Source organism: Marmota monax, unplaced genomic scaffold (genome assembly GCF_021218885.2).
Source record: "Marmota monax isolate L192 unplaced genomic scaffold, Marmota_monax_Labrador192_F-V1.1 WCK01_AAM20220418_F8-fsc00012, whole genome shotgun sequence".
Classification (NCBI taxonomy): Eukaryota; Metazoa; Chordata; class Mammalia; order Rodentia; family Sciuridae; genus Marmota; species Marmota monax.
The window spans coordinates 1815758-1887846 of record NW_026695227.1 but is presented as its reverse complement, the minus strand read 5'-3'; the positions used below and the strand labels follow the sequence as shown (position 1 = coordinate 1887846).

General features: G+C 40.3%; 1 long non-coding RNA gene across 1 annotated transcript; it reads right to left on the bottom strand.

Moving 5' to 3' along the window:
- Positions 1-25693: 25693 nt before the first annotated feature.
- Positions 25694-57592, bottom strand: LOC124087282 (uncharacterized). The gene is made up of 3 exons (XR_006850025.1): positions 57359-57592; positions 28415-28490; positions 25694-26793 (listed from the first exon to the last, which is right to left on the bottom strand). It is a non-coding gene; the product is annotated as an uncharacterized LOC124087282 (long non-coding RNA).
- Between the last annotated feature and the right edge of the window lie 14497 nt (positions 57593-72089).

The window sequence follows — 72089 nt, the reverse complement described above, 5'->3', positions numbered from 1 at the left end:
TATGTTCGTACAGTTATTTATTCATTCATTCAACTGATACATACTGCATATCAACCTGCCCTGAACCATGTTCAGAAGATCAGATCACAGAAGTGAACAAGATCCCTGCCCTCTTAGAACTTAAATGCCATAAAAGGATAGGGAATAAACTGATGATGTTGCAATAAAAGGTTGATAAAATTAGATGGTAAAATTGTGGGTGAATGTTAGTTGCTTCTGGTTACATTTCTGTTGTTTGTTGTTGCTTTTAAAATTTTTCTGCAATAAACATGTTGCTTTGGTTTTTAGGAGAAAATATGTTCACATAGAAGAGAATATTTCTAAAGTGGATGATGAGACCCACACACACAGCCTCTCCACAAGTCCCTAAGAACTGAATTCTATCTCTGTACAGGTAACAAAGTCTAGATTTTTCACTAAAAACTGATGATGTGACAAAGATGGCATCAGTTTCTCATATATTTCTTCACCTCCCCCCTCTCACATCACTCATTTGATAATAAAAATGCCTGGCTGGGAGGAGCCACTCCCAGCACTGGCAGAGTCCCTGAGGTCTAGCAGCCCCACCCTAAGAGAGGAGAGGGCTCTGCTGGTGAGCCAAGGGAACCCTCTTTACATGGTATTTGTCTCACCTGTGCTCAGGATTGCCTTTGCCCTCCAAGGCCTTCTGCCTGTTTGGAACTCTCTTTTCCCACCAATGGGTAGGGGACAGCTGGGCTCCAGAGGTGGAGGCTTCACTCAGCTGCTGGGGAGCTGTGGTGTGGCTTGCATTTTTTAAAGGGAAACCTGGAGCTAGGAAAGATGGGGAGGGAGATGTTCTCCTTCCCACTGTCCTCTCAGGTTAACAAAGGAAAAAAGCAGAAACTTTTCTTAAAGTCCTTGAGTAGAGGAGTCATTTGATTCTTCTGGATTCTCACACTGGATTCCAGAGATTGCGGATGGAGGGAAGGGCTCTGAAAGCAGGAGTTCTAGTTTTTCCTCTCCTACTGCCTGGCAGTGGTAGGGAGCAAGGGACCTGCCCTCCTGCATTTCTGCCATAAAGTGAGTAGATGTCGTTGCCTTCAAATGCACCTAATAAATCTCACTTTCCTGTGCACTTTTGGTGAAGTTTAGGTTTGGAGAGAAAATGTTAAAAGTGTTGAACTCTTAAAATGTGCACACTCAGTGGTACTATATAAAGCCAAATACTTGGTATGATTTGGTTTTCCTTTTTCTTTCTTTTATTTCTTTTTTCTTTTTCTTTTCTTTTTTTTTTTTTTTGTACAGGAGATTGAACTAGAGGCACTTTACCACTCAGCCCTTTTCATGTTTTATATTTTGAGACAAGGTCTTGCTGAGTTACTTAGGGCCTCTCTAAGTTGCTGAGGCTTGGTGTGAATATTTTTAAAAGATTGATGCCCGTCCAGGATTTCTAAAGTCTCATAATTAACTCTTGGAATACCACTGAGCTTATTTTATAAGTTGCCAAGTCTGGGAAAGAAACCGGATCTGCTCTGGCTGAAGCTGCATTTTATTGTGCCTCTGGATATGATTAAAGCACTAAGCCTGATTCTTTCCATGGTGGTGAGCGGACAATTTTTAAGACTTGGGGTGGTAATGTGTTCAGGGGTCTACAACCCCGTGGAGCTGGGCAGTACAGCTCACTCTGGGATCCGTGCCTTTCCAAACAGTCAAGAGTAACCTGCCTTTCTGTTCTGCTCCTGTGCTCTCCTCCTTTGGAAGGTAGATGCCACGCATTCATTTTCCACATGGGCAGAGAGCCGAGCAAAGTTTCACTCGACCCGTTAAGCCATATATTCTTAGGAAGGAATGTCCCCTCTTGCCCAGTGAAACAGTGCTACTCTGGCACAGGAATCTGTCCCTCCTTCTGTAGCAACAAGTATCCACTTCTGGCCGGATGCCATTTGGGGTAGATTTTCCAGTCTGAACAAGTGTAAACACTTTTAATGAACATATGAATTTGAGGGCTTTTAATGACTTGATACAAGAAGTCTCCTAAGGTAGGTCTGGCCCCCTAACACCCACACAGAGCTAGCAAGAGCTTGAACTTGCTTTTGTTCAAACTCAGCCAGAAAGCATCCCGATTGGTGCAGCATGTTCCCCAAAGCTATTATTAGTGCAGGGATGTCAGGATCAGTACTAGCAAACACTGTTTGAAAGGTAAATAGAATGCAAGAAGAAAGTTATACAGTTTCTCCCAAAGTCCAGTGAATCTGTGTTCCTTGCCACTCCTCTGAAATTCCAGAGTTGAGCAGAAATTCTGTATTCCTTCCACCCTTTCCCCTCCTTTCCCTTCTTTCTACAGCACTCATCTCTTTCTTTGTTTTCCCGTCAGGCTATTTTCTTTCTTAAACTCCCCTCAGTAAATGTAATTTTAATACAGTTTCACAAAATGGGAAGTGTCTAAAAACCCCCTTCATTCCCCCGTTTCTTATCTCTGAGCTAGTCTGTGCTGAAACTGCTTTGGAAATAAAATACTGATGAAATTCCAAGAGCACCCAAGAACCCCAGCCCAGTGGCCTGACACCTTCCAGCTGAGCAGAGATGGTCTCACTGATGACGTAATGCCTATAGGTAAAACAGAGAGATGGAGCTATTAACAATGACAACCTAAATCAGCAGGATGGAGAAATCCCTGCCACGGGGACAGTTGCCAGATCTATGCTAAATGTGTATGGATGGTTAACTTGGATGAAAGGAAAAACTTCTGACCTATGTCCACTGGCAATATGGCTTCAAAGCCAGAGAAGAACAACAAGCACACAAAGAAGCAGCAGTTGTCACCAAAATAAAAAGTGAAAATATTAGGTCTTTCCCCAGATAACTGCAGTACTAGAAGGTGGGTATTAAAGAAATATTGAATAAACGGCTTTTCTTTTGCACTTTGCATCTCATGTTACCAAGAGCATTATTCCTACTGCTTCATGGGCCATTTCAGGTAAACAACTGGATATTCAAAAGTGAGTAAAGATTGACCATCTCTCCCTATGCATGCAGGGGCAGAAGATCCAGGAAGCAGATGCTGGCTACATAGCAGGTGCTCAACTAAAAAATAGGATGTTTAATCAAAAAGTATCTAATACCCAAGTCAAAGATTCTCATGTTCTCCTTCAAGATCTTTCCCTCAAACTCAGATGCTGGGCAGAGCACCCCTCTAACTAAGGCCCCATAGCTGTGGGGAAAGCAGTTAGTGTACATCTTTACATTTGCCCAAGGAAAATTGTAGTGCCAGGGAGCTTGAAGCCAAGCAAACCAGCATAGGGACCTTACAAACATTCCTACTGGGACCACATGGGCAGCAAAGAACACAAGACCCGGGAACTTGCTAGATGTGATCTCTGCAACCTACTTAACATTTTGAAAGATTGTTTCTTGGCAAAAATAAATACTAAGGTGAGTAACTTAATTTATTCTGCCTCACAGGAAATTGGGATATTCTTTCTGGTTAAATTATAGGATATTTGGTTAATTTTTAAGCATTATGGGGCAAAACAAGACCTCTTTCAAGATATGCATACACATAAGTTGGCATTTGCAATTTCATGCACACCTGCACCCAGTCCAGCCAGCCCCTTGCAAGGATGACATGTGTGGAGGTGTCTCGGCACTCTGCAGCCTGACAGAGCTCATGGCCAGAACTCATAGCCACACAGCCCACAGGGCTGGATAAACGCTGGTGAGCACACAGATGTCCCTTCTCTAGACCATGCTGATCATCCCCCATTGGTGAACACACTATATCTGCAGCCAATGACAGCACCGTCCAGCGAGTTTCTGTTTCATCTTTCCAGTTGTGATTTCAGTCTAGTCATGCTTGCCTATGACCACATTCCGTCATCTTAATTAAAGACAGGGGTTTCTAAAACTCCTCTGCCACTCATTTGTGATTATTTGTAGGGAATTACATCCACAGAGGCTCAAAACAACTGTTATATCCTTGCCAATCCTTACTCTTAAGGGAGACTTTATCTTGAAATTCTGGGGACATCTTAACCTACCTCTTTACTGACCATTTCCATTTGAAGATCCAGGGCATCCTGACCTCCATAATGCCCTTCCTTTGGTTTGTATAACTGGGCAGGACTTGCCTGTTATTGAGACGAAGCAACTATATGCTCACTGGATGTGGGAAGTTCACCCCTACCATTCTGCAAATCTCTGAAACTATACCCTGGGATGCATGACAAAAATAAATCTCTCTTTTATTATTTTATTTCTGATTATAGAAACAGATACCTGGATATAAAATCAATCTAAATGTCCATCAATGGATGAACAAATTTAAAATTCAATACACACACACACATACACACACACACGAATACTATTCAGTCTTTAAAAAGAAGTCCTGTAATTTGCAGTAACATGGATGAACCTGGAGGACATAATGCTATGTGAAGTAAACCATACACAGAAAGACAAATACAGTACTGCAAGATCTCACTCATGTGTGGAACTAGTTGAACTCATACAATAAGTAAGCAGAATGGTGGCTACCAGAGCCTAGAGATGGGGTGAAGAGATGTTGGTCAAAAGGAACAAAGTTTCAGTTAAACAGGATAAATAAGTTCAAGAGCTCTATTGTACAGCACGGTCTCTATAGTTAGTAATGTATTGTATGCTTAAAAACTGCTAATAGAGTAGATCAAAATGTTCTCATCACAAAAAAATAAGTACATATGGTTATGGACATGTTAATAAATTGATTTAACCATTTAACAATGCATATATACATCAAAGTATCACATTATACACCATAAAGACACATCACTTTTATTTGACAAGTATTTGAACAAAACTCTAACAATGCATGCAAATGTAAATGGAAAGTTTAAATAATCCAAGACCTGCCAGGCATAATGGTACATGCCTATAATCCCAGCATATTGGGAAGCTGAGGCAGGAAGATGGCAAGTTCAAAGCCAGCCTCAGCAATTTAGTGAGGACTTAAGCAACTCAGCAAGACCCTGTCTCTAAGTAAAATATATATATATATATATATTTTAAAAAGGACTGGGGAGATGGTTCAGTGGTTAAGAGTCCCAGGATTCAATCCCTGGTACCAAATCATCATCATCATCATCATCATCATCATCATCATCACCATAATTATCACCATCATTCAAAACCTGATCTCTGAAATAATTATTATAAATATCCTCTCTTCTGTATGTATGCATATACATCTATAAAAGTTTACCAAGATGGTATATATGGCTGCATTGACATTAGCTATTACTATACAAAAGAAGGTCACAAGTGTCCCCAAAGTTAAGCCTCTTAATATCCCAGTAAATATAGACCTACATCATTTGTAATGACTATAGGTTCTCCCTTTAAGTGCATATACTATAAAGTATTTAGACAATTCTCTATTTAATGGATAATATATACTTATGTTGCTTGTTTTTTACCACTCTAAACAACCCTGTGGAGAAACTCTTTGTACCTAACATATCTGTACATGTAATGACATGTTCATCAACTCATTAACTGTTCTATCATTTATTGGACAAGCATATTGTACTGATTTCATCACTCAGTAGTGTTTAATCTTAGAAAACTTACTTGCATACTTTAGATTTCAGTTTCTTCCAAGAGGTTGTTTCTCATTATATTGAGTGTTCCTTCTAGAATTAACATTTTATGGTCAGTTTTCCTATTCCAAAAACCCATGGGAAGCATTATAAATGGATGCCAATCAGCTCTCTCTGAACATCTTCCTTTTTGTCTCAGGAACAATGATTGACAGTTCACCTTGTTATCCTTCTGATCTTTCATCTGGGAACATGAAGCCACATAGGACTGCCTAACCCTAAAGATATAAGTCCAGTTGGTTGCCAGGAATCTGAGATTTAAATTATCCTTTAGTTCTAGCTAAATCTCCATGGACTGCTCCATTAGTGTTCTCAATTTGAGCACACCCACTTCCCAAAATTCCAGACTTATGGCATCATTGTATCCTCATTTAATGCCTTAGTCCCCAAGGCTCAGGATGTGACCTAGTCCATTCCACAGGCTGGAGCCCACACTGAAACTCGGATGTACTAGCGATTTGTCCCCACGGAGCATCGAGTTCCTAGTATCCTGATACAATGGGGTACCTGCCACAACCTGGGTGTGATGAAGCAGACAAGTCTCAGCTGGTGGGGTCCTTGCCAAGGAATTTCCAGCCTCAGCGCAAAAGCAATAACATTGCTAGCTGATGGCGATGGGGCAGCTGCACAGATTCCTCAGCCCAATGCTGGTTGGTTAATGGGCGAGGCAGGGAGTGCCTCACTGGGGACCCGTTCTTGGACTGTCCTTGCCCTTCAAGGGAACAGCCCTTGGAGCAGCCCTGAGAATTCAGGTCCAGATTAGTGTAAGCTCCAGAAGGGAAGCCTGCTAAAAATAACAATAACAATGATAGCAACAATGGTAAAAACAACTGACATTTGCGTGGCACCTTATGGACACATATTTCTTGTATGTCAATTTTTTTAATACTTTTATTTTATTTATTTATTGTTTTCTTTATGTGGTGCTGTGGATCAAACCCAGGGCCTTGAACATGCTAGGTGAACACTCCTGAGCCACTACCCCAGCATCCCCTCTTTTTTAAAATTTTATTGCAAAGGTAAGGTTGAGACTCAGAAAAAAATAACCACTTTACTAAGACCACAGAACTATTAAGGAACAGCATGTAGGTTCTCAATTTTTTTAACTCTTTGCTGTAACTTTTCTTTCTATATTAATTGCCTTTTTGTAGTTCCGGGGGAATGATAAAGGGCCTGCCACAGACCCAGGATGATCCAAACAGATAGAGGACTTCCAGGTGTATGCGGTGGTCTTGAATTTATGCGGTGGTCTTCTCCAGCTGGGTGCCATCCAAATCAGAGGTCCATAGCTCCTCACGGGTGGTTTATGACCCCAAGAGATCTCTGCACCCTTATTCTCTGAACAAGGAATTCACCCCACCCAAATGATGCCCTGAAAGTGGCCCCTGGGTTCCTTATCCCAGGCTTGTCTTTGTGGATAAAGGACCTGATTTTAGGATAGAGCTACATTATCTTCTCCAAAATAAAACATAAATAATGATTCGAATAATGACTTTTCAAATGTGGGCAAAGCACTTCAGATTCTATTGAGATAGTGGAGCTCCAGTTGCTGAGAGGCTGCCACGCTGTGGGATATCTGTACCAGGAGAGAGGAATGGAAGGTCTCGAATAATAAAGAGAGCAGAGCCCCACATTCGCAGAGGAGGGGGGACTGAATGGAGGGGGGCACCCATCTGTAAACATCCTGAAAGAGCAACCCAGTGCAGGGGTGGGGGGGGGGGTGAGGGGACGGCCACATCATCTAGGCTGCAGGAAAGCAAGGCTTCCTGAGCACAGGAGTCCCTCTTTATTCAGTCAAGCATCCCAAACAACTAGAACAGAGCCTAGCACACGGTAAGTGTCCCCAAAATACGTGTTGAATGACTGAAGCAAAACCTCACCTAGGTTTGAAATAAGAATGTAGGGCACTCTCAAGAAGAGGGCAGAGTGATTAACAACACAGAATGTTTTCACCATAACTAATCCACCATACAATAATAATACCTGAAAGAAAGCAGATCATCCACCACAATAGCAATAAGTAAACAATCAAAAAAATCAATCAATAAGCTTAGGTTCATCTTACAAATATTGCAACACCTAACATGAATGTCAAAAGGGCAGGACCTGGGAAGGGTGTGGACAGCAGCAGGAGCTCCAGCATCTGCTGCGCTCTCACAGGGCACACTCACACTGAGCATTTCAAGAGGACGCAGGCAAAACCTGACTGCAAGAAAGGACTCTGTCCTGGGAGCGAGCAAGACACCTGGATTTTCAAAATGCCATGAATTAAAAGTATTAAGAGGGAATCAGATCCCAGAACTAAAGATGAAGCTAAGACTCTGCTCAGTAAATCCAAAACCCAATTCCTGGCCTGCTCTTCACACCTTCACTTCTGCTGTATTCCTTCAGCAGAGCATTTCCTGACACCCTGCTCCCCAAGAGCGGTTGGGTGCAGGTCCCAAATTTCCCTGTGCTATCTTCCAGCAAACGTCCTGACTAAGTTCTGAGCACCTTCACAGCAAGGTTCTGTATCTTATTCCTTCCTGAGTCTTAGCTCCTAACAAAATATCTTAGATATAGTAGATACTCAATAAATAACTGTCTAAAAATTAAGTGAATTAATGGCTCCATCATCTACCCAATAAGTCTAGACTCCTCCCTTTGGTGTGCTCATGTCCAGAGTTACCACATACTATGTAGTCTATCTCTTCATCCCTACCTCAGGATGTTTGCTGGGATCTTCTTCCTTTGTATACACTGTCACACTGGGCTCCTAACATTGGTCACCTTGCCTCTAAGCTGTCTTTATTTCAATCCATCCTCCCTAACAGAAGTGGTCAACTTGCAGCCCACACACATCCCTTGCTTGGTCCTGATGGTACTCAAAAAAATAAACATTTTTAATTAGTTTCTTACATGTTTAATTCAGGAGATTTTGCATCACATTTTGCTTTTCCAAAGTTTCTTTAAAAATCAAAGGGACTGAAGCCAGCCACAGTGGCACACACCTGTAATTTCAGTGACTCGGGAAGCTGAGGCAGGAGGATCACAAGTTTGAGGCCAGCCTGGGCAACTTTTTGAGACCCTTAGCAACTTAGCAAGACCCTCTCTCAAAATAAAAAATAAGAAGGGCTGGAATGTAGCTCAGTGGGAAAGAACCCCTGGGTTCAATCCCCAGTACCCCGCGCCCCCCTAAAAAAATCATAGAACTAGCAACAAAGGGACTTCATTCCCACATTGCTGCAGTCAACTGGGAGGAGCTGGGGAGCTGGGCACTTTCAGCAGAGATAGCCCTCTGTCTCACCTGGCCTGTGTCCCTCCTGTGCCTTATGGGCTGGCCCCCATAGGCACTAATGACAGAGGCTCCTACTCTGTTCTATCATCAGAGTTCATCTATAGGAAATCAGTATCCATCTATAGGAAACACAGATCTGGTCAAATCAGATCACATGACTGCTATCTAACTATGCTAGGGAAATAAAATCATGCAAAACCTATCATTCACTGGCCCCAGACACCTTCCCATCTCTGAGGTCTTGGTCAAGTTCTGTGTAGTGGCCGAAAGAATGAGCTGGAATCAGACTTCTTAGGTGAAAATCCTCTCCAAGCCTTCATTTCCTCATCTATAAAATGGAGATGATACTTGTTGATACCTCATGGGTTTTGGGGAGGAGCAAATTAATAATACATAGCAAGGACTTAACAAGTGACACTGTGGTCATTGTCCCTGCCCTTCTCTCCCTGAGGAAATTCTTCCTCCATTGCCAGTTCAAATGTCACATTCTCTGTGAAGCTGGCCCCATCCCTCCACCCTGCCCAAACCAGAATGATTAGTCACTCCCCATGAGCCAGAGTGCTCTGTCCATACCTCTGGGATGACTCCCCACACATACCATCTCACCTTCAGATCCACTGTGCCCATCCTTCTGTCCACCACTTGCTCCCCACAGGTCAGATGGGCATCTTGGAACATCCAGTAGGTACTTCAAGTGGTTTTTAAATGGGTTGGGTTGGATGTCAAAGCAAAAACAGCCAGGGAGTCAAACAATTTGTTTCTCTGAAGTTCTACTCACCAAATACTGTCACGTGATGTCATTTGCCACCTGAGTACAGGGTCAATAAATTAAGAAGTAAAAAAGATAAATTCAGAGCATTCAGACCAAACCAGGCACTTCATTGAATGACTTCAGATTCTCTGAATCTGGTTTTATCAACTACAATATGGGGATAATAATTCTGTACCCACTGGAATATATGAGGATATAAAGAGAGTAACATCAATGAAAACATCTTATAAACTAAAAATTTTTTTAAAATTAAAAAAAAAAATCTTTCCCAGGATGGCCTCCACCCACCGGCAAACACCCACTGGAGCCAGGCTTGGCCCAGACCCACCTGCTGACCTGTGCGGGAGCCAGGGCCCAGGGTAGGCCTGGGTCCAACCAGCCACTGACAGAGCCCCACTGGAGCTCAGGCCTGGCCCAGACCCACCTCACTAACCTGTGCAGGAGCCAGGGCCCAGAGTAAGCTTGGATCCACCCACTCCCACCACCACCTGGGAGTCCAGGTCTAACCCACTTCCATCTTGAGACACTGTAGCCATCCCCATAGCTTCCCCTATGCAGTAGCCTCTACCTTGGGATGACAGGGCCTAGAAGCAGTTGCATCTTGGAGCACACATCCTAAACCAGTGTAAGGCCCACCTTTCAGCCCCATTCCCAAAAGATGTTGCATCCATTTGGGGCACCTCTACTGCCATCTCAAGTTATCTCCTGCCATTGCTGCCACCTCCTATAGTTGCAGTAGCATCCATCCCGGGACACTGGCTGGGTCTGGAAGCCCAACACCAAGGTGAGGTACAGATAATCTGCACAGATACTATAAGATTATAGGGTAGAAATTATAATACCTCAGATCCACACTGCAAGAAAGGAAATCACATAGACAACATGAAAAAAACAAGGGAGGAAAGTGCCCCTATACTACAATAACAGAACTCATGGGCAGCGCAGTAGATGAAATGTCAGAGAAGGAGTTCAGAGTGTTCATAATTAAAATGATCTCTGAATTAAAGAATGAACTAAATGAGCAAATACAGGCAAAAAGACGATCACTCTGACAAAGAGATAAGAGAGTATATACAGGTAGCAAAAGATTCCTTCAAGAAAGAGATAGAGATTCTGAAAAAAAAATCAGAAATCCTTGAAATGAAGGAGACAATAAACCAAATTAAAAAAAAAAAAACTCAATATAAAGCATCACCAACAGACTAGGTCACTTGGAAGACAGAATGTGATAATGAAGGCAAAGTATAAAACCTGGAAAATAAAGTTGAACACACAGTGAAGATGGTAAGGAACCATGAGCAGAACACCCAAGAATTATGGGACAGCATCAAAAGACCAAATCTAATAGTTATTGGGATAGAGGAAGGCACAGAGTTTCAAACCAAAGAAATGCACAATCTTTTCAATGAGATAATATCAGAAAATTTCCCGAACACGAAGAATGAATTGGAAAATTAAATACAAGAGGCTTACAAGACACCAAATGTACAAAATTACAACAGATCTACACCAATGCACATTATAATGAAAATGCCTAGCATACAGAATAAGAATAGAATCTTAAAGGTCACAAGAGAGAGGAATCAGATCACATATAGGGGGAGACCAATTTATATCTCAGCAGATTTTTCAACCCAGACCCTCAAAGCCAGGAGATCCTGGAATAGCATATACCAAGCTCTGAAAGAAAATGGATGCCAACCAAGAATCTTATATCCAGCAAAATTAAGCTTTAGATTTGATGATGAAATAAAAACCTTCCATGATAAACAAATTTAAAAGAATTTACAACATTAAACAGATACATGAGGTGGGATGGAAAGGGAGAGAAAAGGGAAATTGCATGGTAATGGAGGGAGACCCTCATTGTTATACAAAATTACATATAAGAGGTTGTGAGGGGAATGGGAAAATAAACAAGGAGAGATATGAATTACAGTAGATGGGGTAGAGAGAGAAGATGGGAGGGGAGGGAGGGGGGATGGTAGAGGATAGGAAAGGTAGCAGAATACAACAGTTACTAATAGGGCATTATGTAAAAATGTGGATGTGTAACCGATGTGATTCTGCAATCTGTATTTGGGGTAAAATTGGGAGTTCATAACCAACTTGAATCTAATGTATGAAATATGATATGTCAAGAGCTTTATAATGTTTTGAACAACCAATAAAAAAAAAAAAAAAAAAAAAAGAATTTACAACTAGAAAGCCCGCACTACAGAACATCCTTGGCAAAATATTCCATGAAGAGGAATTGAAAAACAACAATGAAAATCAGCAAAGGGAGGTATTACACTAAAGGAAAAACTAATCAAAGGAGAAACCAAATCAAGATAAATACCAAAAATAAATAAAAATGGCTGGGAATACAAATCATGTCTTAATAATAACCCTGAATGTTAATGGCTTAAACTCACCAATCAAAAGACATAGACTGGAAGACTGAATTTAAAAAAAAAAAAAAAAAAACACCCAACAATATGCTGCCTCCAAGAGACTCATCTCATAGGAAAAGACATCCACAGATTGAAGGTGAAAAATTGGGAAAATCATACCATTCATATGGACTGTAGAAGCAAGCAGGGGTTTTCATCCTCATATCAAATAAAGTAGACTCCAAGCCAAAGTCAATCAACAGGGATAAAGAAGGATATTTCATACTGCTTAAGGATTAGAAAGACAACAATAATAAACATATTTGCCCCAAACAATGGAGTGCCTATATTCATCAAACAAATTTTCAAGTTCAAGAGTCAAATGGACCACAACACAATAATTCTGGGTGACTTTAACACACCTCTTTCACCACTACATAGATCTTCCAAACAAAAGCTGAACTAAGAAACTATAGAGCTGAATAATACAATCAATAACTTAGACTTCACTGACATATATAGAATATTTCATTCTTCAACAAGTGAATACACTTTCTTTTCAGCAGCACATGGATCTTTCTCTAAAATAGACCAATATTAGGTCACAAAGAAACTCTTAGCACATATAAATAGTAGAGATACTACACTGCATTCTATCAGATCATAATGGAATGAAATTAGAAATCAATTATAAAATAAAAAATAAATGCTATTCCAACACCTGGAGATTAAATAATATGCTACTGAATGAACAATGGATTGCAAAAGACATAGAGGAGGAGATTTAAAAATTCTTAGAAGTGAATGAGAATGCAGATACAACATTTCAAAATCTTTGGAACACTATGAGGCAATGCTAAGAGGAAAGTTCATTGCATGGAGTTTATTTCTTAAAAGAAGAAAAAGTCAACAAATAAATGACTTAACATTACATCTCAAAGTCCTAGAAAAAGAAGAACAAATCAACACCAAAAGCAGTAGAAGACAAGAGATAATTAAAATTAGAGCTGAAATCAATGAAATTGAAACAATTGAAAAAAATTGACATAATGAAAAATTGGTTCTTTGAAAAAATAAATAAAATTGATAGACCCTTAGCCATGCTAATGAAGAAAAGGAGAGAGAAAACTCAAATTAATAACATACATGATGAAAAATGAAATATCCAACAGTACACTACAGAAATACAGAAGATAATTAGAAATTATTTTTGAAAACTTTTACTCCAATAAAATAGAAAATATCAAAGGCATAGACAAATTTCTAGAGTGATATGATTTGCCCAAATTGAATCAGGATAATATACACAATTTAAACAGATCAATTTCAAGTGATGAAATAGAAGATGTCATCAGAAGCCTACCAACCAAGAAAAGCCCAGGACAGGATGGATTCACAGCTGAGTTCTACAAGACCTTTAAAGAACAACTAATACCAATACTCTTCAATTTATTTCAGGAAATAGAAGAAGAGGTAGCACTTCCAAACTCATTCTATGAGACCCATATCACCCTGATTCCAAAACCAGACAAAGACACATCAAAGAAAGAAAACTTCAGACCAATATCTCTAATGAACATAGATGCTAAAATTCTGGCAAATCGAATACAAAAAGAAAATATACCACAATCAAGTGGGGTTCATCCCAGGGGTATAAAGTTGGTCCAACATACAGAAATCAATAAATGTAATTCATCACATCAATAGACTTAAAGATAAGAACCATATGATCATCTCAATAGATGCAGAAAAAGCATTCAACAAAATACAGCATACCTTCATGTTCAAAAGATTAGAAAAACTAGGGATAACAGGAACATACATCAACATCGTAAAAGCTATCTATGCTAAGCCTCAGGCCAACATCATTCTAAATGGAGAAAAACTGAAGGCATTCCCTCTAAAAACTGAAACAAGACAGGGATGCCCTCTTTCACCACTTCTATTTAACATATTTCTTGAAACACTGGCCAGAGCAATGAGACAGACGAAAGAAATTAAAGGGATACAGATAGGAAAAGAAGAACACAAATTAGCACTATTTGCCAACAATATGATTCTATACCTAGAAGACCCAAAAAATTCCACCAGAAAACATCTGGAACTAGTAAGTGAATTCAGCAATGTAGCAGGATACAAAATCAACACCCCAAAATAAAAGACATTTCTGTATATCAGTGACAAATCCTCTAAAAGGAAAATGAGAAAAACTACCCCATTTATAATAGCCTCAAAAATAAATTAATTAATTAAATACTTGGGAATCAACTTAACAAAAAGAGGTGAAAGACCTCTAAAATGAAAACTATAGAATGCTAAAGAAAGAAATTAAAGAAGACCTTAGAAGATGGAAAGATCTAGCTTGTTCTTAGGCAGAATTAATACTGTCAAAATGACCTACTACCAAAAGCACTATACAGATTTCATGCAATTCCAATCAAAATCCCAATGACATTCCTCATATAAATAGAAAAAGTAGTCATGACATTCATTTGGAAAAATAAGAGACCCAGAATAGCCAAAGCAATCCTTAGCAAGAACAGTGAAGCAGGTGGCATTACTATACCAGATCTTAAAGTATACTTCAGAGCAATAGTAACAAAAACAACATGGTATTGGCACCAAAATAGACTTGTAGACCAATGGTACACAATAGAGGGCACAGAGACTAAACACATAATTACAGCTTTCTTATATTAGAAAAAGGCACCAAAAACATACATTGGAGAAAGTATTGCCTCTTCAACAAATGGTGCTGGGAAAACTGAAAATCCATATGCAACAAAATGAAATTAAACCCCTATCTCTCACCATGCACAAAACTCAATTCAAAGTGGATCAAGGACCTAGGAATTAAACCACAGACACTGCATCTATTACAAGAAAAAGTAGGCCTAAACCTCAATCATGTCAGATTAGGCCCCAACTTCCTTAATAAGACTACTATAGCACAAGAATTAATACCAAGATTCAACAAATGGGATGGATTCAAACTAAAAAGCTTCTTTTCAGCAAAAGAAACAGTCAGTGAAGTGAATAGAGAGCCTACAATTTGGGAACAAATTTTTACCACACGCATGTCAAATAGAGTACTAATCTCTAGGATATATAAAGAACGCAAAAATCTTAACACCAAAAAAAACAAATAACCCAATCAATAAATGGGCAAAGGAACTAAACAGGCACTTCTCAGAAGATGATATACAATCAATCAACAAATATATGAAAAAAATATTCAACATCTCTAGCAATTAGAGAAATGCAAATCAAAACTACTCTAAGATTTCATCTCACTCCAGTCAGAATGGCAGCTATTAAGAATACAAACAACAATAAGTGTTGGCGAGGATGTAGGGGAAAAGGCACACTCATACATTGCTGGTGCAGCCAATATGGAAAGCAGTATGGAGGATCCTTGGAAAACTGGGAATGGAACCACCATTTGACCCAGCTATCCCACTCTTCAGTCTATACCCAAAGGACTTAAAAACAGCCACATCAATGCTTATTGCAGCACAATTCGCAATAGCTAAACTGTGGGACCAACCTAGATGCCCTTCGGTAGATGAATGGATAAAGAACTGGCAATATTTAATAGTGGTAAAAATGGAAAATATGAGAACATTTATACGTAAGGTCTTTTTTTTAATCAGTTTCATTTTTATAATTCAATTAAAATATCTATTAAACAGACTCCTAACTTATATCTAAGCTGAATTCTAAAGGATTTTCTGCAATTTTTCTAAGTTTTGAATGCATTTTTCTACAGAAATCATTTTTTACATGATGGTAAATTACTAAATCAGTCCACAAAATTCACTGGATTATAAATATATTAGAGCTGAGCAGGACCTATTTTTGTTTTTTAAATACAATGTTTCACACTACAGTCTGTATGACTACACACATTCACATCATCCATGTCGTTCTTACTTTTGTGATTTCCTTTTAGACTTTATTAAAAACAACAAAACAAAAAAGTTCCTGTGATTTGCACTTTCACACAATCCTTCAATTTCTTGTACAACTACCAAAATTACTATAAAAAATAAATATACTGGGGCTGGGGTGGTGGCTCCCTGGTAGAGTGCTCTCGCCTAGCATGCGTGGGGCACTGGGTTCGATCTTCAGCACCACATTAAAAAAAAATAACGATATTGTTTCCGCCTAAAACTAAAAAATAAATTTAAAAAATAAATAAATATACTATTGCACTAAGGTTGTGGTTCTGATTGTGAACACTGAAAACTGAATGAACTGAACGAAAAGTTGCCAAAATTAATCTAACAGAGGTTATTTAAGACACTGTAGCCAGATTTACCTCTATAAAATGGACCAGGTAATATCTGTCACCAGAGAGGATAAATGCTCCTTTCACTGAGCTCATTTGGCTTGGTTCCATTTCCCTAAAGTACTTTCAGTATCTCAATAGAAACATGTGTATCATTTCAGAATTGTGCCAAGTGTCCCAGCTGGCTGCCATGAGCATGCCTGTGAGCCTGGAGTGGAGGCCTGAGCTCTGCTTCTGTGTGGTTGGGAGCAGGCACCCTGGGGGCTGAGTCAGGGAGGACAGGGGCCCCCACCCCATCTGGCTGTCTTGCGGCCATAGGCCTGGGGATCCTCTCTGGTACCCCAACAGTGTATTGACGAGCAAGCAGCATACTAAGTCCTAGAGCAGGAGGGAATTTGGGTTTGGGTAAAGAACCAAGCCAGGAAACCTAAGCTATCCCTTAGGGAATATCTAAGGTAATATCTAAAAAAATCCTTTGCTTTAGGGAAGCAGATTTAAACTTCAGCGCTGAGCCCCCTTTGGTCTCTCCAGTGGAAACTGGCCCTGGTTCCTAGAAGGCTCCTGTGTTGGCTCACCCTGCATCTGAACAGCACCACACTTCCATCCACCAAGTCCATCCACCAGCTATTGTAGTTGTCTCTTCCCTTCCTCCTCACCCTAGAGTCCTCCCGAGCCTGGGCCCCCCAAGGGCACTGACCTGAGGTTTCTTTTGGGCCTTTTTCATGGATGACTATTAGTTTTGTTTTGTTAGGGGGGAAAAAAAAGTCATTGGAAGACTTTTTCTTTTGTTTGATCTTGCTTTGAGGCATTTTAGTAGCCAGTGAGCTGGATGTGCTTGTGTCTATAGCCATCGTGGACACCTGCTGGTGGGGAAAAGGCCCCTCAGAGGTATGCACAGGGGCTGCCTGTGCTTGGTGGGGACTTCAACAGATCTGATCACTTCAGCTCTCAAACCACTGTGTCTTGCTCCTTCATGGTCCCTGTTCTGCATCTCCCAATCCTCATTGTTTGATGTTTCAAACTATAACAGTCACCATTCAATGCTTCTGCTCTGGAACTCTCGGTTCAGAGCAATTCTGAAACTTTAATATGAGTCTTCAAATAAATACAGAAAAGAAAAGCAACAACAAAGTGTGTGCCTTGGGAGTTTTGAAACTGATCTGCATAAAACCATACTGAACTCAAACACTGTGTATTTTTTTTTAATTTTTTTTTTTTGGTAGATGGACACAATACATTTATTTGTTTGTTCGTTCGTTTGTTTATTTATGTGGTGCTGAGAATTGAACCCAGTGCCTCACACATGCTAGGCAAGCACTCTACCAGTGAGCCACAACCCCAGCCCCAAACGCTGTGTATTTAATGAAAGGATAAACGTACCTTCGATGTGTCGATGTAGCCGATAAATGGTCCTAGTGTCTTGTTTTCTGAACTGTGTAGCACATATCAATGCACAACGTAAAGACAAAGGCCATTGGAGCAGTGAAACGTTGAGAAGACCTAGCCCCATGGTTTGGATCCTGTCTCAGCCTAAGACTGTGGGATGCCCACAGTCGCTTAAGCTCTCAGCACCCGCACGCAGGCAGGGACAGCTCCTCTCCACTGGCCTCAACCTCGGCCCGGCTCGGACCACTGCAGACTCCAGCCACTGACCAAGAGGCCCATGCATAGGCCAGCGGTTCAGCGGCTCGAGGTGTGCGAGGTGTGCTCCAGCAGGAGGAACCTAGGCCTGGCCTTCTCACCGTGCCACGCGTCAGCGTTTCCCTGCTGGTGGCCCCATCGCCCTCCCAGCCTGGCGCTACCTCTACTTCTTTATGAGAGGATGACAATAAGATCTATCTAGAAGGTTGATAGGAAGATGACATGAGATGACACCCGTAGGGACCTTGAACAGTACCTGCCACTAAAGACTTGCTGTAACATCTGTAGACTATTAATTATAATCAAAAGGCATTAGGTATAAGAAAGAAATATCAATTTATTTTAGGTGAACACAATATTTGTATTTTACATTTATGTGGTGCTGAGGATTGAACCCAGTACCTCGTGCATGCTAGGCAAGCACTCTACCACTGAGCCACAATCCCAGGCCCAATATCAATTTATTTTAAATGTCACATTGCTAATATTAAGATAAAGGCATGATATGTATTTCCTGATTGGGGATGAAGAGTGGCTTGGTGTTGAAAGCACTCTCCCCAAATCAAAATGCTCTGCAGTCCTGCCCCTTGGTCGCTCCAGGATCCCTGTAATTGCTTCCTCTCTGGTTTCCTTGACACCAGACACCTCTTCTAATTCTTCTCTGCGATTCTCAGAGCTGTTTTCTAAAACTACTGCATCTCTCCTCTATGTCAAGCAATTCAATGGCACCCCATTGTTTTTAGGATACCACTACCCACTTGGCCAGCATGCAAGACCCTTCCACTTTCTGACCTTCATATTCTTCCAATCCCACCTCTTACCCTTTCCTCATCTCCAATTCATGTCTTCTAGCCCATCCATATAGAACTCTGTGCCAAGTCTGAAACCTCCAAGTCTTCTGTTTCCTGCCCTGGTGAAATGTCATTCCTCCTGGTGTGGTCTTCTTGGCCTGACCTGGTCTTCAACACTCAGCTTGGACATCGACTTTCCCAGGAACACCCACTTAGTCCCTTTTATCCCTCAATGGGTGCTCCCATGGCCTTTGAGAACATGTATCTTTAAGGTCATCACAAGAATATCCCAATATTCATTTACTTGTCTGTCTCTCTTTTTCTATTAGATGTTAAGATCCTGGAAAGCAGGGATGGTTGTGTGTCTCTGAATTCAAATTACCAACCATGCTTAAGCATTCCTAAGCAAGATTAGTGCTCTAGTATTGAATGAAATGTGTTTATAAGTGAAGGAAAGATGGTAAAAATGTATTTGTATTATATGAATGTACTACAAATAGGTGATCTCCCTACCCCATTCCCCTAGTAAATCACTCATCTCCAATCTTTAGAAACCCACTTTTACAGACATAAACCAGTCAAGACTTAAACAGTAGTGGACACTGAGGCCATAAGGCATGGTGTTCAAATGCACAGATATTGGTGTCAGGCAGAACCTGAGTCTGAATTTTGGCCCTACTTCTTACTAACTGTGAAGGGCATATTACATAACCTCCCCCAAGGCTAAGTCTCCTCCTCTGCAAAACAGATATGAGTACATGCATCATTAAATGTTTATGAGAAAAAGGTAAGATGATGTAGGTAAAGCCAAGTGCCTAGCATGTCATTCATGTTTAATAAACACTAAAAATAGATTCAGATTTAAGAAGTCCTAGTAAATGCCTTGCTGATCAGTGAATCAGCAAGTATTTGAAGGCCTGTTTATGAAACCTGTAGGAAGACAAAGAGAATCCTGAGTCACCATCTTGATAGAGAATCTAGACTGTGGATGGGAGGAACCATGTAGAAAACCAGAAGCATCCCAACTCTGTGCTGAAAGGGAGACCAGAGCTCGGAATTGGGCAGCCCAATGGACAAGGACGTCGACATTCAAGAACCTGTGGCCTTTACAGCAGGTCCTGGCCTTCCCACCACCCAGAGGGTGTCAGCTTCTGTTGCACTCTCTGAACTTCTAATTTGCTCTGATATACTCAGTGTGCTTTGCCCCAGGCTTCATTTCCCAACCTTCTTTGGGGTTTCTGGCCTTCTTGACTCATGTACTGTAGATTACCTCAGGCCTTATTCAGGCCAGTTTTAAATGTCTGAAACTTCTCAGTTTCACAGTAGGCATTATCAGATTGTTATATGGCGTTCAGTGTTCACATGGGTGACCATCAAGGTCAATAAGAAAGGAGGAGAGAAAGTGCATGAGGAGTTCAGAAATACCAATACCCTCTCCCCAGGCCCATCCTAAGTAACACTTCAACTCCATGATGAACCAGAACATTCTGGAAGGAAGGTTTCCAGGAGCCTGTGGTCCCTTGGCGGATGCCTGTTTCAGACCTACTCTTCAGTGAGCACCACGTACCTTCTTCCTGCCTCTTGTAGACTCCCCTTCCCTGGAAGTCACCACAAGGCCCTAAAAGTGCTCTGCCGTAGTGACCCCAGGTCAGAGTGTTCCATCCAACCACATCTCCAGTATCAGATGAACAAGATATGTCACTTAACCTCTCTCTGTCCCCCATTTAGTCACTTACCCCAGGCTGAGGGTTCCATGATGACTGAGGTCAGCACTCCTCTACTTAGGACAGCATTTCACAACAGCAAGGTGCCGTGACTTTATTTCACATTGTTGTGGTATCATGATCATGATAATAATGGGTATGACTTACTGAGCACTTAATATGTGCCTACAACAAGTTTTACAAAAAGGTAACGTTCTCAATTTAGAAATGCGGAAACTGAGGCTCAGAGAAGTAGGTAGGTGTCAGGTCATAGGGTTAGGAAGTGGTCAAGCAGGCCTGGAACCCTATCCCTCTGGCTGAAGGCAAAGCCACTGCCCCCCTCTATCCTGGCCACTCCCCATGAGCACTGCTAGAACGAGGAGCAGCCCCCACTTGTATTGCCCTGCAGCCTAGGTGCAGTGATGGGGACCACTAGACATCCACAGGCATTTCTAGATGCTGACATATCTGCCCAAATGTAGAATTAGACAAAATGTTTTTCCTTAAAATGTGAAACACATGGGACATAGAAAATATTCATTGCACTGTACAGAATTTCATGGTTATATCAATTTGATCTCTCTTATTCTCTTCTTCTAAATAGATAAAGCTTTTTGCATTTTCAAACATTTAGATTTAACCTCACTCCTGCATGAATTTTCTCTGTCTCTTCACTGATCTGCCTCTGTGTTAGAGTATTGTCCCTGATGGGCCGTATAATTTGTGCACCGTCAGCCTCCCATATCTGCACGCTCTGCATCTGCACATTTAACCAATGGAGATTGAAAATATTTGGAGGAAAAAATTGTGTCCATCCTGTATACAGAGAACTTTTTCTTAATCCTAAACAATATGGTAAACCAATTATTTATATAGCATTGACATTGAATTAAATGTTGTAAGTAATCTAAGGGATGATTCAAAGTGTATGGGAGATGGGTGCAGTAGCACACACCTGTAATCCCAGCTACTTGAGAGACTGAAGTTTGAGGCCAGTCTAGGCAACTTAGGGAGATCTTGTCTCAGAATAAAATTTAAAAGTCTGAGGATATAGCTTAGTGGTACAGAGCCTGCCTAGCATGTGCCAGGGCCTGGTTCAATCCTCAGGATGGTGCAAAAAAAAAAAAAAAAGGTATATGGGAGGATGTGAGTGGATTACATGCAAACACTATGACATTTTGTATAAGGGACTTGAACATCCCAGATTTCAGTATTTGAGGAGATCCTGGTACCACTCCCCCTGGGATGCTGAGAGGCGACTGGACTTGCTTCTTACACATTATTCCTCATATCACCTTCTCAGTGAGAATTTTGCTGGTTGCCTCCCCCAGCACTCCCTCTATGCTTTTGTTGCTTGATTTTCCTCCCTAATGACCCAGCATATTGCATATTTCCTTCTTTATCCTGGCCATCACCAGCCTCATGTATAACCACATAAGTCCCTGGAGTGCAGGCATTTCTTTGATTCTTTCTTCATGGCTCAATTCCCCAGAGCAGACCATGGTAGGTGCTTAGTACTTATTGGTCGAATGCTAGGCATGGTTTGTATCCAGTTTACTTTAGCTGAGTAGTTCCCTCTCCTTAACTAAACTATAAAGTCTTTGCTATAGTTCAGATCTGGAATGTCCCCCAAAGACCTCTATGTTCAAGGCTTTTTCCCCTAATGGCACTTTTGGGAGGTGGTGGAAATTTTAAGAGGCCTAGTGAGAGCTCCTTATGTAATTGGGGGGTGTTCCCTTTTAGTGGGACCCCAGCCCCTTCCACTTTTTTTTCGCTCCCAAGCCACAAAATGAATAATTTTGCTCTGCAATACACCATGATGCACTGCCTCAGCACAGGCCCAAAGCAACAGGGCCAACCAATCATGGACGAAAACCTCCAAAACTGTGAGCCAAAAATAAACCTTCTCTTTATAAGTTCATTATCTCTGGTATTTTGTTATAGTAATGCAAAGCTGACTGACATAATCCTCAAAAACAGTAAACAGATCTTATGTATCTTCTATATCACCACAACACCTTGGGAGATACCACACACATACTAATTATTTTTAAATCCACTTATTTGATAGAGTAGCAAATTAAGCAAAACTAGGACCATGAGCCATATACCAAAGGATGTGGATCTTTCATAACTATGAACTGACCTATGACTTGGAGAATTTTAATTGGCATGTCAAGCAGTAGTGAAGAACACTTTATAATAAAAATTAATTTTTCTTTCATTCTTCAAGACTAATGTTGATGACCCTTTGAGAAGGCATAACTTCTCAAACTATTTCTCTCTTCTTTTAGCCTTCAGAGCCCCTTGGTGCCTTCCATACCCATCACTCTGACAGTTCCCTATGCTGAGCGGAATTGAGAATATTCTACAAATCCTTTTACCTGACAGAGTGAGGTGAGGATGCACATTCTCCAGAGCATAGCAGGAGTGACTGGCTCAGGCAGCAGGGAGGTTTTGCCCACAGACTCACTTTCCCAGGCTGGGGTGGGCATTGTGCCATCTGTACTGAACACAGGCCCTGCCAAGGGGAGATCTTAGATTTCCATGGCTGCCTCACCTGATAGTATGTGCGTGCACATGTGTGCACACGTGTGGTGAGCCAGCTCTGCCTGATTCACCTCCCTCCTGAGATGAGCTGGCTCCTCGGAGATACCAGGTGTTGAAATCTGCTGGACTGACCAACTTTGACCCTACAAGAATTCTCAGGGTGCCGAGTCAGGGGATTAGCCCCATCTGCAACCACCCAAATCAGGCCGCAAGTTACAGTGGTTAGACAATGAAATCATCTTTTCTTCTGGTTTTGGTGGTTACTATTTTTAACTGCATTGAATAGCCAGGAAGAACCTGTGGGGAAGGTAGCCAGAGCAGCAAAGACCAATTTCCTGGCTCAGGAGCCCACAGCTCTGGGATAGTTTCCTGTTTGCCAGAGGAGAGCTGTATTAGTATGCTGGGGGAGGGCTGTTATTCCCTTATGATTTTAAGGTTTTGCAACACTTAAAGGAAAAGAAAGAAGAAATCAGTTATGCCCAGGCTCAGCCCTCATAGCAATTATTTTTCTTCTGGGGTGGAAGGAGGGTGGTGAAGAGGAGGGAGTAAAGGAGGGAGCGCAGAATGGGAAAAAAAGCTTTAGTGGAACAGGATGTACTTAAAATTCTCCGTGTCTGTTAACCATCCAAAAACTGGCCTCTCCATGGGTGTAGGAGGCCACTGCAAACTCATACATATTTATAGTATTTGGCAGATTTGTCGAGCACAGCTCTAACAATGTATTTTAAATAAAACTAAATGAAATGCATTCCCATCCCATGAAAAAGGATTTAAACTTTTTTTAAAAAAAATAATAAAATGTGGTGTGGAGATATGGTGCTGGCTGAAGCATTGTGGGTAGTCTACCAAGTCCTCTGAAAATTGGGGATTAGTAGAGGTCAGGTTTTCTGGAATCAGTGCAGAGGTCACAAGGCCAATCTGGTTTTCTGTTTCCTCTGATCTCCCAATTATATTGCAGAAATTTCTGTGTCTGAAACCTAAAATATATTTTGTTAATTTTCTAGATAAAGAACTAATTGAAGTTCATTAGCCTATGTATATGTCTATAGGTACAACTTCTTCACCACTTTCATCAGGCCCTGGGTTCTTCAATTATAAAATAAGGACATTGAACTAAGTTCAAAAATTTCAAGTTGCACCTGGCATGTAATCCCAGCCACTACAGAGGCTGAGACAGGAGGATCAAGAGTTCAAAGCCAGCTTCAGCAAAAGCGAGGTGCTAAGCAATTCAGTGAGACCCTGTCTCTAAAATAAAATTCAAAATAGGGCTGGGGATGTGGCTCAGTGGTCGAGTGCCCCTGAGTTCAATCCCTGATACAAAAAAAAAAACCTTCCAAGTTGCAACAAAAATACATTCAGTATCACTCCTCGATTCCCATAGCCATTTCTTAACCAAAACCAGTTAATTATTTGTCCACTTTGTTTTAGGATCCTTTTCACCATTCCAAAGATAGCCACACTAGTTCAGCTTTCATTTCTCAATATTAGACTATTGGAACTGTCTTCTTATGGGTTTCTTTGGTTTCAGTTGTTTTTATGCTGATCGATACTGTGAGCAGCTGCTTCAAGAATCGGTTCATATCTGATTCAGACCCTGTGTGTAGCTCCTTACCATCCCACTCCACTCTCCTTCAACTTCATCACCTGCTGCAGCACCTAGATCCCTATGGATCCAATTATGTTCCTTCTTTGCCTAGTTCTTCACTTACCTGAAGATCCTCGTCTCTTTGCCTTAACTATAGCATTTCTATATGGCTTCCCCTCCTCTCTGAAGCAGTCTTTGTCCATCCTCCTCCAGAACTCAGCCTGAAGCCAATTACAAAAAACCAAAGGCCAAATGTTCTCTCTGGTATGCTGATACTAACCCCCAATAAGGGTGGGAGGAGAATAGACATTCATTAGATTAGACAAAGGGGAATGAAGGGAAGGGAGGAGGGATGGGAATAGGAAAGACAGTAGAATGGATTGGATACAGGTTTCCTGTGTTCATATATGAATACACGACCAGTGTAACTCCACATCACGTCAACCACAAAAATGGGAAGATAGACTCCAGGTATGTATAATATGTCAAAATACGTTCTATTCTCATGTATAACTAAAAGAACAAATAAAATGTTAAAAAGAACTCAGCCTGACTACACAGCCAAGAGAACAGAACTCATTTTCTTTAGTGTTCCCTTCATTCTCCTTTCTTTGCCATTTTGAAGACATTCTCCGCTTCATTCTTTAACGGTTTCATGCTTATTTGTTAACAAAGGCAAAGTACAGATTATGCTGTCCTTTCTTCTGCATAGTTGTGTTGAAACGTCATAACCTTTGCATCCCCTCCTTGATGTAAGGTGCAATATTTGGCATATAGATATTAAGTGGATGTTTGTTAATCATTAAGGCAACTAATAGATTTCAAATTGCAACTAATTCAGTGACTACACTTGTTCTATCCCACTCCTGTATTCAGTGCTAACCACATGTGCCCATTGCAGTAAAGGATGCATACTGAGGGCTTGGAGTGACACCTGGGTCTTGCACTGAGCCCGTCTCTTGGCTACAAGCCAGTTTGAAGAAGGCTGAGCTGTCAGCTTCTCTGCTGATGACTTATTCTTCAACTAGTTACCTCTCTTGGTTTTCATTCTCATCTCTGCAAATTAGGGGGAAGATGACTTGGCCCAGAAATCTCATTATGAAAGACTCTCCACAGAGGCATCATTTTATTTTTGTAGATATGATAGTCTCTGTACAGTCAACCAGAAAGACAATAAATACATGATGATAAAGATTGTGAGACATTTGCTCATATTTCCTGAGCAAGCATTACGTACAACTAAGAAACAAGAAGCTTTGGTCTCCCTCCCCCAATTACCACCCTCATCCCTAAGTACAAATCAATGCAAGAAGAGGATTCTGAGGCAAGCATGGCTTCGTCTCCTTCATTTGTAATCAGTAAAGGATGAACAGTCACTTTCCTTAAAACTTGCTTGGAAGGCTCAGAATTGAAACCCTTTTCTTCACAGTCCTGGATTTAACAATCTCCTCTAGCTGCCCTATGAAAAGTGTCCTGTGGATCTTCCATCAATGCCACTTCTTATAGCAACCTTCAGAATTACACTTGAGACTCTCAGCTTTCAGCTTCTGTGAAAAGACCTGCTTGAGACCCTCAGGATTATTTTCAGAGTTCCGGGGACAACACAGCAAAGATATTATCACTGCTGGGGGAAAAATTTGTCACTGAGGGTGCCTCTTGTTATTATTTGTACTGTGTCAAATGCTTTCTGGAAGAAGGAGGAATGAACTTGCCTCTACTGTACATAGACATAGGCTTGTCCTCTGGTGGCCTAGACAGGTTTTTTTTCAATGGATCAGGAATACGGGGTAGCACAAGACAATGGACTGGGGAGGAAATTATTTTCTTTTACCAAAAATGCTATCTTGTAACAACTTCTAGAATGAAGGTCTACTCTGAATTGTTTGATAAAATGAGGATCAAGCCCTCCACCCCGTTGTCTCACTCTGATACCTCCGGCTCTTCAGTTACTCAAGGAACTATGATTAAAGACTCTTCATCTCCAAGATTAGGGTCATGAACCGGAAAGGAATCTCCTCAGTCAGGTTCAGTCACAGGGTTCAATCCATTCACCCAATGACAAGGGTGGTGGTAAGGTCACACCCTTATGGCAAAAGTCATCCTGAGGGAAACATCTCATTTGGAACCCAAAGTGTTCCTTTAGTGTAGTCGGAGTGATTTCCAAACTTTCTGGCTATCCACTCTCTTCTTCCTTTCACTTCATTATACCACCTACAAGACACACAGGCATTATTATTTTTATTAGTAAAATGAACTTAAATAGACTGGTTTGGGAAGTTGAGAATTTCCTGACATCATGAGGGTCTGACTGGGGCAATATGAATGGGAGCTGGAAGTCCTTGAAACAGAGGCTTTGGAGTCAGACCAGGTTTAATCTGATTTCTAGCTGCAAGGCAAGGGATTCAGCCTCTCTGACCTTTCATCTAAAAAATGGGAATGACACCATCTAGCTGGTTAGATCGTTAGTAGCAATAAATGTTATATATATATATATATATATATATATATATATATATATATATATATATGGCACCCAAGAAAGGGTAGGTTTGATCTAATATATTAATAGTAGAGGATGAGCTATCAGAACACACCAGGAGAAGTCAAATAGGTACAGAGTCCATACCTGAGGCATCTTCTTTAGTTTGGGTCACACCAAAGGACTAGAATTAACAAGTGCAGGAGAGCAGAGGTAAGCATAACAGACAGGTGAAAAGAAAGGCAGAGAACAAGTCAACAGAAACATTCCAATGAAATTACACCCCTGGACTCCAAAGACAAGGGCTGGGTTTTGAGGCATTAGTCACTATTGAGGATTAATGAGTTACAGAGCATGTGGCTGGGATCCCCTCTCGAGCAGGAATGATGTCTGGCAGAGTTCTGAGTTGACAGAGGAGGAGGACCATGTCCCTTCTGTCTGAACAGTCCTGCTCACACCAGGGAAGCAGATGAACCAAAATACCCTCTCCTGATTCTGGGCAGTGGGTGGAAGGGTGCACAGAAGGCAGGGAATCTTTATGATCCTGATGCTTGATCTAAATGTAATGATTAACAATCGACAGTGCAGTACTTATGGGAAAGATGGGCTAATCGTAGTGTTAGGCTTTAGAAATCTTTTCAAAATAATGGAGAATCCAAGAACAAAATAGCATGCCTTTGCCATGACACATGTCAAACAGAGAAATCTGTCCAATTCAGAGGCATGAAATATACTTGATTTATAGTTAAAAACCAAGATAGAGTGCATACATTTTCTAGACCACATACTGAACTAAACCTAATTTTTCCAAGCTTTCAATCAATTCAAACTAATTTTCCTAAGTTTTCAATCAGTTCAAATGGTTTTAAGTATAATAAAATTTAAAGATATATTCACCTAGTAACCAGGACAGAGTCAATCCCATAAAACTGTGAATTGGATACTAATTGGAATATCAAAGATAGACTTAGGATTAAACTTAAAAAATAGCTTTCAAATTCAATGGCAACCAGACTAAGAATAAAAGGAGTTGGGCAACATGGTGCATACCTGTAATGCCAGCTATTTGGAAGGATAAGGCAAGAGGATCACCAGATTGAGGCCAGCCTAGGCAACTTAGCAAGGCTGTAAGCAACTTAGTGACACCCTGTCTCAAAAAAATTAAAAAAGGATGGGGATGTAGTTCAACGATAGAAAGTTCCAATATGCCATCCCTTGTACCATGAAAAAAAAATAATAAATGAAGAACTCTTAGCCATTGATGATGATGTGATAATGATGATGGTGATGATTCTATACTTACTTCCTGGTAGCAACACTGATCTGCCCACAGGGGGCTGGTACTGGGCTTACCTCTGCAGTGGTCTGAATGCCTTCCAACTGGAAAATCTGCCTTCTGGCTGATATGGCACTTGAGAAACACATTGCACTGGAGATCCCAGAGGAGAATAAGGCCCCACAGAGGAAAAGAGAAGACAGCCAGTTAACTTTTCAATTCATCGATTATTAAATGATATTATTAGAATATTAACCAGAGATTATGCCAGTTTGTGTGTATGTGTGTGTAATCGGTATATAGGCATTATTACTTGCGCACATCTTTAATAATGCAAGTAATTAACAACTTACTTTTTGCTGGAATATATTCTTTAGATTCTGAGAACCCTTAGAGAAAAATAAGACTGTGAACACCTTCCACCAGCTGGACCCACTCAGAGAAGTCACACTTCCAGATGTCATGGAAATTGGGACTTAGGGATGCCTCTACGTGGAAGAAGAGGGAGGTCTGGTAAGTGGAGAGGTGGGTAGATGGACACCTAGAACAGTAATTTGGCAGATATTCCTGAAGGTGAGGTGCTGGCAGAAGGAAACAAAGGGTATAATTCCATGCAGCCAGGAGTTTGGTGATGGTAGGGATTTGCAGATTTTGAGACAAACCAAGTCGACTTGGCCACAAGACCTCCATTTTCTATACGATTTACTCATTTGAGAAACATGGGATCTCCTGACATCATGAGAAATAAACCTAGTGATCCTTGAGAGAACACATTGCTGATTTAGAAGTTGAAAAAAGAAAGAACTGTGCCATTCCTGGCTGCTTCTCCTTCCGCATTCTGGAATGGGTTCCCTTCTCCCCTGAGTAAGTCCCCAAGCCTGTCCTGCTGGCTCTGCAGCCTCGGCAGTTCCAGACTGGCTCCTCCCAGGGCCCAAGCAGGTCCACTCAGGTCTAAGAAGAAGGGTGAGTTTCTACAGGCACAATATCCTCCAAGTTTGTGCTCCAGCAGCACTGTCTGAATGTGGCCGCCATGCATACTGCACATTTAAAGCATCAATCTGCTTGGGAACCGTTCTTTCTATTCCTCCTTGTTAGCCCAGCTCCACATTGAAGAGTTTAACTTGGACTCCATTTCTCTTCCTCTTGTCCTACTTTCCTCTGTGGCTGAGAGAGGTTTTTCCATTTCATTTTGCAGACATGTAAGGCATCTCATTCCCCCCCTCTTCTCCCACCACACTCGTCCACACATCTGGAAGAGCAATGTTCACATCTGGAGACCATTCTCATCTGGAAGATTTCTTTCGACATTCTTTTCTTTGAAACTCAATCCATGTACCCTCTCGTTCAAAAAGGCCTCTGAACTACTGGAATAATTTGCAGAGGCTCAGGAAAAAGTCCCTAGTTTCAGCCCTACGTGGTGGAATTTGTGACTCAAACCAAACCAAACATTATGTTTCTGATTGCCTTTTTTAAAAAATAATTACTTTTTTGAGCTTCGTGTTTTAAAGGACTGAAAGTTCTAGCTCAGGTCACACACAAAAGGAAGCAAGAGGTGATGTTCAATAATCACAAGGGTGAGTCCAGTTATTAGGTCTGTGACCTTGAACAAGATAAGTCATTTCCAGGATTCATAATCCCTGCTTTATTACCCCTCAGGAGTATGTGCAAATAAGGTGAGATAGTGTATCTGAACAACTCTTGTGTCAAAACTGCAAAAGGAGGAATGGGGGAAAAGGGGAAGAGGCTGATGTTAGGCTAAGCCTGTCTTTGCATTTGCATTACACACACACACACACACACACACACAGAAAGAGAGAGAGAGAAAAAAAAATCCATGAAAGACCCTAAGGCTATAGCTTCATGATGCATCTCTGAAAAGGAGAAATGCAAGTCTGTGGAATACAGGATACCACTGATGGCCACATACTTTCATTTCAACCAAGTGAACAGCAGGGTATTTGATCAGTGGTTCTTAAATGTAATGTACATACAAACATCTGGCCATTCCATCAAAATGCAGATTTTGGTTCCATGATCTGGGATGGGGCAGGGGTCTGCACTTCTAACAAGCTCCCAGAGGGGGCCCATGCCACTACTCCCACTCGTAACTGAGTAACTTGATACTAGTTACCAACTCAAAACTTCCAACCTCTGCTAACAAGTAAACTTGTCATTCTACAGTGTCAAGTCTAGTTCTCCAGCACGGCCAGTGGAAGGGTGAGGCATGGAGGGAAATGACATTCACATTCCTGAAATGCACAAAGACCGATTCAGCTCCACTTTTACCCTGTTCTGCCGGAAGGCAGGAACCACACAGCCTCTTGGGTGTGAAGGGAAAATTAACTGCCCTACTTCACCCCATTCCCTGCCCTCAAGTATTTCCCCTCCTGAGTCAGGTTTACACCTACAGGAGAGAATGCCACGGCTGTGGATGCCTGCCTTTGACCTTCAGCAAGTTGCCCAACACCCAGCCAGGCTGCCAGAGAGGGGAAAAGGGCGGCTTTGGCAGCTAGGCACCCCCAGCCAGCTTTGCTTGCCCCTGAGCTAGGTTGCCTGGCAACTGGAGGGCAGGAGAAAGGGAGAGTGGAAGTGGGGAAGAAGGAAGAGAGGACATAGTGATGACAGGAGAGACAGAGCTGAGGCTCCTCCTCACTCAAGCACACGCCCAGTGGGGTGAATGCTGTAAGTCTCAAAGGGAGGGTGCCAGTGGGTGTGAACCTAGAAAGCAGGAGGCCAGAAGTGTAAAAGCATTCATTTTTTCCATTTTTTTATTTTAAAAATGCTAATAACAAAAGGAGGAGAAAAGAATTCCTACTTCTTAGATGAGTTGGCAAGGCAAGAGGAAAATACTAAAAAACTACTTATAAAAACCAATGGAAGGGTGTGGAGGGGTTAGAGAGGGATTGGTAAAAATCTTGGCTAAAGACGAAGGCATGTCTTTAAAAGTGGCAAATTATAGGAAAGTCTAAAAGTTGGAATAAGATGCAGCCCCCGTGGGAGTCTTGTAGTAGTTCCATGTGGCCTACCCACTGCTATCTGCCTGCTGTCCCACGAAGTTCTCCCTGAGCAGGTGTCACTGTGGCCAACAAGAGCCCTGGTCAGAGGACCACCATCCAGGCAGGCAGCTAAAGAGTGGGATGAGTTCTACTCCAGGTGCAGTCATGGAGCATCATTTTCTACACAGGTACCTGTGTAACTGCCTCTGACCTGGCCCTCCTACTTCCTACCATCTCCACACTCCAAACCCTGTTCCACATTGCCCTGCCATAAGGATAGTCCTCTGAAACACAGATGGCATTTTGCTGCTCAAAACTTTTCATAGCTCCCCACCACCAACAAAGGGAATTTCATGCTCCTTAGTGTGGCATTCAATGCTTCCCACACTCTTACCCTCACCTATGTTTGCAGAATCATCTCCAGTTACTCCTACCTGTCCCCACCCACCACCCCACAGTCTAGTCATGAAACTGCACTTTTCCAAACCAAGCCACAAATTAGCTCTTTTATTCCTTTGCACATTGCTATAATTCCAATTTGACTTCCAAATAAGCCCTATTCACCCTTTTTTAAATATACAAATTAAAAGTTTTTAAAGGTAATACAGACACATGATTTAATTTTTAAATTTCAGGTAATTAAAAATGCAAAGCAAAGACCAGGCATGGTGGCACATACTTATAATCCCAGAGGCTTGGGAGGCTGAGACAGAAGGATTGCAGTTCAAAGTCAGCCTCAGCAACTTAGAGAAGCCCTGAGCAACTCAGTGAGAACCTGATTCTAAATAAAATACAAAATAGGGCTGGGGGTGTGTCTCAGTGGTTGAGTGCCCCTGAGTTCAATTCCCAGTACCCTCCCAAATATATATATTTTGTAAAAATATATTTTATAAACACATCTATATTTTTAAAGGGATAGGGATGTGGCTTAGTGGTTAAGTGCCCCTGAGTTCAATCCCTGGTTTAAAAAAAAATGCAAAACAACAATATTTTGCCTGTCTTTTCCTTTCTCTTTCCCTGTATCCACCCCTTCTACCAAATCATTATCCCACTTTTTCTGAATTTTCTCTCCCAGTGGTTACCTTCATTTCTCTAGAAACTATATCTTGACTTCTATACAACTATTTCTTAACTTAGCAATTTACATCTTTTGCATTCTGACTCCAATTTTTAAAGTGATTATTTAGTACACATGGAACACACCACTATTTTTATTTTCCTAGTGGAAAGCTTTGATGACTTTAAGATAGGTTACCAGGAGAAACACCGTATGTTTAGAGGTTAAAAACTCTCACTCTGAAGCCAGTAGATCCAGATCGTTGACTTACTACAGTCAGTCCTCAACATCCAAGAGTTCCACAACCATGACTTTAATCTACCAAGGATGGAAAATTTCTGGGAGAGAACTGCATCTATACTGAACGTGTACATACTGTTTTTTGTTATCATTCCCTAAACAATATAGTACAACTATCATTACACATCATTTGCATTGTATTAGGTATTATAATTATAGGAATTAACCATGAGTATACAGAGAGATGTGATAGGTTATATGAAAATACTATACCACTTTATATATGGAACTTGAACATCCTTAGATTTTAGTATCTTAGGGTGTTCCTGGGACCAACCCCTATGGAGCTTGAGGGACGACTATACTCACCACCTCTGTAATTTTTTCTGTGAGGAGAAAAGATGTGGGAAGGAATTACAAAGAAACATTGAAGGAGAATTTCCCAGAGAGGAAGGATACAGAATTCACAGTCAATTTAACTAATACTTCTGTGCCTATGATGTTTTCAAAAATGTCTAAGGACATAATTAGTGTTTCCTTCATCTGTAAAATCTGTACTGGTCTCTCTCTAGACCTGCAGCAAAACTGTCACCGTGTTTTTCCCTTCACTACTATGCTGGGTTGGATGTGCTACTTCCAGAATCCACATTCCTCTGACTTGCTTTAGTCCCTCATTTTGTAGGAGTGCCTTACCAAGTGACGGGCATGGTGGCATATGTCTGTCATCCCAGCCACTAGGGAGGCTGAGACGGAAAGATCCCAAGTTCAAGGCCAGCCTCAGCAACTTAACAAGGCCCTAAGCAACTTAGTGAGAGCCTGTCTCAAAATAAAAAATAAAAAGGGCTGGGGATGTAGCTCAGTGAACTCAGCACCCCTGAGTTCACTCCCCAGTACCTCCCCCCTAAAAAAGGCATGGAGAATTAAACCTGACTCCATGTCTGTCTCAAAATGTCCTTTTTTCCACTTTTAAAATTTACAGATATTTTCTGAAAATAGAATTCTAGTTGAAAAATTATTTTCCTTTTATGTTAAAGTAGTTAAAACTACCTTCTAACAACCTCTAGCTGCTAGACATCTTTGATGTCCATTTATTTGTAGATTGGCTTTATTTTCCTCCATCTCCTTCTCTCTCTGAAAACATTTAAGATCTTTTTATTACTGGTGTCCTGAATTGAACAATATTGCATTTATCAACTTTTATTCATTATTACTGAGTACTAGTATTATTAAAAGGTGAATACTTCTAAATTCTGTATCCTTCAACTCTGGGAAATTAATTATCCTGCAATGTTTCTTTGTAATTCCTTCACACATCTTTTCTCCTCAGTCTCTGTGGATCTCCTGTTAGATGTTGAGTCCCTGGGATAACGCATATATTACCTTTTCTGTTCATTGTTTCACTGTTTTATTTTTTCTCTATTTTAGCCTCCAAAATTATAATTAATATTATTCATAGCATCCTCTTCTTCTTTTTATTTCTTTTGTTTTAATTGAAAAATGAAAATTGTACATTTTTATCATGTGAAACATGATGTTTTAAAATATGTGTACAATGTGGAGTGGCTAAATCAAGCTGGTTAGCATATATATTACTGCACATACATTTTGTGTGTGGTGAAAACACTTAAAATCTACCTTCTTAGCAGTTTTCAAGTACAGGATACATTGTTTTTAATCATATCCACCATTATATATAACAGATCAGCACCTTCCTTTTATTGAAGTGATATTTTCATGTATGTTTCTGAGGATACATGAGACTTTCAAGCTCCTGTGTACCCCGGATCACAGCTTGCTTTCCCATGCAGTCATTTCTCTACTTTCTAATCTTTCACATATGCTAACTTCCTCAAATCCCTCCTGAACAGGGTGCAGTGGTGAATGCCTATAATCCCAGAAGCTCTAAAGGCTGAGGCAGGGGGATCTCGAGTTCAAAGCCAGCCTCAGCAACTTAGACGCTAAGCAAATCAGTGAGTGAGACTCTGTCTCTAAATAAAACATTTTTTAAGGGCTGGGGATGTGGCTCAGTAGTTATACACCTCTGAGTTCAATCCCCAGTACCTCCCGGCAAAAGAAAATCCAAGCCGATAGGTGGCATTGACAAAGCAGACTGTGAACTTGGAGTTCAATGCAGTCCCTGTTCATCGTGGGAAGTGAGAATGAGCCCGGATGTGGCCTCAGCTCCTGCAGGATAAGCAGGCTCTATAGTGTTTTTAGAGAAGGGCAACCCTTCCAGGACTGCAGGGGAGAAGTGGGGAGCTGTCTTAGATGAACTATCTTAGCCAAGAATAAGGGCCTGTCTCATTCTCTCTATCAAACAGAGTTTTCGAGACCTCTAAATCTGAGTTCTCAAATAGTCTTCAAATTTAGAGTTCTGAAACTTCCAGGGTTCAGTAAGAAAAAAATAGGCTCTTGACAGCAGCTCCACGGTGTGTATCCTTCACCATGTTCCTTTCACCCTGCGAGCCACATACCACATGGCCACGTGGCCTCTGGACACCCTCCCCACATTCTTTTAACTGTTGGAAATTCATACCAGTTTTTAATCCTTTGATGTCATGACAAAAAGGTTCAGACGGCAAAGAAAATAAATGCATGTGTCAAGAAACCAAAACAAAAATGACAAGTCTAAAAGTTTCCAGAGAGAAGGTACAGAGCTCCTGGAATGAAACAGGAATCCTTAATATCAACTCTGGATGCTAGGCAATATAATGATTTTTTTCAGTGCTGAAAAGCAAAACTCCAGCTTAGATCTTAACTTCAATGAAACTATATTTAAATCAGGGGGAAAATTAATGGTATCTCAGGCATATGTAAACCCACCATTAATAGTCTAGCTCCAGTAAGAAGATAAATAAATACAAGGCAACACCATGAAACTTGTGTTAATTAAGAGTTTTTATAAAATCATATAGATTTTAATTTTTTTAAAAAATGAAAGTTCAGTTAATGGGGTAGAGAAGTAGAAGATGATTCATGAGCTGTCCAATTGGAGTCCCAGAAAAAGACAACAAATTGACAAAGGACAATATACTTAAAGAAATAAATATTATTTCTCAGAATAAAATAAAATAAAAGCATTCAATTGAAAAGACTTATGGAGTGTTATATGACACAAGGAGAAGATCCTGTACTTTGAACATTATATTTATAAAGTGCCTCAATTTATAAAGTACTGGCAGAAGAAGAAATCAAAAACTGCATAAATAAATATCATTATAGAAATTAAACAACAATCACTTTATGAGGCTAATAAATATAACTTTGATTCTAAAACTGGGTAAGAACAATATTAGGGGGCTGGGGTTGTGTCTCAGCAGTAAAGCATTCACCTAGCCTGTATGAGGCCCTGGTTTCCATCCTCAGCACCACATAAAAATAAATAAAATAAAGGTATTGTGTCCAACTACAACTAAAAAATATTTTAAAAAGAATAATATTAGAAAAAAATTGTATTGTCTACGTATATAGGTAATTATATGTTTAACATATATAAGAAACTCCTAAATATCAAAATAAAGATTGGAAACCAAAGAAAAATGAGTGAAACATGTAACACACAATTTTGAGAATAAACACCAAGCACAAGAAGTGAAATCAGAAAAAATTAAAATGTAAAATCAGTGATATATTGGTTTATATCCAGTATATCCATACCCAATATACAAAGATTGGAAAAGCAGGTAATACTAAGTACTGGAGAAGATTCATGGAAATAGACTCACCCACGCATTGCTTCAGTGATAGTAAATTTGCACTGCCATTCTGGAAAGCAATCAGGCAGTATTCAGAAAAATTACTTATTCATATTCCCTGTAGCCCTGCAAATCCCCTGTCCAGAGCAGCTTCACCTGGATCCACACACAGGAATGCTCTTATCCCATCATTAGTGTGCCATATGCATCAGGGTTGGATGAGGTCAGGAGAGGGGGACAAAGGGTAATGGCAGTGAAGATCAGGGCTGAGGGCAAATAACCAAAATAAAACCAGACATGACCTTGCATAGCCTTCTAAGGACAGTATGCCACAAACTGAGAGATATGTTCAACTCGTCTGTGCATTTCCATTCCACAAAAGTCACTACACACAGTCATTTACTTACAACCTAGTATCCTATCCTGGGTCAATGGTGGAGGCAGAAAAATGAACGGGCAACTTCTGCCTGGCTACTTTACTTGCTTTGCCCCAACAGGTAAGCTGTGGAGTAGGACACCTTCCACAGTGTCCCTCCCACTCCTCTCCATTCACCTGGCCTGATGGGGAAAAAGGAAGCCTTGCACTCTATAAACATACCATTTCCTAGCCCTCAGTCCTCTCCAGACTTAGTTTATGCTAGAATTGTGAGCCCATATCCCACCCAGCATCATTTCCTTACACAGAGCTCTCTGAGGAGCAGGTTCCTCAACCCCTACTTATCCTTGTCAGCTTCACCCCAGAGCCAGACTGGATCCCTGTCTGCATGTCACCAACACTCACTGGAGCAAAGCTGCAGTGATCTTATGGACCTCTGATCCAAGCAGGGAGGGTGTGCTAAGGAACCAGGTGGAAGCAAGATCCTGGGTTTCCTGGGGAAAAGAAATTATTTTAGCAGCAATAACATCTGACCCTCCTAGGTAATCAAACTGAGCAATTGGACAAAGAAACCTTGCCTCCCAGAGATAAGGTCCGGAAATGGTGACTTAAGTGATGTAGTAACGCAGAAAAAGCAGAGCAAAGGTGAACTCTAAGAGCAGGTGCAATCACAAGAGGCAGATTTTTTTTTTAAAAAAAAAGGAACATCCTATCAGTGCATTCTTTTCCTTGAATGTGCCCGAACTAGACATAATTTAGGACCAAGTCATTCATTTTTCTATTTTCCCTAGATTCTTAGTCCAGAGATCCTAATTTTCCTGGTTTCTCAACTGAAGTTCAGACACACCGCACTGTCTGGGGAATGGGGACACTCAATCATGGACTACTCAAGACACTACAAAATGTCCCTAAGGGCTTTCCAGCTTCCTTGTCCTCACCTACCAAACTGCTGGTCAATCCACAGTAGCTGTTGAGCTTACACTGAGGGCAGAGCAGTGTGGTGCTTCAACCCCCACCCCCCCAAAAAAAGACAGAAATAAAAGTTAAGTGATAACCACTAGCTGGATGGTGGTGTATGCCTGTAATCTCAGCAATTTGAGAGCTAAGGCAGGAGGATCACAAATTCAAGGATAGGCTTGGTCACTTTGCAAGACCCTTTCTCAAAATTTTAAAAGGGTGGGGGCAGAGGTTGGAAGGCAAGGGTAAAGCACCCCTGTGTTCTATCAGTTCCTTAAAACAAGGAAGAAGGACATTTATTATCCCTGGGACTTTTTTTTTTTTTGCACATTCCTTTTTTAACTCCATCATGACCCAAGAGTTAAAGTCCCAGTTTCTCTGGTTTCTAAAGAAGTAACAGAGCCTCTCAGAGGTTGAGGAACGTACCTCATGTAATAGCTAGTGAGCGACAGAACCAGACTTCTCACTCCAAGCCCACAGCTCCTTTCATGACACCTTAGTTACATTAAAGAGAATCCATCCCACCAAGAAATACAGAGCCCTGCTCCCTGAAATACGCTCAAAGGACTTTCAAAATAGCTTGTTCCTAAGAACAAGCGCACAAGAAAAAATGAGCTGAGGGTTCTCGCCTTTTCTATGAAAAGAAGGCGTTCAACAGAGAAAGATCCCTAAAGGAAATACTTTCAAAATCCAGTTTGAAAGAACAGAAGGCTGTCGATTGGCAGCGAAGAGGAATAAAGTCAGAATTAGCATCTTCTCTCCAGGTTCCTTAGACATTCCTACCACCATGGAACGAAGTTTCCACTCTGTCTACCAGAGAGGAATCATGCTGAAACGTGGCAGGGTGGATTCAGGTTAGACAGCGCAAAAAAAAAAAAAAATGTTTCTTGTGATGAGGAGGTTCAATTCCAAACAATTTCATTAAAGGAAGTAGTAAAATGTAGATTTTTTTTCCCCCTCCTCGGATGTTTTTGGCTTACTTCAGACAGAGTCAGGAGATGGAACACAGGAGCTTCGGAAATGACATCGGAAAATGGCATTTCTGTGATTATCTGATAACTTTATTATGCTCACATAAAAAAGGGTCAGGGCCGCCCATATAACAACAAACCATCACCCAACCTGCAAAGTCATTTCTCACCTGGCCTCCCCAGTTCCCATACTCCGACAAGCAGGAACCAGAAAGGGCCTGAGTCACCAGGCCATGTGACTGAAAGTGCACATGGGGCCTCTCTCCACACTTGGCACGGCCACACGAAACTGACATCGCTGTGCCGGGCAGGCTGAGGAGCACTAAGCCCTTGCAGGCTTGTGTCAGGGGACATCCCAGAGCGGCTGTCCAGCCGTGCAAGCTGGAAGAAAATTTATAAGTGGAAATGGTTCATCCCAAGGGATGATGGCCTGCCTGTCAGACCATTTCAGTCGGCCATGTAAGTTACTGCCGTCCACATCTAGGTCCAGGATTGCCACACCCTGCTTTAGCCGCTTTCGCTGTTTTCCACTGGGGAGGATATTGGCAATGGCTCCTTCCTCTGGCTGCTGTTCAGGTGTAGGTTAATCAGAAGATTAGTTGGATAGTTGATTAGCTGGTTAGTAAAATAGTTAGTTGGTGAATCGGCTAGTTGATTATCAGCTAGGCACGTTAGTTAGCTAGCCGGAAGAAAATAATGCTCTTTTATTGACCCATTGATGGCATCACCACCCAAGTGGGAAAGCAGAAAAGTTCTTGAACAAAACGTTCCTGGGAAGAAACTTTTCTCTTCCTGCTCTAATGACTTCCATTTCCTAAGAATCACAGACTCAGAGACGTTTTAGTCAATCACAACTCAGAAACCATCTAGTCATTTTCCAGGAAAGGAAACCTGAGGCCAGAGAGATGACATGACGTGTCCAGGGTCATACATCTGATCAGTGCCCTTCACCTGGGAGTGGACCTGCAACATCCAAAGTGAAGGAGGAAGAAGTAGATGGTATTCCTTTTGTTCTAGTCATATTAGCTTAAGATTGGCAAGAATAGAGTTAGGGATGCAGCCCAGTGGCAGAGACCTTGCCTAGTATGTACAACATTGTGGGTGTAAACTCGTATGGGGGGGGGGGAGGCAAGCACAGTTTTAGACACTCTTCTTCCTGTCCATATCCCAGCCCTCACCATCAGTACCAAATATGCATAATTTGCCTGCCCTGCTTTTATTTCCATGAGAAGATTTTTAGTTTATAGGCACCATCCGTTCCTTCTAGCAGAAACAGGATTGCTTCCTGACCTGCAGAAGGAGGTGGCTCCCCTTGGCAAGCTCAGGCTGATGGCAAATACAGGCTTCTTGCCATCCAGGTATTTTTCCATTCTCATCTCCCAAATCCCAGAGCCCATCTTCTCACCACCAAAATAGATCAATCAGGTGTAGATACCTCCTCACCATCAAAGCAGACCAGACAGGTGGAGACAATGTGAAATGGTTGAAAAGCACCTGACCTTCAAATCAAAGACCTAAGTGTGTCTTGCATGGTCTCACTCAAGACATTTATTAATTGGCAGCTTTAAACGACAATGCTGTGGTGTGGTGAGAATGAAATGAGATCATATTTTGGGAAAACCCTTTTGAGATTACTATGGGAGCAAATGATGGGATTTTCATTACCAGCTTCAAGTGCCTCAGGCTCCACCATGCAAAACAGTTCAACACCCACAGGAAGGGTGCCAGCAGCTGGGCTGGGCCAGAGGCGGGACTGGAGATTGGACCCAGGTCTCCTCCACCTGTGTATACAGGAAAGCACCTCTTCCCACAGCCCTCAGAGGGGCACAGCTTGGGGAGGTCATGGCTGGTTAGTAAAATAGTTAGTTGGTGAATCTGGCACAGTCCCAGAATGCTGCTGCTCTGCATCTGAAGTTGATTTTTTTTTCTTCCTTCCTCTTTTTCTTGGTTCTTGCAGCTTCTGGAGAATTACTAATTGCCTGGCAAACAGGCAGATGGTTCCAGGGCAACAACTCATTCCTTCTCCCACTCTGAGCTTGTGGCAAGTGGAGAATGCTGGGACACAGATGCCTCTGCTGCCTTACTCTACTTCCTTCCCGCACTCTATTTTCCTCTCCCACTCAAAAACCATCAGCAGTCTTGATAAGAAACGATAACCTCCTACCTAACATTGACCCCCATCTTCCTTCTCCATCTCAGAAGACACAGCTCCCTGCAGCTGGAGAGTGAGCCTTGGTTTTTACTCAAGCTAGGCACACCTCTATTTCCTCACTGCCTCTGGAACCCTCCCCACCCAAGAAGTGCTGCTCACGCGGCCCACTCCCCCGACCTCACCCAACTGCACATTTGATTTCTCCTCCTTACAGATCTTTCTCTGCTTTTGAGCACATTCAGACTTTTGATAATTTAAGAAATATTCCCTGATGTTCTTTCCACTATTTACTCCACTTACTGTCTTATTTTTATTTTCTTTACATGGCCACACTTCGTCTATTAGTGAGCTATACCAGCAGTTGCTTCTTTTCCTGAAATCAGTATTTTGACCCATCTTGTATTCTACAGAAGCTTTACTCCCAAAGGTCACCAAGGAATTGTCTAAAGATCAATACCCAATTTTTGGTCCTCATTCTTCCCCATGGTATTGATGTTCCATTCAATGGGATCCATCTCTCCTGTGGCAGTGCACAGCCCTCATGTCCCCACCTCTCTGTCTGCTCCTGTGTCCCTGTTGACCACTCCCCTTCTTTACACCACCTCCATAAGAAGACATTTGTCAAGATTCAGTTCCTAAGACCTTAGTATTCCATTAATTCTTTTTCCTTTGTTAATCACATACCCTTCCTCAAATTTATTGTTGCTTCATCTTGAAAACCTGTTCAAAATCTCACTCTCCATATATATGATTATCTGACCAGCAGATTCCTATAGGATATTGTCCTCCTCTAGGTCTTCTTAGAGTGTTGATATACCTAAAATTAAATTCCTCATCCTTGTGGATTCTCTGTTTCTGATAACAATACAACTTCTCTCTTAATAAATCATTTAAGGACTAGTTTAAGAATCATGCCCAATTCCTCCATCTCCTTCACCCCCATGTTTAATCAATCTCCAAGTCAGTGCTTCTTTCTAAATATTTATGCACTCTCCTTTTCTCTTTGTTTATTTTATTCCCACTAATGTCACCTGTCCTTTTTCCGATAAATCACCGCTTTATTCACTCATTTAATGAATATGTATGAGTGTCTATTCTGTGCTGGGTCTTGTACTACCAACTAGGTAAACAAAAACAGATACAGACTGACCCTGATCCAGCATTATTTATAGTCTGGTAGAAGAGACAAGGATTGCTCAAGAAAACACCAAGGAATATATAACTACAAATTGGAATGAGTACCCTGAAAGAAAGGCTGAATGTTCTATCTGATTTGTGGATGCTAACCCAAAACAAGGGAGGTTGGGGGGAGAAATAATAGAATCCATTGGATTAGACAAGAGATGGGGGAGGGAATAGGAAAGGCAGTAGAATTAATCTGAAATAACTTTCCTCGCCTTGTATTTGAATACACAACCAGGGGAACTCCTCATCGTGTACAACCACAAGAGTGGGATCCTAAATAGAATAAGTTATACTATGATTATGTATCATTTGCCAAAATACATTCTGCTGTCATGTATGCCTAAAAATAACAAATAAAAACATGAGAGAGAGAGAGAGAGAGAAACACCATTAATACAGGACGGGAAGTGTGAGTAGAAAGTTGACTAGAAAAATGGAGGGGCCCTCCCAGAGGAGAAAGAAATCACCTCCCAGCACAACAATATTCAGACTATTTGGTCAGAAGGAACATAGGAAATGTTCAAAATCACTGGGAGAGGTCAATGAGGCTGGAGTTGAGAGGAAGAGAGGCAAGATGAGCTGGAGAAGGAGAAGGGACAGATGGCATCAAGCCTGACTGATCAAGACTCCACCCTCCCTAAGATTAGCAAGGAGCACATGAAGAGTTCTCGATGTTGCCCACATTGATGGAAGCAATGGCTTCCTGCCTAAAATTCTGGTTTTATTTAATCCAATCTGTACTTCACATCATCACAAGAGTTTTCCCGGGATAATCCAGCAACCCATCTCTCTAGATTTACCTTCCAACACCATCTTATGCGATTATACACCACAACCCACTAATCTGCCCTTTGGTTCCAGGGTGGCCTGGACTGACTTTACTGACTGACTTTGCCCCATTCCTCTTCTGGTTCAATGGGTGTTGACTGCCCTGTGGATGTCATGCCCTCTCACCATTGAGGGGATCATTTAGAGCTATATTTCTAGGATCATAAAAGCTCTTGACCACCCTAATTTAAAATGGCTGCCCATGTTCTCAAAAACCGTGATAGGTGCCATTTACATACTGCAATAGCCTGATTTTAGAGCTAGGAAGTCTTGGCTTGAATCACTTAATTCTAGAAGGTTCCATTATATAATCTATAAAATGGATAAAATCACTGCACTTACAGAGTGGTTGGAGAATTAAGCCAAAATACATTTCTGAAGTATCTAAGAGTTCCTGACACATACTGAATGCTGAATACTTGTTTTTAGCCTGCCCCCTTCACCTTCTCTTACTTTTCTAAGGAAATGGTAGGCTTTTAAAAGAAAGGGGCCATGTGCTAAATATTTATCTTTATATTTCTACACTTAGCATAGTGCCTGATGTAATGTGTATCCAAACAACAATGGTGAAAGATTTAAGATGATGAATGGATGCTAAATAATGTTAAAGAACAATTTAATCAAGTGATTAAATTTTTCCCCCTTTATGAGAAAAATCTCATAAAGGGGAAAAAATTTGATCATCTCAATAGATGCAAAATAGACAAAATTTAATTTTATCTTGAAAAGCATTTTATCAAGAATACAATATTATGTTCTTAATCCAAAAAGCATGCTCACCAAAATATAGTATTAGAAGCAACATCATATTTGATCATAAAACCTTAAAAGCAATTATATCAAAGTAAGGAATAAGACAAGGATATGTGTTTCAGCATTTTCATTCAGTACTAGAAATCCTAATCAATGAAATAAGGATTAGAAAAAGAAATGTACAAAATGAAAAGGAAATTTATAACACTGCCCTACTGACAGAGGATAGGATTCTCTATGGAAAATCTACATTGAAAATGAATATCAATAAAATTAATTATTATCATTATTAGAAGCAAAAGCAATATATAAAAATCAACAGAGTATATCCACAATAAATATTATTCAGCCTTAAAAAAGAGTGTACTAATAACATTCTACAACATGGAAACCTTTAAAAATTGTACTAAGTGAAAGAAGTTAGTCACAAAACACTATACAGTGTCATTCCATTCAAGTGAAAGTTCAGAATAAAGAAATATAGAGACAGAAATTACTGTAGGCAGGGAGGGACAGGAGGATGAGGGAAAGCTAAAGGATACTGATGTTTTTCTTAAAGTAAAGAACTTATTCTAAAATTCACTGTGTGGGATTGGGGTGTAGCCCATTTGGTAGAATGCATGCTTGACCTGTACAAGACCCTGACTTCCATCATCAGCACCAAAATAAATATATAAATAAAAATAAAAGGCACCATGAAGATTATTGCACATATTTCTGAATATTCTAAACTAATAACCAATGCTTTATACACTTTAAATGGGTAAATTGTAAGATATGCAGATAAAACTGTCAAAAATCAATCAATGCCTACAAATAAGTAATAATTAGAAAACAATCACAAAAATTCCATTTATAAAATCAACAAAAACCGTACAAAGTCTGGAAAACTTATAAATATTGTGTAAAAACCTTTACTGATAAAAATTACAATAATGAAGTAAGAAAATATCTCAATAAATGGAGAAATAAAACATGTTTGTGGATGGAAGACTGAATGTTGAAATGATATCAATTTTTCCTATATAAATCTGTACAAGGAATATGATTCCATTCAAATATTTATTTGATTCACATGGACAGGAACAGGCCCAAAAGTAACCAAGTACTCCTGAAGTAGAAAAATACAGTGAGAGCCAGGCACTGTGGCATACACCTGTAATCCCAGTAGCTCGGGCACCTGAGGCAGGAGGATCATGAGTTCAAAGCCAGCCTCAGCAAAAGTGAGGCACTAAGCAACTCAGTGAGACCCTGTCTCTAAATGAAATACAAAATAGGGCTGAGGATGTGGCTCAGTGGTCCAGTGCCCCTGAGTTAAACTCCAGTACTGCCCCTCCCCCCCAAAAAGGAAAAGAAAAATACAGTGAGAGACAGACCTGCTCCCCCAAAGGTCAAGATTTGTTATGAAGTAGACCTATTAAGACAGAGTGTTTTAGTAAGAGATGGACAAATAAACAAAAAGGACAAAGCAGAGAGTTCTGAAACCAACTCATATATAAACCAAAACTTATTAAAGGAGAGAAATGACCTTACAGAGTCAGACCGCAAATGTAAAAAATGGTCATGATACAATTGAGTATTCACAAAATTACATCTCCCCCTGCCACCAAATGAATGACGTAGAAATTCCAAATAAATTACATAATATTTTAAAGAAAACTTCATGAATTTTAGAACAGAATCAGGAGGAATTTTTTTGTAATCACAGAATAGAGATTATCTTTATGCAAGACAAAAAAGCATTAACTTTATACTTAAAAATTACAAAGTTTTATTAATTTTTTAAAATAATCAGTGAAAGATTAACATCCAGAAAACATGAAGTGCTTACAAAATTTAATATGAAAAACCAAACCTAATAGGAAAGATAATTAAAAGATACAATGTGAAATTTACTGAAGAAAAAACAAATAACCAATATACTTCTGACAAACACTCAAGCCTGTCCATATCAAACCTTCTCAAGGACGCAGAGGATCAGGAACTCCCATAAATCACTGGTGAGAATGTAAATTGGTATAACCCTTCATGGATTAAAATATGAGAACATGTAATAAAATTGAGGACATGCATTTTCCAGTACCCAGCAATACTCCTTTTAGGTATATATGTCTAAGAAAAACCAGAGCACAGGTGCCCAACGAGAATTATGACAAAAACTTGTATCGTTATTTATAAGAGCAAAAGTAAATAAAAATGTATAGCAGAATGAATAGTTCAATTCAGTATCTATAGAAGTTAAAGTGTATTAAAAATAGCTGGGCGCCATGGTACAAGCCTGTAATCGAAGCAGTTCTGGAGGGTAAGGCAGGAGGATCACAAGTTCAAAGCCAGCCTCAGCAATTTAGCAAGGCGCTAAGCAACTCAGGTAGATCTTGTCTCTAAATAAAAGACAAAAAAGTTCCAGGGATGTGGCTCAGTGATTAAATGCCCCTGAGTTCAATACCTGGCACGCGCACACACACACACACACACACACACACAGGTATTAAAATATATAAATTTCAAAAACAATTTGGTTATTCATCAACTAAAAATAAATTATTATTAGTTGTTGGAGCAAAAAATAAAATATTAAAAAATCACCTCCTGAATGACTTATACAGTTTAATGCCAGTTCTAAACATGAAAAAAATACTATAATTTAAGACACATAAGTTTGTAGCAAAAGTATGTAAACATGCATAGAAATGACAATCAGAAGTACAAAGAAGTGGCTCTTCTGGTGGAGCTGGGGAAGAAACCAGTAGAGGATGGTGACCAGACATATGTGGAGTTCCTTGGAGGAGCCAATTATTTCTAAAATGTTTTGCCAAATATAACAAAATTTAAGAATTTAAAACTGGGCCAAGTGCCAGGCTGCACACATAACTCAGGAGGCTAAGGCAGGAGGATCACATCTTTGAGGTCAGCTTCAGTAACTCAGTGAGACCCTGTCTCAAAACAAAAAAAATCAAAAGGGTATTGAACTCCCTATTCAATCCTCAACTTAAAAAAAAAAATTGGTGGTGAATATAAAGAATTCTTATAACTATTCTCTATTCATTTATATGTTTGAAATATTTAACAATTCAAAAGAGAAATAAAAGCCTAAGTTTTAACAAACACACTAAACAAAGGGTTAATTAATATAAAGCTTCCTACAGATAAAGTACAAAAAAATTCACCATTGATAAATTAAAAACATGAATAATGAATTCACAGAAATTTAAATATTAATAGTTAGAAAACATCTTCAACCCATTGTCAAATATACACAACTTAAAAATAAATAGATATCTTGCATAAGATTATCAAAATAATTTTTCTTGATAATAGTCAATATTGACAAAGGTATGATTCCATGAGGTCATATGCTAGTATAAGAGCATAAATTGCTAAAAATATTCAGAAAAACTATTTGGCAGTTTGTATTAAAATGTCCATAACTTCCTACCTTGTAACTAATTGAACATCTAGATATCTATCAGAAACAAAAACAGGAATGTAAAAAAGATTTATGTTCAGAGATGTTACATACACATTCAATCACAACAGAATAATTCCATAAACTCTAGATTAGGATTTATCCATAAGAGAGATTGTTGTATATTCATTCACTTAAGATGATGTTTCTAGAGAATTTTTCAAGCTATTGAAAAACATGTGATGTAGTGTTAAGGCAGAGTAGATTGTAGACCTGTTTTACAGTGTTACACACCATGGAGATACACATAAGGGCCCTCCTTACCCCATATTCATTACTTAAAGAGTCCAGAGTTGCAAGATTTCATGAGATAAGGAAGGGGACTTTGGAAGCTGCACTCAAATCGCATTCAAAGCCACTAGCCAATGAGAATCTGGAGAGGAAAATTAGTAAAAAATTGGAGAGATTGAGCCAACAAAAATGTCACAATGAGCCATGCAAAGAGAATAGTCTGACTACTCAAGTTTTAGAAGTCATTGAGGAAACTGATGAACTCTTCAAACATTTTTTACAAAAATGTTTCTCTTTATAAGTACTGTAAAAAAATCAAATGTGAAGCTTTCATTTTCTATGAAAAAATTTTCCTCCCACTCCAGCCTGAATCACTATTTGACTTTTTTTTCTAGGAATTGGTGTTAAATTTCAAACACCATTTAAATTTTATTTGAAAGACCTGTAAGAAGAGTATGCTTATAATAAATAAAATTGTGCTCATAATTTTTTATTAAATTTTCAAGATAAAATCACAATCTTTTTAATTAATTCTGGAATTTGATTCCCTATTCAATTTAACTAACAATGACTTGCTGACTATTACATATAAAAAGTAAAGAGTAGAACAACACTGTCTAGTAGATATTTAACGTTATCAACTTGTGTAATTAGAAATTTTCCAGGAGTCACATTTAAAAGAATCTTTGAAAGATAGGTGAAACTAATTTTAATAATATATTATATTTAACACAACTGCCCCAAATATAATTTCAACATTTAGTCGATATAAAAATTACTAATGAGCAATTCTACTATATCTTAATCCACATATCTTATACTTCCTAGATCTCAATTGGTATGAGCCACACCACGTATAACTCAGATCTAGAGGAAAATGTACCAAAATGCTTTTTAAAAAATCCATTCAAAATGGTTATATATGAATAGAAGGGTTGAGTGTAATAAATTATTTTCATACTTAGTTATTTCAATTTTTGACCTTCAAGCCCACATTTTTAGCTTTCTTTTTTTACTTATAAAGGTTAATGTTTTGTACTATAGCTCATTTATGTCTTCAGTATTTAAATAGTACATTGTTTTTGATTTTTTTTTTTTGTTTTTTTGATTTTGTTTTTTTGAGACAAAGTTTTGCTAAATTGCTCAGGCTGGCCTCAAACTTATGATCCTGCCTCAGCCTCCCAAGTCACTGGGATTACCAGTGCACACCAGCTTTGTCTTTTTCTCTTTATGTCCTTTGCTGGTTGCATTTCATTTCCTGCTTGGGCTTTACTAGTTTTCTCAGCAAATTATTTCCATTTTTTCCACCCTTTTCACTGGTAGCCTGGCAAACTTTCTACCTCTGAGATCATCTGAAAGTATCTCTTGGCCTTGCCAAGTTAGCTTAATGTTCTACCCTTCCCTACATTTCATTTATGTTACTGGCACCATAGTTTTGTCTTATGGAACAAACAATTCTTTGTCTTAATATATACATAATGCTTCTTAGGGGATCTTTAAGCCCCCAAAAACCACTTGGTTGATAGTTATCCTTTTCCTTATAGGTTTCCTCCCTTCTATTCATCAGCACCATACATTTTTATGATATGTAAACATAAGATCACTTTTAACTAGATTGCCAAGTTTAAACTCACTCACTCACTCCCTAAGCATGAGTATCACACCCAAAGCATGTTTCACTGTACTGGTTTGCTCTATCACTTGCCATAAAGGCCTATTTCTCCTAAGAGAGCTGGAGAATTGATTTTACAACATTTCCATGTCATCTCCTTTCAAAGCAGATGTAAGCAGAAACTGTTGGGCTAACACTATTGCATCCAGTAGTCAAGAGCTGTGGGTAATTTGTTCAAAGAAAACTATGCAGTTTGGTCAAGGGATCCTCTGTGTATCATTTTCTGGAAGCTAATTGCCAAATTATACCTTTCTAATATCCTTAAAGTCCCTTAGTTGGTTCAGAACAGAATTGTCAGTATATGATATGATCTAACTAATTTTGAAATCTCTGGAGAGTAGGTAAATGCTACTCATTACTATAAGGAATTAAATTCTCAGAAAGTAGAAGAGCTCAATTAGTAGAACTGAACTGAAAAAAAAAAATTAAGAGGTGGTCAGGGGTGATCAGGGAGCAAATTACTGAGTCCTCACATTTTACCAAAGTGACCCAGTTCAGTGGATCTCTATGGATCCTGAAAGTAAGTAATCCTTCAACATCTACCCAGGAACCCTCTCAGGTCACCCTCAGGAATCTAGAGGCTGGGTTGTTTATGGGAATGGAGGGCTATGAAAATAGCTTTTAAATGTAGAGTAGAAAAGTCAAATAGAACCATCACTAAGATTTGGGGTGCAATGAATTAATGATCATTTATATTTGATAAGCATGGTGGGGAAATATGGTGAAAGTTAGAGACTCATTTAATATTCTGCACTTCTCTGTGGGGTTTGAAAGGGACTGGAAGGCTCTCTGAGAACAGTGTCATTTACATACTTGCTATGGAGGTACAGAAAGAGGTGAGAGGGGAAAGGAGAAAAAAAGAACTGGGAGGAAAATAGGGAAAGAAGGTGGAAGGAAGAAAGGGAGGGAGAAAGAAATTTTATTAAAGTGTGCTTCATTTGTTGAATAGGTTTTCACAAGGTGAGGGGAAATGAGACAATTCAATAAACTGAAAAAGGATGTGAATAACTGTGATGGCTTGCACTAAGTGCACAGGAGGGCCAGGAGACCCTCTACAAGGAAAAAGCTCCACCCTCCACATGCTCACCAGAGGATGCCCTGTTTGCCCTATCATGAGGCAGAAATCCACACCAGGATGAGGCCCTAACCCTAACAGGTGCCCTCTGAACAAGCCACTGGAGGAGCCTCAGCACGTGGAGACGACTCCAGAGTTCATCTGTGGCTTTCCAGAGCTGACTTTAATCTTGAGTTCCTGTTCCAACAGTCGCTAGCTATTCCCAAGATTTGCTCTGTCTTTTCTTGAACTTCTAAAAGACTACATCAGAGCTGCTAGGAATGACCCAAACCAGAAAGGAGTGTTTAGGGAGAATGTCTTCCACCGCCTAAATAAATGTCACCTATTTCTATATGAATTACTTGTAGCAGGTCACTGTCTTCTCCAAGAAAGAGCAGAGATGTTGTAGGTTAAGGGAAACTTTACATGTCTGTGGCCAAACAAAAAAGAAGCATTCAGGAGGAAGCCCAGGGAACCCAGGCTTGGGACAAGAGCCAGTTCCTAGCTGTGTGATATCAAATTGATCCACCTTTCGTATCTCCAAGGATGATAGCAACACTGACATCACAGTGGGCATTGATGATGAAACATGATCCCTGAAAATTCTGGAAACATCTAATGAACGTTCACTAGCACTTACAAAACTATGAAAGAGAATGCCTGGATAGGTGAGAGCACAGATTGCTTAGACAGCTGAGAAAATAAGTTTAGATTAAGTGAGCAAGATACAAGGATTCTTCCTGAGAGATCTCTAGAGATAAAGAAAGGATTAGACTCAGAAAGTTGGAAGGCAACATTCAGGCCAATTAAAGAAACTACCCAACTAACCAGATTCTGCCTTTAACTTGTGAAACTCATAATCAAGTTGAGCCTAAATTCTATATGCTGCCTGTGAGAGAATCCCAACCAGTGAACCCCAGGAGACATCCTGAAATCTATGATGGTTGTCCTGGGCTGTAGTGGCTACATTTCTGAAGCCATAAACATGGGAGGGAGAGGTGGCTGCAAGGGCAAGGAGCTGTGGCTTGCAGACATCTGGCCACAGTTCTACCACACCCTCATCTCCATCCTGTCTGAAACCGCACCCCTGGGGCTGGCCTGAGGCTGAGCCAGACTCCACACAATGGGGGTGCAAAGTGCTGCCTTTCCCTAGACATTCACTAGGGGAAACTCAGTGTTTCTTTTTGGGACACATCCTAAGTTTTTTTTCCCCTTTGTTAATTTTGTGACATACCTTGTTGACTCTTTCCAGTCCACACAATAAAGTTATGAGGAGATAAATGAGGTGCTTAATCGACCAGCAGGGCTACAGAACTGAGCTAAAATGGGCCCTTTCCATCTCACTCCTGGCAAATCCTAGGCCTGCCAGCTTCTCCCTCATGTTTGTTTTCTTCTGTCAACTAAATGCCAATAGAGACACATGGACTCAAAGTCATATCTCAGTTTTGTACATAGTATTGGGAAGTTAGTCCAGGACCAAAATAAAATGAATAATATTGAATATTTATGTAACAAGTTTAAATTTACAAAATGTTTTATACTCATTGCCTCATTTGATACTGAAAGCCACCCTGTGAGCCTGTGATAGTCAGCTTCCAAGTCACGCCAAATGACTCTCACCTCCTAGTACCTATGCCCTTCTAAGGCTACTCCCACACTGAGTAGGGCTGGCTCCTGCAGCCAATAGAGTAATGCAGAAATGCTGGAGTGTGGCCTCCAATATTAGGTCATAAAAAACATTGTGGCCTTCACCTCTTTCTCTCTTGAGTTACTCCCTCTGGGAAGTAACTCAAGAGAGTTCCTCACAGCTGCCATCCAGTGAGGAAGTTCAACAGCCCAGGGGAGAAAGACGCATGATGAATTATGGCCTCCTAATGGCAGTGGATCCTCCCTCCCTAGCAAGCCTTCAGATAACTGCAGTCATTCCCAACATCTTTTTAAAATAATGACTTTATTGAAATATAATTCAGAAACATATGATTCACTCTCTTAAAGGGTACCATGCAGTGGTTTTTAGTATATTCACAGATATGCACAGTTATCACCATAGTCAAATTTAGAACATTTTCTTCAAGATAAAAGAAAACCCCATACTCTGTAGATATCACCTCCTTATTTCCCCAGCTCCCCCATACCTAAGCAACCACTAAATTACTTCTAGATTGTTTTTATAGATTTGCCTTTTATGGACATTTCATATAGATTTGTATAGTTTGTTTTCAAAGTTCATCCACATTGTAGCATGTAACAGAATTTGATTACACTTTATTGCTGAATAACATTCTGCTGTACTAATGTACATTTTTCTTATCCACTCATCTGTTCATGGACTTTAAGGTGGTTTCCAACTTTGGGCTATTATGAATACTGCTGCTATAAACAGTCATATTCAACTTTTTATATAGATATAGCTTTTAACTTCTCTTGGAGGTATACTTAGGAATGGAATGCTGTGTTATAAAGTAACTCTATGTTTAAACATTTGTAGAAATTCCAGACTGTTTTCCAAAGTGGCTGGAACCCTTTACATCCCCACTGGGAGTATATGAGTGTTTTGATTGCTCCACAACCCACCAACACTTGTTATGTTTGACTTTTTGACTCTAGCCATCCTGGGTGGGTATGAGTGACATCTCATTGTGGTTTGGATTTGTATTTTCCTAGTGATTAATGATGTTGAGCATCTTTTCATGTGTTATTGGTCATTTGTATATAGTCTTTGGAGAAATGTCTATTCAGATCCTTTGGCCATTTTTAACCAAGTTATTTATTTTTTTACTAAGTGTTCTTTATATATTTAAGATACATATCTTTTATCACATATATGATTTGAAAATACTTTATTCCATTCTGTAGATTTTACTTTTAAAATATTATTTGAAACAAAAAACACTTTAATTTTAAGGAAGTCCAATTTGCCTATTTTTTTTCTTCTGTGGTTCATGTTTTGGGTTTATATTTAAGAATTTACTGCCAAATTTAAGGTCATGAAAATTACCTCTATTTTTGTCTACTAGTCTTGTAGTTTTAATCTTTACATTTAGGCCCTTGGTTCACTTTGAATTAACTTTTGCTCATGGTAAGACTCCAATTTCATTATTTGCATGTGGATACCCAGTGGTTCTAGCACCATTTGCTGAAAAGACTCTCTTTCTCCCATTGGATATGCTGGCACCCTTGTTAAAACTCAATTGAGGGGCTGAGGTTGTGGCTCATTGATAGCGTGCTTGCCTAGCATGCATGATGCACTGGGTTCAATTCTCAATACCACATACAAATAAATAAAATAAAGGTCCATCAGCAAGTAAAAAATAATAAAAATAAATAAAATAAAGGTCCATCAAGAAGTAAAAAATAATAAAAATAAATAAGATTAAAAAAAATCAATTGACCATAGACAAATGGGTTTATTTCTGGACTCTTCATTCTATTTCATCAGTCTATGCATCAGTCATTATGTCAGTACTCCATTGTCTTGAATACTGCTGTTTTAGTGAGTTTTGAAATCAAAAAGTATGTGACTCCTCCAACTTTGTTCTTGATTTTCAAGATTGTTTTAGCTATTCTGAACCCTTGCAATTCCATATGAATTTTAGAGCCAGCTGAGATGTTAACAGGTATTTAATTGAATCTGTAGGTCAGTTTTGGTAATACATCTTAACACTACTAAGCCTTCTGATCCATGAACATGGGAGGGGATAATTTCCATTTATTTGAATCTTTTTTATTTCTTTCAACATTTTTTGTACTTTCTTATATATTGTGTATTTTGTATTTTGGGATATTTTGTACAATAAAGTTTTGTATATTGATTTTGTGTCCTGCAATCTTGATGAACTCATTTATTGATTCCAATAATTTTTTGGTGGATTTCTTAAGATTTTCTGTACACAAGACTATGTCATCTTTGAACAGAGATGGTTTCATTTCTTTTTCTCCAGTGTTACTGGATTTTATTTCTTTCTCTTGCCTAATTACCCTGGATAGAACTTCTGGTACAATGCTGAATAAAAGAGGCAAGAACAACATTCTTGTCTAGTTTCTGATCTTCAGAAAAAACATCCAGTCTTTCATCACTAACATGATATTAGCTCTAGGAATTTTTTAATAGATATCCTTTGCCATGTTTCCATTCCTGGTTTGTTCTGTGTTTGGATCATGTAAGTGTGTTGAATTTGTTGATTGTTTTTTATGTATCTGTTGAGATGATAATGGGCTTGTTGTTGTTGTTGTTCTGTTGATATATTATACTACATTAATTGATTAGCATCTTGACCATGGCCTTATGAGTGATCCCAAGCTAGAACCAACCAGCTAATCTTCTCCCTCATTCCCAACCTACAGAAACTGTATGACATAATGCATGCTTGTTCTTTTTTAAGCTGCTGAATTTTAGGGTGATTTGTTAGACAGCAATAGATATGTAATATGGTAATGTTATGACTTCTTTATGGATGATAAAACCCAGCTTTCGAGTGTTTACTCCTATCCTAAGCCTGCTCTAGGTTAGAGTCAATAATTTAACTGATTTGAACCAGATATTTTGAATTAATGAGAAGATTGTCTCCACAGTTTCTACTATATTTAATAACTCAGTCCACATTTACTGTAGATTGTAGTCTCTTTGGTTGATGGGACAGGTGGTTCACTGCACAGGGGCAAGTGGCTGAGGGATAAAATTGCCTTGTGATTCTCCCTACAAAGCAGAGCATCTTGGCTCAGGGATGCATCTTCCCAAGGGAAAAAAAAATTGGTAATTTTTCAAATGTGCTCAAAAGCACAGGCTGATCGCCAAACCATGTGCTGAGAGAGTTAATACTCCCCAATGGAAGTACCTCTTCAATAAAATAATATAACCAGAAAAGTGTCAACCAGAGAATATTAGTCAATGGGACTGGTCTCAGACAGATTTTTACTATGACAAGATTCATTCTCACCACCTTTATTTTCTCTACCATCCCACCCCCCAATAGCCTGTTCACTAGGGCCTTGCTCTTAGGAAGGAGAAAAGTATGGGAAAGACCTCAGTTTGAGTATTTCCTATGTGCTAATTCATGAAAGAACACCTTACATACTCAGTATCATTTAATATTCATGAGTTTGGGAGGCAGGTATTATTAGACCTATTTTGCAGATAAGGAGCCCATCAAGAAAGGACAAACAACTTGTCCAAGTCCCACAGATGATGAATGGTGAAACTGAGGTTAGAACTCAGGTTCATCAGACTCCAGATCCAATGTTCTTCCCTTGGCACCTTGCTGTTCCATTTTACTAACAATCCATAGGGGGTGCCCCCCTCACCTTGCCTAGAATATCAGCATGCTCACAGAGAACTCCTGCTATACAAAGAGCATTCAAGACCCAAATAAATTCATCTAAAATGTTGAGCTGTTGAGTCTTGAATTATAGGATTACTTGGATGTTAAGAACCCCCAACAACCTTCAAAACACACATATAAATGACCTTCTAGACTTAAGAGTAGCCCTACTAACTATCCATGGATACTATCAGACAATCTACTGAAGTACTTGTCCTGGATCTGAGAGGTTGGCTCACTTTCTAACTCTGAGATGGAAGAAAAGATATGCTGCTAACCATGCTATATAAGCTGCCATATATGTTGGCATACAATTATAATATTTTCTTAATATATTTTAACATCTGTAAGGTTATTTTGATAGCTCCCTTTCCATCAATATTAATTTTTGTTCTTGCTTTTTTCTTTATTAGACTTGTTTGATTTTTATCAAATTTTAACTGTAATATTTCTTCTCTTTTTTATATATTTCTGCTCCTACTCTCATTTTGCCTTCCTATTACATAGTTGGAAAATAATTTGATTGTTACTCTAGCTTCTTTCTGATACAAGTACTTTAAGTTACAAGTGAACATCCGGGTTCTATTTCATCCCAGAAATCCTGATATTTTAAGCTTTTATTATCACTTAGTTCAAAGCACTTTATATTTACTTTTCTGGTGCTTTCTTCCTTGATTTCTGAGATATTTATAAATGTGCCATTTAATTTTGAAATAATTGGCATGTGGGGGTGGGGTTCTATATATCTAAAGGTGACTGATTTCTAATGTAATAAATTTGAAATCTGCATGATTTCAAATTTTAAAAAAGTAATGGAAATGTTTTTTACATTTATTGCATTGGTATATACATATCAAAACTGATCAAGTTGCATACTTAAAATATGTGCATTTTATTGTAATTCAGTTTTATCTCAACAAAGCTATGGGGGGGGGAAGAAAAGATGTGCTACAGTTTGGCTATGCAGTATTCCCCAGTGGCCCACATATTAAAGGTTTGGTCCCATGGTGGGGCCATTGGAAGGTTGTGGAAGCTTTAAGAGCTGGGTCCTAGTGGGAGGTTTTCAGGTCCTTGGGGGTATATCCTTGAAGGGGATTGTGGGATCCTATCTCTTCCTCTCTTTTTCACTTGCTAGCTGTTATTGTTGGGATCCTGAATGTCTTCCATGTGTTAAAAACTTGATCACCAGCCTGTGGTGCTAGTGGGAGGTGGTAGAACTGTTAGGAGGTAGGGCCTAGTGGGAAGAAGTTAAGTCATTGAGAACATGCCCTCAAGTAGGTATTGAGACCGTGGTCCCTTCCTGTCTCACACTCTTTTGCTTCCCAACACTAAGAAATGAACAGCTTTCTCCACCATGTGCTCCCATTAGGATGTGCCACCTTGCCACAAACTCAAATGTAACAGGGCCAACTGATCATGGACTGAAGGCTCTGAAACTGTGAGCCAAAGTAAACCTTTTCTCTTTATAAGTCATTGCTCTCAGGTTTTTCTTTCACCTAACAGATAACTAACACACTAATCATGAGGCAAGTAGTCTTCATCTCCCACATGTCTCTACCATGACGTGCTACTTCATCAAAAGCCTAAAAGCAACAGGAAAAACCAATCAAGGACTGAAACTTTCAAGACTGTGAGCCAAAAAAAAAAACCTTTACTCTTTATAAGTTGATTATCTCAGGTATAAGTTTTAGCTGACCAATACAATGTACTGATAGAGGAAGGCAGACATTCATTTATCCCTTCAACCCATTCAGTATTGGTTGGGTGCTAAGTTCAGGTATGTGCCAAGCCCAGAGGACACATCATTAAACATGGTAGGTAAGTTCTCTGACCTCATGGAACTTAGAAGATAATAAAGCTCCTTAAATTTGCCTTTCCCCTTTACACACACACACAGAGAGAGAGAGAGAGAGAGAGAGAGAGAGAGAGCACATGGATCCTGAGGTAGGAAAGAAACTACACATATATCTCTCATTAGAACCTCTACAGTGGAAGGGTCCATTGACCTGGCTGAACTTGGTGGTTTAAAAGCAAGTAGAAGCTAGGAAAGGTAAGGCAGAAACTACTCACCTTCTCAGGTCAGTGGCCAGAACATGTGCACAGATGCCGCCAGGCAGCACTTAGGGGCCGATTCTTCGAAAAGGCTGGGACCATTGTTCCCCCTGACCTTACATAAAGAGGAGGATATGACTGGTAAAAAGAACATGGAGAAGAGATGGCCCTTAGGAACACTTGGCTTTAAAATCTGGAATGTCTGCTTCTTATTGCCACAATTTCCCCAGGGAATCTCAGAAAGTGGCGGGGTTTGGGTTCATTTCAGAACAACATGTAGAAAGAACTGATAGGCCACCCACAACCTTATGTGAACCTAAAATGTCTGCAAAATTGAGCAACAGAGTTCAACAGAACAGCCCTTTCTTTGCAGGCTTTTGGTGCCAAGACCCTTCTGGCCCAGTTGTAACTGAGTAAATACAGAAGCCAAGAAAATTAAATGGAGTTTTGGGAACTCCATCCTAGTGTGCTGCAAGCTGAGGGCAGAAATGCTTGGATTAAAGAAAGTGGGGTGTGGGCTTGTTTGCTTTAGGGTCCTTCCCTCTCTACAGAATCTTGGCTAGTGATGCAGAGTCAAGCTGGCTTCAGGCTCCTGGAAGAGACCAAAGTTCAGGGTGATCTGTTCAAAAACCTCACCATTTACAGTGCATCCTAGGGTGAGTATTAGTTGACAGCTCCCTTGTAAGAATAACTTCAGAATTTCTAACCACGAAAACTTGTTAAAAAAAAAAAAAAGTTTGAAATCTTGCCAAAGCAACAGAAGCACATGTCCCGATAAGATAATAATGTGGGCAGTCTCAAGGGCTACTGAATAGCACAAAGAAAAGACCAGAGTGCAGGAATCAAGGCCCTGCCCTTCGGCCACAGCAGCTCAGCTTCCCTTCTCCATAAGCTGGGATCTGTAGAAGATCTAACGAAGGGAAAAAAATAGAACTTGATTAGACAACAGATGGACAGATAATGATGATGATGGGGGGAGAGAGAAAGATGAATATATAGGTAGATAATAGGCAGACAGATATGTAAAACATGAAAATATGAAGCACTCCAGTGGGGTAGGAAGAATGCACTGGGGTCAAAGAAATGGTTTTTAATTCATACTACCACTAGTCCTGATGTGATCATAACTTGAAAGTCTCTTTATTATTTTTTTCATCTGATGAATGCCCCATGTGAGCTAAACAATGTCTAAGAACTTCTAGTTCCAACATTATTTGATTCTCTGATTGTGAGGAAGCTTCAGAAAGAAGCTACAGTGGCCTTCAATGAGCTTGGTACCTACCCTCATCTCCTCTTCATGGGAAAATGGGGTTTATATGGAGAGAAAGCTGAGATGTCTTCATACTTAGAAGACTCCTGTAACCAATTGCAGAAAGAAATTCATAGATGAAATCAGCACATGTGTTCCAAAGAGGACTACGCTGAGCCCCAAGCCATAATCATAACCCCAAGAGCAGTGATAATAAAAGCATAGTTATCACACACTCATGATGGGTCAGACATGAGGCCCAGTATTTACATGTATTGACTCATTTAATTTCCCCCAATAATCATATGAAATTGGAACAATTATCTTCCCTTTTACAGATGAGGAAACTAAGGCTCAGAAGCATTAAGTGACTTATCCAAAATCATGTTGCTGCTAATATCAGAAAAAGCCTTGTGCTCTTAACCACTATGCTGTGATTAATATGGAGGCACTACTGATTTTAAAGAGTCATGAGGAAAAGGAGATGCTATAAAAGCGATTAAATGCATTGCCCAACATACAGTAGTAATTCAATGAGAACAGGAAGCTAGAGGGAGGCCTCAGAGATACTGAGGCACACATGCGAAGGCTGGCCACACATACTGAGTGGCTCCCAGGGACAGAGGAGAAAGAGACTGAAAAATAGCTCCCTAAAGAAATGATGAAATCAGTCACTGGCAGCAGGAAGGAAAGATAAACAGACAATTTCTTACAAACAGGGTGAGGAAGGCATGTGTGCAAGGGAGCTGCCAGAAACTCATGCCAAGTGTCCAAGAGTCTGTCTGCATTGCTTCATGGTTATAGGACTATTTGAATTGATCTCGTATACTGCTAAATTCTGACAAAGGGTCAGTTCTAGGTCAAGTGAGCTGAGAGAAGCCTCTGCCTCCACCTGCTGCAGCAATTTTTCCTTTATATTTGTGCCAGTTCCTTATGCAAGGGGAAAATGACAAGGGGCATGAGCTAGTATTCGGATATTTTTCTCCCTAGAACATGTGACAACATCCCATACATTCCTCTTTCCTGTTGACCCACACGCAGCCTTTGCCTTCTTAACCAGGATTTCTGTAATCCCTGTATTTCCTTCCACTCCTCCGTCCACGAAGTTAACTGCTTTGGAAACACTTCACATCTCACTTCTTTCCTCCTTAAGCAGTAATGGTTGCCTGCCAAGCCACAATGACACATCACTGTTCCTCCAAAAAGACTCAGGAAGGCTGGTCTTACAAGACAGAGAGAAAGAGGTGGCGAAGAAGGGCCACCTGAGAGCTGAAGCCAACCAGGAGCACACGGCTAGCCCACTGCCTGCCATTGTGAAGGACTCAACTCATATTTGCTGAAAAGAAGAAAGGAAAGAAGGAAGTGGGAGAAGGAGAGAGTTATTTTGGTTGATGATTCTATCTGATCTAAGGATTTGGAGACCTCCAGACCACACTCAGGGCCTGCCAGCAGCCATTGAATTTTTTTATAAAGTGAGTTATATGGTACATTCGGTGAAGGACCTTGAAGGCTCCTCTGCTCGGTTTTGTTTTTTCAGCCCTAAGTCTTTTAAAGTTAGTAGGGCCCACTGAGTGGTCCTACTAACTCTCCTGCTTTATTTCCCTCAGCTCCCAGTGGGGATCTTCTACCCCAATGAAGTCACCTTGTCTGACCTTCTGCTTGTCTCCAGTCACTGCCTTCTATTGGAATTTTATGTATATAAATCTGTCTCTGGAACAACTAAAGTATAAACTTCTAAAAACTTTAGAAGTGGGACTAGGGATTGTAGCTTAGTGGTCTAGCACTTATCATGTATGAGACCCTGAGTTCAAACCCCAGGACAGAAACAAACAATAAAAGCTACAGCGCTAATTTTTTTTTTTTTTTTTTTTTTTTTTGCCTTTGATGTTCCCTGTCCACCTCTTTCCATCCCACCCTTGGAAGAATGAGTCCTTCAGACTATGTTACGCAGGCTCCCTTGTGCTTTTGGCTTCCAGTGGGTATGGCCAACGGGGGTGGCCCTGTGAAAGATTGTAGAGTGGGAATAGAAAGAAATTCAGGTATTTGTCCCTTCCCATGAGGCTGCCTGTTGGGTAATGGCTGTATTGTCCAGAATGTCACGACTACCCCACAGCCTCAGCGTTCTCTGGATCTGCAGCCACACCTTCCCTTTGCCTCTTCAGGCTGGGAGCGGGTAAGGTTTTTCACCATGGTCAGTCCCTACATACTCCATCATCCACTCCTGGTTCTCTCAAACTTACCCCTCAGCTTTACTCCTCCTGTCACACATTTATTCATTATGAATTAGTCACTTATTATGGAGCTGACACTGTGAGGGCACATCCCCCTTCTGTGGTAAAGTGAGCCCTATGTCACCTCTCTGTCCTTCCTCCTGGGGCTGTAGAGCTCCCACCCTGCAGGGGCACCTCCTACTAGGATTCCTTTGCTAGGACTCTATTGAAGCCAACTAATGTATCTTTGGGTTTATGCTTTGAAATATCCTCTGCAATGTAAATATGACTTCTAGGAGCATGTTCTTATCTGGATCATTGCGGAAGTGGGTAAATAAAACAAATTTTGAGAACCTACAATTCGCTAGTCATTATTTAAATGTTATCTTGTATGTGAGTTCCTATAAACAGTGCAGCAGAGATCACTTTTGATTTGGACAAAGAAAGGGAGAAACCGGTCACTGCAATTCTAAGGATGACCTCAAGGTGACTAGCAGGGTGTGGGGACATGGGGATAAGAGAAGGGGATTGTGTCCAAAGATAGAAAAGTCCTGAAAAGAAACTGATTCATTTCCAAGTTTGTGCAGAGCTGGCGCAGCCCTGGCCCTTCCTCCCTCTTTCTCGTGACCCACCATTTCTTCCCTCTGTGAATTTCTGTCTCCTCTTCCTCTTCCTCCTGTCTCCATTTTCCCTGCTGTTTCCTTGGTCACCACTCTTATATGTTCTGTCCAGGATACAGAAAATATTTATGTTCGGTGCTGACAAAAAGATTCTATGTACCTCTTGTGTGTCATTCAAAGACCTGAAGATTTGGGGGGAAATTAGAAAATATGAGAAAGTATTTTCCTAAATGCTCTGGTGTTCAAGGCTTTACTTGGAGTGATTGTGTGTTATGGGATGAAACTCCAAGAGGCAAGATTTGTCCACGCTGAAGTTCTCAAGATAACTGGAGGGCTAGTGTGGGAGTAAACTGGGGTAACCCCTCCTTAGCATTTAAACAGGACCAGTGAGAATCAGCTCATAGGGATCAGACCTCACAATTATGGGGTATGGCTGCTGATGACTCTAGAGGGGCCCCTATTGCTGCCATGCGATTGTGTGAGGTGGAGGCCTCTTTGTTACCAGGGGTAAGGGACAGGCAGCTCTCTGATCCCAGGTACAGTGTTGGGCTCTTGCTCTTGGGATTTGTAACAGAAGCTGTCAGATGTCTACTGCATTATTTATCTGTTCTCATCTTGCCATCTGGAGAAATGATATTTCCCAGCCTCTACTAAGTTATGACCAATATGCAATAAACAAAAGTGACGTATAGTAGCTTCAAAGAAATCTCTGTATAAGAAAATTTCAGATGCCATTTCCTGCCTTTTTAATTGTCTCATCTTTCTTTCTGCTGCTTAGAATGTAGATGTGATAGTTGGAGCTGGAAGAACCACCTAGGGTCATGAGGTGGAAGATGCATCCAGAAGATAACAGGGTATTATGATTAAAGTCCAGGTCCCTGACAAGTTGCATGATCTAACAGCCCTGGACTTCCTTCCTATAGACTTCATATAATTGAAAGGAAATTTCAATTTTATTTAAAACACTATTATTTGTGTTATATGTTATCTGTGACTCTATCTGATTCTAACTGGTCACTCTCCAGGCTTTACATATAACACGTAAGTTATTTCTGAATGATTTTTAGTCCAGAAATCCTGTTGTTTCTTCCAGAGGTGTCTACATATAGAAATCACTTTCCCTTTCATTCCAAAGACATGAAGTTCATATTTCCATGGCCCCCAGAGATGTCCATTTCATGGTCTGAATGAAAAAGTAGAAAGCGAAATCTAATCTAGGTTCCCATCCAGATTCATGAGATTTTCCTGAGAGAAGCCATGCCACTGCCTAACTATTAAGTAGAAACATGAGCCCCATCTACATCTACAGAGAGATTAATAAGAATTCAATGTCTCCAGATAATTTGGTGTTTCTTAGATGAAAAGAAGCTTAGGATATAGAAACACATCCTTACCCACTTGAATCAAAGTGTGAAATATGATATGTCAAGAACTATGTAATGTTTTGAACAACCAACAATAAAAATTTAAAAAAAAAAAAAGAAAAAGAAAAAAGAAACACATCCTTGTCTTTGGCTAGAAAACAACACTGCCTGAGTCAGAACCAGCAGGACTCCTCTGAGGCGGAGGATGGCATATCCGGCCATTTCAGGAAGCAGTGGAGGGAAGTGGCAAGGGTAGGGAAGGGAGGGTGGAGGCTATGGGCTGGCAGGGAGTGGACACAGTGTTCCTGGTCACTCTTTCTCCATCTATGCCAGCCATGAGGTGTGTTTTAAACCCTTCATGACCTCTATGACCATCATCCTTCCCCAAACACAAATTCTAGACACTCCCTGAATGTTCTTCCATGTTCTTCCATCACTGCAGCTGTTCCCTGTGATTAGATGTAATGCCAGATTCGTGGGACCCCAATAGACCTCCAGGAGCCGAATCCGATGCAATCACACAAGAATCTTTATTGCAAGCTCGAGCCTGGACTCCCAACGCAGCGGTCCCAGGGAGTGAGTCCTGATCCTTTGTTCAGTGAGATTTTATAGGTTTTGGGGGATACTCTATGTGTCACAACATCACACAGCAAATCATCTCACACCACGGGAAAGTCAAACAACAACTCTTAACACTGATTAGCACATTCACTGGCGGGAACAAGTTGGTTAAGGGTGATCGGTTAGTACAAGAGGGGGATTCCTTTGAACTGATTGGTTTAAGCCACGAGGGGTGTATGTACTAAACTACATCGTTTCCCAACATGTTATCAACCACCATAAACTACTGGGGGAGGGGGGTCATCTGGCATCTCAGGTATTTTCCCTGTCTCATGCTGATTGGTGGTTGCTAGGGGGTTGCTATGGGTCCTCAACTAGCCTGAGTCAGGGACACCTGGCACTGCAGATCTCTCCTATTATTTGCAGACAAACAGCTCAGCAGAATGGGTATGTGTCTAGGAGTGCTCTGTGAGTTTTTCCAAGGACAAGGGTCACGCCCCCTTCCTTGGACAGGCTTTGAGGTAGAAGCTGTTTTCAAAAATGGAGTCATATCAGTTTCTCATAGAAAGTTCTAAACCCTCCACAAGTTCAAATGACGCCTCTTCAGTCAAGTCTGCCTAAGGTTCATCAGGCAAAATCCTGTGTGCTTCTGAAGCACTTTACATATTCAAGCAAACTTCTACTTTGAAGAATAGCCAAGGCACATTTAACTTGCTTGAGCTTAACTGCATGTTCAGTATACAGAAAAAAGGGGGGAAAAAAAGAAGAGAAAGAGAGATGTCTTTTATTCCCATCCCCTGTAAAATATAACTAGCCTGGTTTGTTTTACTCTAAAGGAAGTTGTAGCTGAAATACAAAGAAAAACAAAAGAAGTTACTTACAGGGAGAAATTTTATGGCCTACTTGTCATTTTACTTTATAAGCTGATGTTGGACTAAATCTCTGGATGAGATATGACCGCTGTACACAGCATCATGTGATAATTTCTCTGACTGCTCCCCGCACACACACTTCCTTCTTGACTGTGAGCTTCTGAAGAACAGCAACGTATGTTATTCACTTTGAGATCTGCTGGGCCAAGAACAGTGTCTGCTACACGGTGCCCACTGAACATTCGTTGAAAAGAAAGTGGAATGATTTCAGAATTGCCCATTGGCTATATCCTAGTCAGGATTTAAGGGAAACTGTGCTACCCAACTCAGCTGTTTCAAACTATCATCCAATTGCTTCTCTGAAGACATATAAACATGAATTCTTCACTTTCCAAAGCAGTGCAAGTCACTGTAGGTAAGTGCTGTGGTTAGAAAAAGAAGAGTATCCAGAATGCCCATCATGGCGCCCCGAGCAATAAGGAGCTTAAGTGACTTCTGGGGCTGCCACTGCAATGATGACTCACTAATAGAATCAGAATCCTTATGCTACTTAATTAATTACACCCACTGTAATCAGGGCTGGGGATATTGCTGGGTATTAAGGGCCCATTCTATTCTCAGTCATGCTCCTGAGAAGTCCATCTGTTCCTCACGCCTGGTTTTCTAGAGGTCAGCCTTCCACAACCCTCTGAATGGCAAAGAACCTGGAAGTAACAATAGAATAAAAAAAGGGAAAATCTTTTGGTGGGTGAATCAACCCTTGGTGACCCATAGAACCTGAAGGCAGCAGGCTGATGATGGCCCAGCAGTGCCAAGAAGAAGTGGAATCTGATGCAAGTGACACAGAGAACAGCCACGTCTTTGTGAGGAGAGCAACAAGGCCACCTTACAGCTTTTGTTTTTCATTTCTTTCTCCCTCTTATCTCCTCCTCCTCTCACTCCATTTTATAAAGGGATTAAAAATCCTTGATTTGGGGGCTGGGGCTGCAGCCCAGTGGCAGAGTGTTTGCCTAGCATGTGTGAGGCATTGGGTTTGATCCTTAGCATCACATAAATATAAACAAATAAAATAAAGGTATGCTGTCCATCTATAACTACACACACAAATAAAAAAAAATCTTTGCTTTGTGCTCATCCTTTAGTTCAAGGAATGTATTTTGATTACATGCTCTGGGCCTAGCACTGTGCTGATCATTTGGTTTCACTGAAGAAAAAGCTCACGATCTCATAGGGAAAACAGAAAACGAGTAAGTGGGAGATTATTCAATAGAGAGTAATTAAGCGTTAGAATAGGATGTAATCCAAATAATGGTTAGACAACCTCGAACTGGAAAAGGAAATAAAAGAACAATGAGGAAAACAACAAATATATTTAAAAAAAATAAAAATAAAAAAATAACTAAAACATAGCATTTACTATATGCCAGATACTACTTTATGTATTCTATGTATATTAACTATTCAATTCTCAAACAACTTTATGATAAAATTAAGCTCATTATCATCTTCATCTTACAAAGACAAACAAACAAAGCTTGAGCCTCAAAGAGAAAGCATAATTTATCCAAAATCATGCATCTGGGGATTGGGGAGGTAGCTGAGTGGTGGAGCACTTGTCTAGCACTATTGAAGGCCTAGGTTTGATCCCATTCTGGGGAAAAAAAAAAAAAGATATGTAAAATATAACTTAGCCTGGTTTGTTTTACTCTAAAGGAAGTTGTAGCTGAAATACAAAGAAAAACAAAAGAAGTTACTTATAGGGAAAAATTTTATGGCCTACTTGTCATTTTACTTTATAAGCTGATGTTGGACTAAATCTCTGGATGAGATATGACCGCTGTACACAGTATCATGTGATAATTTCAAAAAGTAGTGCAGTTAGTTCATGGCCATTCATAGCCAAGCTGTGCTTTGAATATAGTCAATCTGAATTCAGAAACTGTGCTTTTAACAACTACCCTGCTCTGCCCTCTAGAGAGAAGGGGACAACCTTCCAAGGGAGGCAGCTACATGATATCTGATGTGGGATTTAAAGGCCAGGTAGCTCTTTGCACAGGCAAAAGAAAAGGTAATTGTGGGAAAGGTGCTGGAAGGTAGTGAGGAGTAGGTCTAGTAAGGAAAACAAGAGGAAGATCAGGAATAAGAGAACAGGCCTTTATTCTCAAAAAGATGAGGAGTCATTGAAGAGTCGTATCTGCATTTTAGAGGGTTTGCTTGGGCCATAGTAGGGACAACAGATTAATCGAGTTCAAACTATAGGCAAGAAGACCAGAGAGGAAAGAGTTGTAGAAATCCACCTGAAAGCTGACAGTCCCCTTATTGTGCTCCTCCTCAGGGAGCACAATAAGGCCCATGGTGATGAGACTACATGGTGGATGAGATGTGAGCAGGTGAGGAAGAGGGAGTCTCCTTAAAGGGACACCTCGGCTTCTGACTTGGGTGACAAATGGATGGTGATGCCAATCACTGACAACCAGTTCCAAGGAGGAATTGGTGCCACATCCAGACACCATGAAGATGAAAAGGGAGGAAAGTCAGCCTTCCTCACCTCTCCCACTCTGATTTTCCACCAGTCGGTTGCATAGAACCATTCTGCTGCTGTCTGCAATCCAACCTCTTATGGAGATTCCTGGAGGAGGAATCCCAAAGATGATGTGACAATGGAGAATAGACTCAGAGACAGAAGACAGACTCCATCTAGAGTCTGATCAGCCAACCACACAAATCCTCTGGAGCCTTACCACTGCCAGCCAGTTCTGAGTACATCCTTGCCCGGTTACTGGGGTGGATCCACACAGTCCTCAGCCTAAGGTTCCAGATACTAGCTAGATCCTCAGGTTTCAGCCTCTGTAACCCAGGAGGGGAAGCTGGTTCCTGCAAAAACTATGGCTCAGTGTATTGATTGTGATAGTTACCACCCAACTGAAAGGTTCAAAGTCAAAGAACCTGAATGCATCAAGAAAGATAGAGACAAGAAGGATCAACTGGATAATTTTCCAAACAGAGAACATCTTGGTGCTTCCTGATGGCAATCCAGAAGAAAAGATCAGAAGCTCAGGGGAAGCAATGTAGGAAATGGTCTGGGTGAGCTTTGGTGGAAACTAGATAGAAAGGGAGGTGAGCGTTCAGTGATAAGAGCAAACTTTCTGCTGAAATCAGGGTCTTCTTGAAGGCAAATATGGGGGAAGTCTTTAAGAACCAAGGCCCAGAAGAGTAGGAAGTGGAAGATCTTCAGAGAGATAATCCAGACATAAAATTTCAGAGAGATAATCCAGACACCAGACAGAATGAAAGATGACAAAGCACGTGGCCCTGGCCATTTTGTGACTATATGTACAGAAAGAAGTATCTGGTTTAGGTGATGATAGTAGTAGAAGCAGCATGGATGGTTGGAAGTGGAAGCTGGGTGACTGGCCTACAACAGGAAAACCAGAGTAGAGGGCTGGATATGAAAGGAGGCAAGAAAGTAGGTGGTAGCATAGAAGACTGAGGGCTAAGTCAATGCTGGGAGGGATATTTACTAAATGCATCTCTAAGTTTGATTTGAAAAAAATCTCAGTGTGTCTGGGGAGTAAATGCTTTTGAAAAATATCCATGCAGAGAAATCACAATCCTCTCCAAGACATATGCCCTGGTGGTCTCACCACCAACAGATTGGTAGGCTTTGGGAGCCTGGCATGGCCTGTCATAGGTCATCTAGTTCATCTAGTCCAGTGGTAAGCAGGAGACTGTCTGCTACAAGGTAAGAGGCGTGCACCAGAATGTAATAAATAAATAGTTCCCGCAGAGGTCACTAAACTACAGTCCCCTCCTTCCTTCTGCAAATAGCATTCTACCTGTGTCAGACTTTGTTAGGGGGAAAAAAAGAGAGAGAGAGAGAGAGAGAGAGAGAGAGTGTGTGTTTAGAGACTTATTGGAACACAGCCATTTCCCCAGGTTTATGTGTTGTCTGGAGCTGCCTTGGTGCTTCTGAACAACATCTAATCCTTGGAACAGAGACTGTGTCCTGCAAAGCCTAAAATGTTGACTTTTTCTGGCATTCTACAAGGAAAAAAAAACTTCATCAACTTTGAGCTAGAAAATCTTATTCTAAAAAGTCAATAGAACCTAAATGTAAGTTTAGTGACTTAGTTGATTTACATTTTGGTGCAAGCTCCTAAACTGGTTGTTGACTGGTAACAAAGTATGGACTGGCTTCTGCAGCTCATGTCAGGTAGTGCTCTCTCTACAGCAATGGAGAAGGACTGCTACAGCTTAACTGTGGGCCAAAGTCAGGCCTTCAAGGAGGCAGAGTCAACATTCTTCCTCTACCAATTCAGTCTCCCACCACTGCTGGTAGCTGGAATCCAGACTCCATATTGAAAAGGTGTTTAGAAGCCATGGAACAGAGACCTTGCCTGGAGGTTATTTCAATGAGAGAGGCACTTATGTATATTTATGCTTGTTTGTCTTCATTATAATTAGACTGCTAATTCCTCAGGGCAAAATTTGTCTAACTATAAACTTTTGAGTGTACACTTTGTTACTGAGGGTAAATAAAGTATTAACAGGAAACCATCAAACCCTTTACTAAGAAAATGAGTAAATATTTATTTTGTGGAAATTTTTGAGAAGTAGTAGGCAAATGTATGTATAATTTTCTATTTCTTTCCATTTTAACATCTGATTTATTTCCTTGGATCTACTGTGTGAGAAATCCTAGGTCAGGGTGGGGGTTGTTTGCTTTATTTCTGGGGGCATGTGTGTGTGTGAGGAGGTTTAAAATTAAGATTGGCAAGTAGTTTCAGAAACATGTTGTTATTTTTAAGAGGATAGCAAAGAATTTTCCTTAGTCCATACATACATAAATACACACACACATACACACACTCTCACCTATTAAACATTACCAAAAATTTAACTTATGCCAAGAGCTGTGCTAGGAACTAGCAGTATAATGATGAGTAAAATACACAGAAGAGGTTGTGGCCTCAGTCAGTTGGTGACAAGAGGCCTCTTGCATTCATTGATGGGGGCTCTGGACCCAATTCTGACTTTGGAATGGCTGTTCAATTCAGTCACCTCCAGCCTATTTGGGCCCAGGGTGTTCTGTAACACTGAGATGACCCTGCAAAACGTGGTCACATTCTAACCGGATCCCTCAGCTGGGTCAGGCTCATCTCAGGGCCCTGACACCCCTCATGTGCTTTGACTCACTCCCTCAGCCAGTCCTAGGCAGGGTGTGGATGCCTGGAGGAGCTCTCTTCCAGCCACACCTCCCCCAGCTTTTCCAGAAAGGCCCCTCAAGGACTCCTGCATTCCAGCAACCAGCCCTTCCAGTTGGGCAGAAATTTCTTGCCCTGGCAATCAAGAGGCATTTTGTTTTGTTTTATTTTAAGTGCATAGTACAACCCCAGGCAGCTCCACCCTCTGTTCTAATTCCATCCCATCTATTCCTTTTGGACCTTCATATTCAGAAGTAAGAAAGGTGAACTGGGAAAGAGAGTGGAAAGAGAAGTTGGCAAAAAAAAAAAAAAAAGTTCCTCTGTAAAAAGTTGAAAACAAAATTGAGAGTCCCTTGAATTCCTGTTCAGCCTCTGCACTTTTTCTTCCCTCAGATATGTCACTTCTCATCACCAAATACTCTTGAACTTGTGCCCAGTCTCCCCGCCCCAAAGAGAAGTAGACTGCATTAATTGAGCTGAAATATATAATGTCACAGGAGTTGGCAATAATTAAAGGATAACGCAGACATCCGTGTCTTCAGACAATAGTATGTATGCAGGCCATTCTTGATTTAAAAGTAATGACAATGTCATGCTGATATAATTAATGTCTCGTTTATTAGATCTTGTGGGAAATGAGCTGTTCCTCATAATTCATTCTTGTAAAATCTTAGAACTTAAAATTTTGGGAATCAAATTATTTAAACATGTTTAATTCTTATAGAAATCTTTATATTATTGTCTGTTTTTCTAAATTTAGTTCATCCAAAGTAATTTATTACCCTCCATCTGTCTGCCATTATATACCCAGTGCCTGATGGAGCACTCAGGTTCCCAATAGATGTTTGTAGAACAAATAATTATAACCTCCAATATTGAACTTTGATGAAGAAAAATCATGATATATTGGACTTTGGAATTGTAGAGAGCTATTTGCTCTTACCTCAATTTACTGAGTTTTTTCCCATTCTTATTTGTGCTGTTTTTATTCTCCTATCTCCCCCCTCTCTGTGAAGCTGCTAACTTCTTCTGTTTCTGCAAATTCCTCCCTTAATGTACTGATTATAATCAACTGGAGATCAGAATCAAATTTCCTGGGTGGTATCTGACATAAAAGTGCCTCTCTCTTAATGTCTAAGAAAGGCAGAGTTGCACTATGAATTTTTGATGCCCCTGATGGCCACCCAAACTCCTTTTTGTTTCCTTCTGGTTACTTAGCAGTGTTTGAGATGGCTATGTCTGCTGTATGAATAACCCCTAGGTAAGCCAAATATTACCATATGAGCCATAATAGAAACTCACGTCAAATGTATCATACATCAGTTGGAACATCTCACCTATGCCATCCGGGAAAAAGATCACTTCTGATGACAGAATCTGGTATCTAAATTAACTCTTCCCTCCACACTTGTGTGATGAAGCCAACAGGACAAGGAGGAGCCCCTATTACATCTGAAATCTACAACATTCCTCCAGACCCAGAGTTACACCTCTCCCAGGAAATGCCAAATATTCCATTCACTGGTACTTTGGGTTTAACAGTCATCCCCCCTCTGGGTCCAAGAGTCCCCAAATTAATTGCATAATTAATCCAACAGCATTGAGAGTTTCCTAGGGTTCCATGGAGTTATGAGAATCTCCCCTTTATGCTACAAGGCTCTCTGAAAAAGAAGGAAAGCAAACTGATGAAAATCCTGATTTTTAATTTACCAAGAAATAATTTTGATTTCAATAATGCCAAATATCAGGCACCAAGAATTTAGTGAAGACTGCAATGAACTAATTCAACACAAGGACAGAGAAGGAAGGAAATGAGATGGGCTTAGCATGGGATCCAGTGCTCCCACCCCTGGTGTGGCCTCTAACACCATCTTGGTTCCAAAACAAACTGGTTGAACCAGGAGTTTTCTTCCCTCTGGAGGTCTGGTTGAGAGCTAACTCTTCATTGGTTGGAGTAAGTCGGGGCAGGGCCAGGAGACAGAATTCTTAAGCCTCACCCCTGAGTCAGCAGCCACCTCACCAGGTGACCTTGGGCAGGCTGGCTGAGCCTTTGGGATTCTAGTTTGCCAACTATAAAACAACTGATGATCACACCCTTCAGCTCATAGTGTGGTGTGAGATTTTGTTAATTGGTGCTTGAAAAGGCTTCTATCTTTGAATGAAAGCCTTTACAAGTTTTGAGCTCTCTTCTTAGTTGAGGTCTTTGTGTAGTTTGGTTTTATTAACTATGGCAATAGGGCTTGTATAATTTCCCTTTGGAGAAACAGTTCTCTAACCCTACAAATACCGTGGTGAATAGCCGCATTTATAAACTTCTTATTCCCTTCTGATTTGTTTTCTATCTCACAGATGATCAATATAGACTCCCTCAGGTCTTAAAAAAAATTTGAAAATTTTTAATTCTAAAATTAATTCTAAAAATTCTAAAAATATTGGGAATAGACTGAACTTTTCTAAATCAAATTGTGGATTGAATGCTGTAGTAACTCTTGCTAGCTTAAAAAAAATGTAGGTTTGAATCTTTTCGAAAACATCATTCTTTTCAATCCTATCTCTTTTGGGGAGGTTTTGTTGTTGTTGTTCTTTTTTTGGTAGTGGGTACTAAACCCAGGGACGCTCTACCACTGAGCCACAACTTCAGCCCTTTTAATTTTTTTTATGTCAAGACA